We start from the raw sequence: 63,855 nt of genomic DNA on the forward strand, positions 1-63,855 counted from the left end.
AACCCCCACAGATACAGATCCCTACATTGTAGGAGCAGCTTCCAACCCCCCCAGATGCAGGCCCTGACCCCCCCCCCCAAAACACAGTCCCCAACGGTGTACAAGCAGCTCCACAAACCCCCAAGACACAGGCCCCAAAAGCCTAAATATATGCCAAGAAAGTACTAATGCAGGTGCCAAATGCTACAGACAGGCCCAAAAGCACAGGCAGACGCCCCAGATGCTCGAGGCCGAGACGTAACTTGGCTTTCTGAATTACTGGAAAGCGGCTTTCATTCTCAGCGAGGTGTGCGCAGGCTAGACAGGATGGGGCTTCAGGCACCTCTTCACCTGTGGAAACACACTGCCATCAGGCACTGCCATGCCAGACAAGCTTTTTCTGTTAAAACACCCTTCTCAGATGCCCCGCGGCATTCAAGTGACCTGCTTTGCTCCGATTCTAAAGACTAGTGTCACAGCCCACCTTGCCTGTGGCACCTGATCAACAGAAGAGAAAGCAACCATACCGTTTGGAAACCGTCACTGCACGTGCCGCTCCTTGATGCTCTGTAACCTCTTCTCAAATCCTCAGCCACTTCTGTGTAGAGCCTGCCATGACACCTGCAAAGCAAGATGGATACCCTTCGCAGTCACCTTGCGCAACTTGGCCATTCTGCTCCAACCCCACTCACGACCAGCCTGCCCTTCTCGTGCTGCTCTTCAGAGTGCATCATGGCCCCTCTGAGTCTGTGCGAGGCACCTGCGAAAGAAAAAGAAAAGCATAGGCCGCGGCAGCATCCAAAGCCGCAGCACAGCTAGGACAGGTACTCTCACCTGCTCCCTTACTCTGCCCCCTCACCTGCCCTCGAGGCAGATGCTTCCATCTGCTCTCTTAAGCCAGCTACAACACCTCTGGAATATAAACAGGACTTTAACTGTATTTTGTGTAGTTAAGTAACTGCAGTGACAACCGCACCCCTAAAATAACTGCTACATCTGTTCATCGCTCACCTTGCCAAAACCAGCTCTGGTCGTGAAGTCCCAGGTTGTACGCTGTGTTTCAGCTTTAACAAATGAAAACAGTCAGAAGATAATCATTCAGATGCCAGCATTAGCACCCATCCCTCAACAACACAAGGGACCCCATGGCTAATTTTATCATTTCAAAACAGCAGCCCCCTTGCCTCAGCACCTGGAAAGTAGATCAAGCCAGTCACCGGGTACCGAGTCCTTGACAGTTCCAAAAGGAGCTCTTTCCTGTGACCAGTTCCTCCTGAGGTTTACCCCTCCTACTGGGGAGGGGAACGAAATACATACAAAAAATCAAAACCCCACATCTGCGAGCTTTCAAGATTCAATGACAGACCTCTCCTCTAGCACTATTCAAGCACTATGCAAACAGCTGCTCGCAAGCAGCTCAGGTCTCCCCCTCCACATTTGCCAAACACCACGGAGATGACTCTGTGCCACCTGCCCTTCAGTACGTGCCCAGAGGCAGACCGGATGTCTTTGCCAAAACAGTCCGGACAATGTATTAGTACACCGCCACGTTAGCTACCATCACTAACTGCCAGGCAGGACAGCTCCAGGCCAAACACACACACACAGGCACGCTACAAACATTACGAACAAAACACAGAACACAAGGCGCAAAAAAAAAAGAGGACTCCCAGAGGGAAGCCCTACAGCAAGTCAGAACAGGTGCTCTGCAGCAGACCCAAGGAGAGACTCAAATGTCACGACATGCGACTGGAAGCAACTGCCAGAACAGGGATGATGGAGGCATAAAAAGCCTGCCTTCAAGACAAGAGACCAGAAGGATGGGGAGTGCAAACCCCAGAAGAAATCTCTTAGGAAATGAATTCCCAAGCAAGAGCTCCTGATGCGACCCAGATGACTTCTGCAAGAGCGAGGATGGAAACAGATGCCATCTGAAACCGAATATGATGCACAAGACCTGAAACACATCTGCGCTTTAAGCTGCGACTGCAATACAAGAAGTGCTCGGATCAGACCCATGATGACAAAACAAGCATTTAGGACCTTTGGTACATCTAACAAGTTGCCTTTCTAGTCTGTCCAGTGCAAAAAGCAATGAGGATATCAAGACCTGAGGAGCACATAACATGATGATCACATCAAGAAACATTTGATACAAAGACCCGAGGAGTGCATGACACAGAACACACCCTGCAGAAGCAGCACTACAAGACAAATAAACAGATGGGAACTGTCCTGCCTGGCACATACACTCACACTACAAAATATCCCCTGCTCCTTCTATTAGCCTGATGACCCAGCCTCAAGCAGCCTGAAGGTGACCCAGCCTGAACCACCTTCACAGTGGCACCAAGTATATTCAGCCGGCTGGCTCCATGCTGCTCCGGCTCCCAGCTCCCATCAGCCACACCACATATGCAAATACCAGGTGCCCCTCAACTTAGCTCTCAGATTGCTGGATGGTAAATTCCCTCCACCTCAAGAAATGCACAGACACTGAGAGACATCTTAGTCCATGGCCAGGCTTATCATCATCTGCAAAAACAGCGTACCAGCATTCACTAGCACACCGGCCCTGATGCCCACCTCCTCCGCAATACTGACTACCACTGAAGCAATATACGGTTGTGCTCACCCGTTCCTCTCTGAGTCCAAGCTCCAACAGTACAGCCAGTATCACCCACACCACCTGGGAAAACAAAGGGATAAAATGATCGTTGTGTTCTCAAGTAATCACCCACCACACTGCTCCTCTATCCCACCCAGCCTCACCTCAGACCCTCAGCAGATTCTGAGGAAGGCCTGCTGCAGCACCTGCTAAAACAGGGGAAACACTTCAAGGACTTGCCTTAGGGCGACCTTGCTTAGGGACACTGACTGGGCTGACGACCCTCTCGCCTTTCCTCAGCACTCCACAATATGGGGATTCACCTCTCCAAGGCTGCAGGAAGCACCCACAAAAGAAAAAAAAGGAAAAGGCAGATCCTCACAGGCACCTCACAGGCACAGCCTACCTGCTGCAATACCTCTCTTTCACTAGCTCTTTTTCTTCAGCTGCTCACATGCTCCAACTCGGCCGGGCCGGCACCACAGACTGGTGGTGCTTTCCACACTGCTGGAAAGCAGGCTTTATCCTCAAGGCACGTGCAGGCTAGATGAGATGGGGCTCCAGGCACCTCTTCACCTGTGGAAACACACTGCCATCAGACACCGCCATGCCAGACAAACTTTTCCTGTTAAAACACCCTTCTCAGATGCCCTGCGGCATTCAAGTGACCTGCTTTGCTCCAATTCTAAAGACTGATGTCACAGCCCACCTTGCCTGTGGCACCTGACGAACAGAAGAGAAAGCAACCGCAGCGCTTGGAAACCATCCCTGCACGTGCTGCTCCTTGTCACTCTCCGGCCTCATCTCAAATCCTCAGCCACTTCTGTGGAGAGCCTGCCATGGCACCTGCAAAGCAAGACAGAGACCTTTCATAGTCACCTCGTGCTACTTGGCCATTCCGCTCCAACCCAGCTCATGACCAGCCCCCCTACTTAAGCAGCTCTTCAGAATGCAGTTTGCTCCTTTGAGCCTGTGCGAGACACCTGTGAAAGAGGAAGAAAAGCATAGGCTAAGGCAGCATCCAAAGACGCAGCACAGCTAGGACAGTTACTCTCATCTGCTGCCTTACCTCTACCCGCTTACCTACCCCGAGGCAGATGCTTCCATCTACCCTCTTAAGCCAGCTACAACACCTCTAAAACAGAAAAGAGGGGTCACTTAGAGTGACAGTGAGAACCGCAACCCAATTATAACTGCACCGTTTGTTCATCGCTCACCTTGCCAGAGGCAGCTCTGGGAACGACGTCCCAGGTTGTATGCTGTGTTTCAGCTTTAACAAACGAAAACATAGAAGGTAATCATTCAGCTGCCAGCATTAGCACCCATCCCTCAACAACACAAGGGACCCAATGGCTAATTTTATCATTTCAAAACAGCAGACAACTTGCCTCAGCACCCCAGAAGTAGATCAAGACAGTCACCGAGCAGCCGAACGAGAGCTTGACAGCTCCAGAAGGAGCTCTTTCCTTTGACCGGTTCCTCCTAAGGTTTATCTAGGACTGGAGAAAAATAAAAACACTCCACATCTGCGACCTTTCTAGATTCAATGACAGACCTCTCCTCTAGCACTATTCAAGCACTATGCAAACAGCTGCTCGCAAGCAGCTCAGGTCTCCCCCTCCACATTTGCCAAACATCACGGAGATGACTCTGTGCCACCTGCCCTTCAGTACGTGCCCAGAGGCAGACCGGATGTCTTTGCCAAAACAGTCCGGACAATGTATTAGTACACCGCCACGTTAGCTACCATCACTAACTGCCAGGCAGGACAGCTCCAGGCCAAACACACACACACAGGCACGCTACAAACATTACAAACAAAACACAGAACACAAGGCGCAAAAAAAAAGAGGACTCCCAGAGGGAAGCCCTACAGCAAGTCAGAACAGGTGCTCTGCAGCAGACCCAAGGAGAGACTCAAATGTCACTACACGTGACTGGAAGCAACTGCCAGAACTGGGATGATGGAGGCATAAAAAGCCTGCCTTCAAGACAAGAGACCAGAAGGATGGGGAGTGCAAACCCCAGAAGAAATCTCTTAGGAAATGAATTCCCAAGACAGAGCTCCTGATGAAGCCCACATGACTTCCGCAACAGCGAGGATGGAAACAGATGCCATCTGAAACCGAATATGATGCACAAGACCTGAAACACATCTGCGCTTTAAGCTGCGACTGCAAGTCAAGAAGTGTTCAGATCAGCCCTATGATGATGAAACAAGCATTTAGGACCTTTGGTGTGGCTAACAAGTTGCCCATCTAATCCGTCCAGTGGAAAAAGGCAATGAGGATATCAAGACCTGAGGAGCGCGTAACACATGATGATCACATCAAGAAACATTTGATACAAAAAAATTACATGCACAGAAGAAATGATCTCTTTAGGCTCCCACTGCAAGACAAGAAATGCTCAGCTTCCGATTGAGCATCAGCATTATTCCAGTGAGGTCAAGTGTTCGACACCCTCAGGAAGGCTTCCCCAGGGCCTGCCAAGCACCAGGAGCAACAGCACAGCACAGACAACACAGAACACAGACACCAAGCTAGAACTGCCCTGCCTGGCACGTGCTCAAGCCGTACCTGATAGAATCTCAGGCCTCGACACACTGTCTGACCGTGATCAATCCTAAAAGGCCCCATCCACAGCAATGACTTAAAAGCACAGACCCTCGCCCTATGTGTGCATTCAAAACCCAAAAGCAAACGTAGCACTTGCCCCACAACTTAGCTTGGGAATGACGGGAGGCAGGTTCCATCCTCATAAAGGAACACGAAGGCTAGCCAGGACACTGCTTCCGGCATGAGGCTCCTCTTCACCTGCAGAAATAAAGTGCCATCGAGCACTGGCACACCAGCCAAACTTCTTCTAGTAAAACACCCACCTCAAAAACAAAACAGTAGTCCACTGACCTGCTCTGCTACTGAAGTCAGATAGACCAACTCGAGACAACTGCCCGCCTTCCCCTGCCAACCACCCCCAAACACACAGTATTTGCCCCTGGACTTAATTCTCAGGGGTCACAATCCATCCTCAAGGTGGACCACAGAGGCCAACTAGGATGTTCCCAGCATCTTCTTCGTCCCCGGAAAAGAGGAGTCACCCAGAGGTGGGACCAATAGACTACCAAACCAAAACCAATGCCCTTTTTCCAACTTTTCTCCACTCACCTTCCCGATCCAGGCTTAGCGCTTCCATTTACTGTGCTGAGCCAAGGTCACGTAGCTTAGACCAAGGAGAAAGAACAAACAAAAATGACAATCCACAAAAGAGTCTATACCCACTCCTCTTCTTTCCTCCCCTACCCCAAGAGCCAAGAAGCCCCAGACCCACGTTCCCCAACCCAGTACTACCGCTTCACTCACCTAACATCCCAAGGAGATGCATCACGCTCCCAGCTCCTCTTGTGCTCCGAGCATCTCCAGCATTTCAGGAACTGGAACCGCTGACGCCTGGCGCGCCTCAGGAACGTGGCAGGAGATGTACTCTGCTGTCGCAAGGTGCTTCCAAAGCCTGCATAACAGGCAAAGCAGACCAACACAATCCACTGACCAACTCAGGGCCCACACTGCCGTCCACTCACCCTCGTGCCTCATTCAAGTGTCCGTGCCCATGCCCTGGGCTACAAGAAACGAAAAGAGGAGGTCATATCCGTGATGGACACGCAAACAGTACAGCTCCTTGCAGAGGACTCAAACACAGAGACGAGAGCCAGGAAAAAAAAACCACACCCTCAGGTCCACAAATACCAAAAGGCCATGAATGCACAACAGCCCCAACAGGGGTAATCACAGACTTACCCTTTACAGATGAAAAAGGGGACCCTGCTCAGTCTCTTAGTAATACTACCGTGCTTATGCGGTCAAGGAACCGTACCCCACCATTTCTTAAAAACGAGTTAGCCGGCAATACCTCCTAAGCACACCTCTATTACGTGAATTCCAAGCACTTAAAATCTAGAAGGCTGCAATGTCTAAAGACCCTACAGCCACACAAACCACAGGCAAAAGCTCCTGTCCCTAACCCTGAAAAAGACCACCCCTTACACGCCTACTGCTGCTCTTTTCAGATGCATGCTTACACAGGGAGCTTCGATTATACTTATCTCCTAAACCCTGCTCCATCACTGCCACCAAGGTTATACTTTCATAATATTTGCCTTAATTCAGCAAAAATCATAAGGGACCCAGAACCACAAAGCAAACACACAAAGTAACATTGACATCCTATCCGTAAACATGCTATAACAATTACTCACCTGAAGAAGAGCTGCATGCAATACAGGCACCTATTACTAGATTGGTTTACTCTAACAGATCCTACTAGTTGTTACCTCACAAAGATGGGCGTACCGGTCTCTACTTGGAAACGCATCAGTCCATAGACTCTTAACCACCTAAAGAAACCTACAACTGACTGAAGGAAAAACAAAGCACTTACCCCAAAGTGCAGCCCAGGCAGAATGAGCTCTCTGATGGGATGCCTGTGACTCAATGACCACTAGGCCCTCCCTGGAACCCAAAGCCAATCACCTGGGAAAGGGGAGGGGCAAAACACAAGAAAGTAGAAAGAGGAGAAGCAGCAGCTGTGGTTTTTTTTTTTTGCTTCAGCTTTGAATATTGAAAGCTTTTCTCCTCTACAACTCCTGTCTCAGGAACCAAACAGCATTCAAGTGACCTGCTTTGCTCCTATTCCAAAGACTCTCACAGTCCACCTTGCCTGTGGCACCTGATAAGCACAAGAGAAGGCAACCACAGCAATAAAAGCCACTGCACCCTCAGGACAGTTACTCTCATCCCCTCCTTTACCTCAGCCGCTTACCTACCCCACATGGCAGATGCTTCCACCCGTTCTCTGAAGCTACCTAGAGCACCTCTAAAAGAGAAACTGGAATTTTACTCTATTGGATGTAGTAAAATAACAGCAGTCACAGCCGCACCCCAAAACTAACAGCTACCTCTGTTCATCACTCACCAGAGTCACTCCAGAGGTAGCTCGGGTCGTGACGTCCTGTACTGCACACTGCGTGTCAGCCTGAACAAAGGAAAACACAGTCAGAAGACAAACATTCAGCTGACAGCATTAGCACCCATCCCTCAACAACAGAAGTGACCCCATATTTAATGTTTTCGTTTCAAAACAGCAGTCCACTTGCCTCTGTACCTGCAAGTTAGATCCAAGCTCGAAAGGAACGGCCACCATCACCCATGCCACCTGGGAACACAGAAGGACAAAATGACCGCTGTGCTTGCAAGCCTCCACCTGCCACACCGCTCCTCTGTCACAAACAGCCTCACCTCAGACCCTCAGAGGGAAACACCCAAACGTCTTCCCTTTGCTTCAGATAAGGGATCACCAGGCTGATAAAACTCTCACCTTCCCTCACTGCTCCGTGACACGGGGATTTCCCTGTCCAAGACTGCACGAAGCCCCTGCAGAGACAAGAGAAAAGCACACCCTGAGGCACCTCACAGCCACAGCGTACCTGCTGCAATACCTCTCTCTTCCCAGCTCCTTTACTTCAGCTGCTCACCAGCTCGAACTGAGATTCTTCGCTCACAGCGCCGCGGAAACCTCTGCCCGGGCCACACAACACACACTGCACAAGCTACGTTGTTTAAGACACACGAGCTGGAACATTCCTGCCCAACAACCAGTGGCATCGCACAGGAAGGAAGCCGCACGCTCCTAGAAACCAAACCTACCAGTCCTGAACAGCTCCCCTGCCAGACAATTCCCCACCTCCTCCTGCCAACCACGCTCAGCACACACACTACTTGGCCTTAAAAAAAAAAAAGTAATAACATACACACACAAAAAAAACTACTGAGCTCCACGAATGCCAAAAAGCCATGCACACACAGCAGCCCCAACAGGGGTATTCACAGACCTACCCTTTACAGATGAAAAAGGTAACTCTGATACGACCCCGCTCAGTCTCTTGGTAATGCTGCGCCTATGTGGTCAAGCCTCTTGCAGTGTGTAATCAAGCTCTTTTTAGTCCTCTGGAGAGTTACACAAGTGGCTTCATACGTCTAGAGATTCAAATATAACCCAAAAACACAAGTGGATCCCACCATCCCAAAAACAAGTGAGCCAGCAACCTCTGCTAAATATCCCTCTAGTAAGTGATTTCCAAGCACTCAAAATCTAGAAATCCATAGACTCCAACCTGCCCAAAGAACCCTGCAACTGACTGAAGGAAAAACAAAGCACTTACCCCAAAGAGCAGCCCAGGCACAATGAACTCCCTAATGGCATACCTGGGGCTCATATACCATTTGGCCCCGCCCAGCACCCAAACCCAATCACCTGGGAAAGGGGAGGTGGCAAAGCACAAGAAAGTAGAAAGAGAGCAGGAGCAGCAGCTGTGGTGGTTTGTTTCTTGTTTCTGTTTACTGTGTTGTTTTTTTTTTAAATCTGGTTTAGCTCAATAGAATGCAGACTGCAGACAAGAGAACTGGGGTGTTTCTAGAAGCAACAATCCCCATGCTTTTGCTGCAGCTTTGAATATTGAAAGGACAATACGACCAAGCAACTGAAATTTTTTCAGCTGGAATTAGCTCAAACCTTTATTTATATAGAAAGAAAAATCTGGGAGCATAACAGATCACACGCCAAACCAAAAAAAAAAAAAATCAATTCCATGTAATAACATCACTCGCAGGAAAAATCATGTACTTGAGTAGGCTATCTGAAAACCAAAAGGCTATGCTGATGGGTCAAAACACACTACAGGACAATGGAGCCTGGCCCTCTGCTGCACCAACTTAAAACTCATCCCTACACTCACCAAGGTGCAACCCCAACCCAAACACAGACACACCATTTCAGCCTCAACACAGTTTTGGAAACTGCTGGAAAGCAGGCTTCAACCTCAGCGAGGCGTGCTCAGGCTACACGGCACGGGGCTTCAGGCACCGCTTCACCTACCAAAGAAGACCACCATCAGGAACTGCCATGCCAGACCACCTTTTTCCTCTACAACACCTTTCTCAGGAACCAAACAGCATTCCAGGGACCTGCCTTGCTCCTGTTCTGAAGACTATCACAGCCCCCCTTGCCTGTGGCACCTGATAAGCACAAGAGAAAGCAACCACAGCAATAAAAGCCACTGCACCCTCAGGACAGTTACTCTCATCCCCTCCTTTACCTCAGCTGCTTACCTACCCCACATGGCAGATGCTTCCACCCGTTCTCTGAAGCTACCTAGAGCACCTCTAAAAGAGAAACTGGAATTTTACTCTATTTGATGTAGTTAAAAAAACTGCAGCGACAACCGCACCCTAAAAATAACACCTACCTCTGTTCATCACTCAGAGTCACTCCAGAGGTAGCTCGGGTCGTGACGTCCTGTACTGCACACTGCGTTTCAGCCTGAACAAACGAAAACACAATCAGAAGACAAATATTCAGCTGACAGCATTAGCACCCATCCCTCAACAACAGAAGTCACCCCATATTTAATGTTTTCGTTTCAAAACAACAGTCCATTTGCCTCTGTACCTGCAAATTAGATCTAAGCTCGAAAGGAACGGCCACCACCACCCATGCCACCTGGGAACACAGAAGGACAAAATGACCACTGTGCTTGCAAGCCACCACCTGCCACACTGCTCCTCTGTCCCAAACAGCCTCACCTCAGACCCTCAGAGGGAAACACCCAAACGTCTTCCCCTGTGGTGGTTTTACAGGGGTAGGCGACCGAGCTCCACCAAAACCGCTCTCTCACTCTCCCTCCTCAAAGAAGGACAGGGAGAAAATACAAGGAAAAAGGGCTCAAGGGTTGAGATAAGGATGAGGAGATTACACAGTAAATATTGTGATAGGCAAAACACGCTCAGCATAGAAAGATAGAAAGATTTATTGCTTATTACTACACAATGTAGAGAAGCGAGAAACAAACGAAAGCAACCAAAAGCACCTTCCCCCCCAACCACCCTCTTCCACCTTCTCCCCCCCAGCGGTGTAGGTGATCGGTGTTTATGGTCAGTCTATAGCGCTTCTTTGCCGCCACTCCTTCTCGGACGCCCTCATCCCCTGTGCTGTGGGGTTCCTCCCACAGGATGCAGTCCTTGGTCAACTGATCTGGCATGGCCTTCCCACAGGCAGCAGCTCTTCCAGAACTGTTCAAGATGTAGGTCCATACCACGGGGTCCATCCCTCAGGAGCAAACTGCTCCAACCTGGGTCCCCCACGGGCAGCAGCTCCTGCCAGCTCACCTGCTCCTGCGTGGTCTCCTCTCCACGGTCTACAGGTCCGGCCCGGAATCTGCTCCGGCAAGGGTCTTCCACAGGCCGCAGCCTCCATCAGTGCAGGTCCACCTGCTCCACCGTGGTCTCCTCCACCAGCTGCAGCATGGAACCCTGCTCCACCGTGGTACTCCGTGGGCTGCAGGGGGACAGCCTGCTTCACCATGGTCCTCGCCACAGGCCGCAGGGGACTTCTGCTCCGGCACCTGGAGTACCTCTCCCCCTCCTTCTTCACTGACCTTGGCGCCTGCAAGGCTGTTCCTCACTCCTCTTGCTCTCCCAGCTGCTGCATGGACCAGCGTCTTTTTTTTTTTTCCCCCCATCTTAAATATGCTCTCACAGACGCGCAAACAACATCACTTATTGGCTCCGCTCAGCACCGGGGTCCTTACCTAACATGGGGCAGCTTCTAGATTCTTCGCACAGAAGCCACCCCTAGAGCCCCCTGCTACCAAAACCTTGCCACAAAACCCACTACGTCCCTTCACTTCGGTTAAGGGACGACCAGGCTGACAACACGCTCCCCTTCCCTCACTGCTCCGTGACACGGGCATTTCCCTGTCCAAGACTGCACGAAGCTCCTGCAGAGACGAGAGAAAAGCACACCCTGAGGCACCTCACAGCCACAGCGTACCTGCTGCAATACTTCTCTCTTCCCAGTTGCTTTACTTCAGCTGCTCGTTAGCTCGATCTAAGATAATGTGCCCGGGCGGCGCCGCGCCAAAATGTGCCCGGGCGGCGCCGCGTGTGCCCGGGCGGCGCCGCGCCAAAATGTGCCCGGGCGGCGCCGCGCCAAAATGTGCCCGGGCGGCGCCGCGCCAAAATGTGCCCGGGCGGCGCCGCTCGCAGACCTACCCTTTACAGATGAAAAAGGTAACTCTGATACGACCCTGCTCAGTCTCTTGGTAATACTGCGCCTACGTGGTCAAGCCTCTTGTAGTGTGTAATCAAGCTCTTTTTAGTCCTCTGGAGAGTTACACAAGTGGCTTCATACATCCAGAGATTCAAATATAACCCAAAAACACAAGTGAGCCAGCAACCTCTGCTAAATATCCCTCTAGTAAGTGATTTCCAAGCACTTAAAATCTAGAAGTCCATAGACTCCAACCTGCCCAAAGAACCCTGCAACTGACTGAAGGAAAAACAAAGCACTTACCCCAAAGAGCAGCCCAGACACAAAGAACTCTCTAATGGCATACCTGGGCTTCATATACCATTTGGCCCCGCCCAGCACCCAAACCCAATCACCTGGGAAAGGGGAGGTGGCAAAGCACAAGAAAGTAGAAAGAACACAAGCAGCACAGCAGCTGTGGTGTTTTTTTGGTTTTGTGTTTTGTTTGTTTGTTTGTTTTTTGTTTTTCTTTTGTTTTTTCTTTAATCTGGTTTAGCTCAATAGCATGCAGACTGCAGACAAGAGAACTGGGGTGATTCTAGAAGCAACAATACCCATGCTTTTGCTGCAGCTTTGAATATTGAAAGGACAATATGACCAAGCAAGCAACTGAATTTTTTTCACCTAGAATTAGCTCAAACCTTTATTTATATAGAAAGAAAAATCTGGGAGCATAACAGATTACATGCCAAAAAAAAAAATCAATTCCATGTAATAACATCACTCGCAGGAAAAATCACGTACTTGAGTAGGCTATCTGAAAACCAAAAGGCTATGCTGATGGGTCAAAACACACTACAGGACAATGGAGCCTGGCCCTCTGCTACACCAACTTAAAACACATCCCTACACTCACCAAGGTGCAACCCCAACCCAAACACAGACACACCATTTCAGCCTCAACACAGTTTTGGGAACTGCTGGAAAGCAGGCTTCAACCTCAGCGAGGTGTGCTCAGGCTACACAGGATGGGGCTTCAGGCACCGCTTCACCTACTGAAGCAGACCACCATCGGGAGCTGCCACGCCAGACCAACTTCTTCCTCTGCAACACCTTTCTCAGGAACCAAACAGCATTCCAGTGACCTGCTTTGCTCCTATTCTAAAGACTATCACAGCCCCCCTTGCCTGTGGCACCTGATAAGCACAAGAGAAAGCAACCACAGCAATAAAAGCCACTGCACCCTCAGGGCAGTTACTCTCATCCCCTCCTTTACCTCAGCCGCTTACCTACCCCACATGGCAGATGCTTCCACCCGTTCTCTGAAGCTACCTAGAGCACCTCTAAAAGAGAAACTGGAATTTTACTCTATTGGATGTAGTAAAGTAAGTACAGTCACAGCCACACCCCAAAAATAACACCTACCTCTGTTCATCACTCACCAGAGTCACTCCAGAGGTAGCTCGGGTTGTGACGTCCTGTACTGCACACTGCGTTTCAGCCTGAACAAAGGAAAACACAGTCAGAAGACAAACATTCAGCTGACAGCATTAGCACCCATCCCTCAACAACAGAAGTGACCCCATATTTAATGTTTTTGTTTCAAAACAGCAGTCCACTTGCCTCTGTACCTGCAAGTTAGATCCAAGCTCGAAAGGAACGGCCACCATCACCCATGCCACCTGGGAACACAGAAGGACAAAACGACCGCTGTGCTTGCAAGCCTCCACCTGCCACACTGCTCCTCTGTCCCAAACAGCCTCACCTCAGACCCTCAGAGGGAAACACCCAAACGTCTTCCCTTTGCATCAGATAAGGGATCACCAGGCTGATAGAACTCTCACCTTCCCTCAATGCTCCGTGACACGGGGATTTCCCTGTCCAAGACTGCACGAAGCCCCTGCAGAGACAAGAGAAAAGCACACCCTGAGGCACCTCACAGCCACGGTGTACCTGCTGCAATACCTCTCTCTTCCCAGCTCCTTTACTTCAGCTGCTCACCAGCTCGAACTGAGATTCTTCGCTCACAGCGCCGCGGCAAACTCTGCCCAGGCCACACAACACACACGGCACAAGCTACATTGTTTAATGTTATAAGCGAGACCACGCAATTTTCTGGTCTATCGAAGATAATTTATTTATTAAGTAAGCAGGTACAAGCAAAACAGCGCTGGGCGGCTGGGGAGTCTCCGCTCCATCACAGCACGCAACTTTCCCTTTTCAGTGTCACCGTTTTATAGCATCCAAGTTCGGCTTGTCAGCATCCAAGTTCGGCTTGTCAGGACTTGTTGAACCTTCTGAAGCTGTGCAGTTCGTTCTGTTTCTTTCAATGATCATGCGTTGTGCTCGTGTTCAAGGGTAGTAAAGCAGCAAACAGTATTTCACAGAGTCTTTGTTTTATCAAGGACATTTATCCAACACCCCCTCCCCACTATCTACTTGCTTAGTCTTCCCCCTTAACAAGGTCGTAAATTGCAAAACCTTATCTTCTCAGCAGATTCTCTGAATTCTTTTTAAAGACAATGAACAAACACCCGCTAATTTATCACAATCCCTCCTTTTTCTTTTTCTAACATATTTTGTTCATTGATGAATTTTTGAAGCACTTGTTTGCTCAATATTAAAGTTTCTGCGTCATCCTCCTCCTGTTCAAGAGATTCATATTTCGCACACACAAGCATAAGGTGAGCTGCCTCTAATCGGTTTTTTACAATTGTGATTATTTGATTGAATATACGTGGTCCAAAAGTTAGTGTAAATATGAGCAGCAGCAAAGGTCCTGCTATAGCTGATAGCAGTGTAGTGAGCCAAGGTGAGTAATTAAACCAGGATTCGTACCAATTCTGGTGGGCTTCATTCTCCCTTTTTCGTTTTTCTAGCCCTTCTCTCAATTTAGTCATTGTATCCCTTACCACTCCAGTATGATCAGCATATACACAACACTCCTCTCGTAGGGCTGCACACAATCCTCCTTGTTGTAGAAAAATCAGATCTAATCCCCTACGATTTTGTAGTACTACTTCAGATAAGGATCGCACAGATTTCTCTAAAGGTGATATAGATTGCTCAATACGGGCCAAATCCTCATCTACAGCAATGCGTAGAGAGGTAAATTCTTGGCTTTGTTTTACCAGAGAGGTAATTCCAGTTCCGGCTCCTGCAGCCCCCAGAATCATCAGAGTGGCTAAAGTAACAGCCGTAATAAGCTCTCTCTTCCTTAAGTGGTTTTTTGCCATAGCATGTTGGATGTACATATACTCCTCAGAATGGTAAAGAATCCTTGGGATAATTACTACCTGCACACAGAAATCATGAGACGAGTTGAACAATTTCAAAGATAAGCATGGAGTTACCCCCAGAGACAAACATACCCATCTGGTGTTATCTGCTGGTATTAACCATTTTTCTTTGTCTAATTGTGTAACATTTTCTGTAATATTGCATAGATGGAACTTCTCACCAGGGACCGTGCCTATGCATCTGCCATTCCCAGTTACTTCCGTTAACGTTATTCCTACATCCCTTCCCCAATGGCATTGTGGGGGATCGGTTTCGTTTGAACGGGTGGTCTCTCCCAGATCCCCAATGGCGTCGTAATATGGGGGCCTTATATCAAGACATAACCAGCAAGGTCTAGGCACGTCTGGATTTGTTTGATTCAACAACTGATAACTAGCATTCATGATTCTCCATATGTTATTCCCGGTCACCCCTTCATTTCTAATCCCGTACTCCGGGTTTACTGATTTATTAGCAACCTCCAGTGGTTTAGGGCTATCAGGAGTGTCCTGGTTCCAGTTAGGACAGAGTTAATTTTTCCTCATAGCAGCTGGTAGGGTGCTATGTTTTGGATTAGGATGAGAAGAGCGCTGATAACATGCTGATGTTCTAATTGTTGCAGAGCAGTGTTTACACCAGGCCAAGGACTTTTCAGCTTCTCGCTCTGTCCTGCCAGCGAGCAGGCTGGGGGTCCAGCAGGAGCTGGGAGGGGACAGACCCAGGACAGCTGACCCAAACTGGCCAAAGGGGTATTCCATACCATCTGACGTCATGCTAAACAATACATAGGGGTGACTGGCCGGGGTGGGGGGCCGGCTGCTCGGGGATAGGCCGGGCATCGGTCAGCGGGTGGTGAGCGATTGCATTGTGCATCACTTGTTTTCTTACACATTATTATTATTAATACTATTATCATTATCACTATTATTATTATTGTTATTATTATATTCCTGTCTTAATAAACTGTCTTTACCTCAACTCACAGGCTTCACTTTCCCGTTTCTCTCCCCCATCCCAGAGAGGGAGGGGGGAGGGTGAGCGAACGGCTGTGTGGTGTTTAGCTGCCAGCCGGGTTAAACCACAACAAGGAGTTAGCATTCTAAAAGCTTGTGTAGGCTGAATCCTCAAAACACTCCCCGACAGTTTCTGATTTCGTCCCACCCGTTGGGGACTCTTCGTCTCTTCCTTCTTTATATAGATGATGCCTCCCCTATCAGTCCCCCAGCAGTAGTTATCTGCTGAACAACATGGTGATCTTCCCATCTAATCAGGCTCCATTTAAAAGGTTTGTGAGGGTGCGCAGACCCAGGAACAGTGTAAACAATCGTACCCATTACTATGTATCGCAAAAAAAAAAAAAAAAAATGGCTAGGGCCCATTTTCCAGAGTTCTTTACCTGGCCACGTAATTCCCCACCGTTTCACTCTCTGCCTCGCTTGTCAGTTCGGTTGCAGCGAACTACAAGGTGCAGGTTCTTCTCGGCAGCAGCAGTGTTCTTCAGGGGAGTTTCTCAGGTAACCGCGACCTTTTTCTGATCAAACAGGGTCCCCTCTCCTCCTTTTTACGATACATAGACAGTTAGACCATACTTATCGAGTTCGTTTCAACGTGAGCTTTAAGTCATCAGGGCCTGCGACCGCTTCCCATTCGCTTTTCCCGGATTGGTCCCTTTCAGGCCGCTGGCATGCGTTCACCCCTTCTCAGCCGTCCGGATAGCCGTCTCTGTGATAAGTAAAACAACATAGGGGCCTCCCCACCGTGGTGTTAAAGACATTTCTTTCCATGTCTTAATTAGAACCCTATCTCCAGGTTGTATCCTATGGATTGCTATATCTAGCCACCAAGCCTTTCGCTTGCAACTCCCTCTGTCGGTTCATAAACTGTATTAAATAAGGTTTTAATGGGATATCCTGTACCTGGGGGTGATCAGATGGCATCTCTAAATCATAAGGCATACCATACAGCCTTTCAAAAGGTGAGATTCCGACATCAGCTCGGGGCTATGTCCGGATATTCAATAGTGCAAGCGGTAAACATTTCACCCAGGAGGTTTTAGTCTCTATCATAAGCTTTGTTAGTTGCTTTTTAATTTCACCATTCATTCGTTCTACCTTTCCCAAACTCTGAGGATGCCAGGGAGTGTGATATTCCCATTTAATTCCCAGAGCCTTCATCGTGTCTCGGGATACCTTTGACACAAAGTGTGGGCCTCGATCAGAGTCAATTGCTTCTATTACCCCGTATCTGGGTATGATGCTTTCTAATAATATCTTTACCACGGTTTGAGCTGTGGCCCTTGCCGTGGGGAATGCTTCAACAAAGTTTGTGAGGTGGTCTACAATAACTAACAAGTATCTATATCGCCCTGTTTTTGGAAGTTCAGTAAAATCTAATTGAATCTTTGCAAAAGGTCGATGTGCCAATTCTCGTCCTCCTCCCGGGACCCTTTTTCTCATGTGTTGAGCATTTACCCTCAGACAAGTTATGCAATCATTTACGATCCTCTTTGCTATATTATAAATCCCTATACACATATAATATGTGGCAAATTGATCCACCAACGCCTGAGTACCCCAGTGCGTCTGTTCATGAAATCTCCGTAGCACCCTCATAGCTACTGATTTTGGTAACACTTCCCGTCCATCAGGCAGTACCCATTTCCCTTTATCTTTTTTTTTTTTTTTTTGAACCCCCATTTGTGTCATCTTGTCTTCTTCTGTAATAGTGAAACAGAGTAAGGGGAGGGGAATGGGTCCATTCGACCAGAGGGAGTTAGTCGTCCCGCACTTGTAGCAGTTTTTATAAGGCGGGCTTTCTTCCTCAGAACAATTGCATTCAATCCCATCAACTCCCCATTCACTCCAGCAATCATAACATGGAAATTCCTTTAAGTCTTTCCCACAGTATTAAGTATTATATTAAGCATTATTATATATTATTTATATATTATTATATTATTATTATATTATTATATATTAACTATTAAGTATAAGTATTATTTCCCACAGTCTGGGCAATCTTCCTTCGTTCTTATAATTCTTATACTCATTAATGCTGCCCTTTTTGCCTCCTGATCTGCTAGATTATTACCCCTAACCTCAGGGGTGAGGCCTTTTTGATGCCCTTTTATATGTACTACGGCAATTTCTTTGGGCTCTCTGATAGCTTGTAAAACCTGGGTAATCAATGCCTGATGTATTAAACCCCTTCCTTGTGAATTGATGAGCCCCCTTTCTTCCCATATTTTACCAAATGTATGTACTACCCCATAAGCATATTTTGAAGCTGTATATATTGTACCGCTTTTATTTTTCAACAATTTTAGGGCCCGCAATATGGCATATAGCTCGCAAGCTTGGGTGGACCAGCTAGGACTCAAAGGTCCAGATTCCACTATCTCAAATGTTTTCCCGTTTACTAACGGGAAGGTTTACTACCTTGCCTGGGGCACCTGATAAGCAGAAGAGAAAGCAACCACAGCAATAAAAGCCACTGCACCCTCAGGACAGTTACTCTCATCCCCTCCTTTACCTCAGCCGCTTACCTACCCCACATGGCAGATGCTTCCACCCGTTCTCTGAAGCTACCTAGAGCACCTCTAAAACAGAAACTGGAATTTACTCTATTGGATGTAGTAAAGTAAGTGCAGCGACAACCGCACCCCAAAAATAACACCTACCTCTGTTCATCACTCACCAGAGTCACTCCAGAGGCAGCTCGGGTCTTGACGTCCTGTACTGCACACTGCGTTTCAGCCTGAACAAAGGAAAACACAGTCAGAAAATAAACATTCAGCTGACAGCATTAGCACCCATCCCTCAACAACAGAAGTGACCCCATATTTAATGTTTTCGTTTCAAAACAGCAGTCCACTTGCCTCTGTACCTGCAAGTTAGATCTAAGCTCGAAAGGAACGGCCACCATCACCCATGCCACCTGGGAACACAGAAGGACAAAATGACCACTGTGCTTGCAAGCCACCACCTGCCACACTGCTCCTCTGTCCCAAACAGCCTCACCTCAGACCCTCAGAGGGAAACACCCAAACGTCTTCCCCTGTGGTGGTTTTACAGGGGTAGGCGACCGAGCTCCACCAAAACCGCTCTCTCACTCTCCCTCCTCAAAGGACAGGGAGAAAATACAAGGAAAAAGGGCTCAAGGGTTGAGATAAGGACGAGGAGATTACACAGTAAATATTGTGATAGGCAAAACACGCTCAGCATAGAAAGATAGAAAGATTTATTGCTTATTACTACACAATGTAGAGAAGCGAGAAACAAACGAAAGCAACCAAAAGCACCTTCCCCCCCAACCACCCTCTTCCACTTTCTCCCCCCCAGCGGTGCAGGTGATCGGTGTTTATGGTCAGTCCATAGCGCTTCTTTGCCGCCACTCCTTCTCGGACGCCCTCATCCCCTGTGCTGTGGGGTTCCTCCCACAGGATGTAGTCCTTGGTCAACTGATCTGGCATGGCCTTCCCACAGGCAGCAGCTCTTCCAGAACTGTTCCAGATGTAGGTCCATACCACGGGGTCCATCCCTCAGGAGCAAACTGCTCCAACCTGGGTCCCCCACGGGCAGCAGCTCCTGCCAGCTCACCTGCTCCTGCGTGGTCTCCTCTCCACGGTCTACAGGTCCGGCCCGGAATCTGCTCCGGCAAGGGTCTTCCACAGGCCGCAGCCTCCATCAGTGCAGGTCCACCTGCTCCACCGTGGTCTCCTCCACCAGCTGCAGCATGGAACCCTGCTCCACCGTGGTACTCCGTGGGCTGCAGGGGGACAACCTGCTTCACCATGGTCACGCCACAGGCCGCAGGGGATTTCTGCTCCGGCACCTGGAGTACCTCTCCCCCTCCTTCTTCACTGACCTTGGCGCCTGCAAGGCTGTTCCTCACTCCTCTTGCTCTCCCAGCTGCTGCATGGACCAGCGTCTTTTTTTTTTTTCCCCCCATCTTAAATATGCTCTCACAGACGCGCAAACAACATCACTTATTGGCTCCGCTCAGCACCGGGGTCCTTACCTAACATGGGGCAGCTTCTAGATTCTTCGCACAGAAGCCACCCCTAGAGCCCCCTGCTACCAAAACCTTGCCACATAAACCCACCACGTCCCTTCACTTCGGTTAAGGGACGACCAGGCTGACAACACGCTCCCCTTCCCTCACTGCTCCGTGACACGGGCATTTCCCTGTCCAAGACTGCACCAAGCACCTGCAGAGACGAGAGAAAAGGACACCCTGAGGCACCTCACAGCCACAGCGTACCTGCTACAATACCTCTCTTCCCAGTTGCTTTACTTCAGCTGCTCGTTAGCTCGATCTAAGATAAATGTGCCCGGGCGGCGCCGCGCCAAAATGTGCCCGGGCGGCGCCGCGCCAAAATGTGCCCGGGCGGCGCCGCGCCAAAATGTGCCCGGGCGGCGCCGCGCCAAAATGTGCCCGGGCGGCGCCGCGCCAAAATGTGCCCGGGCGGCGCCGCGCCAAAATGTGCCCGGGCGGCGCCGCGCCAAAATGTGCCCGGGCGGCGCCGCGCCAAAATGTGCCCGGGCGGCGCCGCGCCAAAATGTGCCCGGGCGGCGCCGCGCCAAAATGTGCCCGGGCGGCGCCGCGCCAAAATGTGCCCGGGCGGCGCCGCGCCAAAATGTGCCCGGGCGGCGCCGCGCCAAAATGTGCCCGGGCGGCGCCGCGCCAAAATGTGCCCGGGCGGCGCCGCGCCAAAATGTGCCCGGGCGGCGCCGCGCCAAAATGTGCCCGGGCGGCGCCGCGCCAAAATGTGCCCGGGCGGCGCCGCGCCCAAAATGTGCGCCAAAATGTGGGCGGCGCCGCGCCAAAATGTGCCCGGGCGGCGCCGCGCCAAAATGTGCCCGGGCGGCGCCGCGCCAAAATGTGCCCGGGCGGCGCCGCGCCAAAATGTGCCCGGGCGGCGCCGCGCCAAAATGTGCCCGGGCGGCGCCGCGCCAAAATGTGCCCGGGCGGCGCCGCGCCAAAATGTGCCCGGGCGGCGCCGCGCCAAAATGTGCCCGGGCGGCGCCGCGCCAAAATGTGCCCGGGCGGCGCCGCGCCAAAATGTGCCCGGGCGGCGCCGCGCCAAAATGTGCCCGGGCGGCGCCGCGCCAAAATGTGCCCGGGCGGCGCCGCGCCAAAATGTGCCCGGGCGGCGCCGCGCCAAAATGTGCCCGGGCGGCGCCGCGCCAAAATGTGCCCGGGCGGCGCCGCGCCAAAATGTGCCCGGGCGGCGCCGCGCCAAAATGTGCCCGGGCGGCGCCGCGCCAAAATGTGCCCGGGCGGCGCCGCGCCAAAATGTGCCCGGGCGGCGCCGCGCCAAAATGTGCCCGGGCGGCGCCGCGCCAAAATGTGCCCGGGCGGCGCCGCGCCAAAATGTGCCCGGGCGGCGCCGCGCCAAAATGTGCCCGGGCGGCGCCGCGCCAAAAAATGTGCCCGGCGGGCGGCGCCGCGCCAAAATGTGCCCGGGCGGCGCCGCGCCAAAATGTGCCCGGGGGCGGCGCCGCGCCAAAATGTGCCCGGGCGGCGCCGCGCCAAAATGTGCCCGGGCGGCGCCGCGCCAAAATGTGCCCGGGCGGCGCCGCGCCAAAATGTGCCCGGGCGGCGCCGCGCCAAAATGTGCCCGGGCGGCGCCGCGCCAAAATGTGCCCGGGCGGCGCCGCGCCAAAATGTGCCCGGGCGGCGCCGCGCCAAAATGTGCCCGGGCGGCGCCGCGCCAAAATGTGCCCGGGCGGCGCCGCGCCAAAATGTGCCCGGGCGGCGCCGCGCCAAAATGTGCCCGGGCGGCGCCGCGCCAAAATGTGCCCGGGCCGCCGCGCCAAAATGTGCCCGGGCGGCGCCGCGCCAAAATGTGCCCGGGCGGCGCCGCGCCAAAATGTGCCCGGGCGGCGCCGCGCCAAAATGTGCCCGGGCGGCGCCGCGCCAAAATGTGCCCGGGCGGCGCCGCGCCAAAATGTGCCCGGGCGGCGCCGCGCCAAAATGTGCCCGGGCGGCGGGCCGCGCCAAAATGTGCCCGGGCGGCGCCGCGCCAAAATGTGCCCGGGCGGCGCCGCGCCAAAATGTGCCCGGGCGGCGCCGCGCCAAAATGTGCCCGGGCGGCGCCGCGCCAAAATGTGCCCGGGCGGCGCCGCGCCAAAATGTGCCCGGGCGGCGCCGCGCCAAAATGTGTGTGCCCGGGCGGCGCCGCGCCAAAATGTGCCCGGGCGGCGCCGCGCCAAAATGTGCCCGGGCGGCGCCGCGCCAAAATGTGCCCAAAATGTGGGCGGCGCCGCGCCAAAATGTGCCCGGGCGGCGCCGCGCCAAAATGTGCCCCGGGCGGCGCCGCGCCAAAATGTGCCCGGGCGGCGCCGCGCCAAAATGTGCCCGGGCGGCGCCGCGCCAAAATGTGCCCGGGCGGCGCCGCGCCAAAATGTGCCCGGGCGGCGCCGCGCCAAAATGTGCCCGGGCGGCGCCGCGCCAAAATGTGCCCGGGCGGCGCCGCGCCAAAATGTGCCCGGGCGGCGCCGCGCCAAAATGTGCCCGGGCGGCGCCGCGCCAAAATGTGCCCGGGCGGCGCCGCGCCAAAATGTGCCCGGGCGGCGCCGCGCCAAAATGTGCCCCAAAATGTGGGCGGCGCCGCGCCAAAATGTGCCCGGGCGGCGCCGCGCCAAAATGTGCCCGGGCGGCGCCGCGCCAAAATGTGCCCGGGCGGCGCCGCGCCAAAATGTGCCCGGGCGGCGCCGCGCCAAAATGTGCCCGGGCGGCGCCGCGCCAAAATGTGCCCGGGCGGCGCCGCGCCAAAATGTGCCCGGGCGGCGCCGCGCCAAAATGTGCCCGGGCGGCGCCGCGCCAAAATGTGCCCGGGCGGCGCCGCGCCAAAATGTGCCCGGGCGGCGCCGCGCCAAAATGTGCCCGGGCGGCGCCGCGCCAAAATGTGCCCGGGCGGCGCCGCGCCAAAATGTGCCCGGGCGGCGCCGCTCGCAGACCTACCCTTTACAGATGAAAAAGGTAACTCTGATACGACCCTGCTCAGTCTCTTGGTAATACTGCGCCTACGTGGTCAAGCCTCTTGTAGTGTGTAATCAAGCTCTTTTTAGTCCTCTGGAGAGTTACACAAGTGGCTTCATACGTCTAGAGATTCAAATATAACCCAAAAACACAAGTGAGCCAGCAACCTCTGCTAAATATCCCTCTAGTAAGTGATTTCCAAGCACTTAAAATCTAGAAATCCATAGACACCAACCTGCCCAAAGAACCCTGCAACTGACTGAAGGAAAAACAAAGCACTTACCCCAAAGAGCAGCCCAGGCACAATGAACTCTCTAATGGCATACCTGGGCATCATATACCATTTGGCCCCGCCCAGCACCCAAACCCAATCACCTGGGAAAGGGGAGGGGCAAAGCACAAGAAAGTAGAAAGAGCACAAGCAGCACAGCAGCTGTGGTTTTGTTGTTTTTTTTTTTTAAATCTGGTTTAGCTCAACAGCATGCAGACTGCAGACAAGAGAACTGGGGTGTTTCTAGAAGCAACAATCCCCATGCTTTTGCTGCAGCTTTGAATATTGAAAGGACAATATGACCAAGCAAGCAACTGAAATTTTTTCAGCTGGAATTAGCTCAAGCCTTTCTTTACATAGAAAGAAAAGTCTAGGAGCATAACAGATTACACGCCAAAAAGAAAAAAAGAAAAAAAAAATCAATTCCATGTAATAACATCACTCGCAGGAAAAAATCACATACTTGAGTAGGCTATCTGAAAACCAAAAGGCTATGCTGATGGGTCAAAACACACTACAGGACAATGGAGCCTGGCCCTCTGCTGCACCAGCTTGAATCCTATCCCTACACTCACCAAGGTGCAACCCCAACCCAAACACAGACACACCATTTCAGCCTCAACACAGTTTTGGGAACTGCTGGAAAGCAGGCTTCATCCTCAGCGAGGCGTGCTCAGGCTCCACGGGATGGGGCATCAGGCACCTCTGCACCTACCGAAGACGACCACCATCAGGAGCTGCCACGCCAGACAACCTTTTTCCTCTGCAACACCTTTCTCAGGAACCAAACAGCATTCCAGGGACCTGCTTTGCTCCTATTCTAAAGACTATCACAGCCCCCCTTGCCTGTGGCACCTGATAAGCACAAGAGAAAGCAACCACAGCAGCAAAAGCCACTGCACCCTCAGGACAGTTACTCTCATTCCCTCCTTTACCTCAGCTGCTTACCTACCCCACATGGCAGATGCTTCCACCCGTTCTCTGAAGCCACCTATAGCACCTCCAAAAGAGAAACTGGAATTTTACTCTAATTGATGTAGTAAACTAACTGCAGTGATGGGCACGAAAATGTGCCCAGACGGCAGCAATCACAGACTTACCCTTTACAGATGAAAAAGGTGACCCTGCTCAGTCTCTTGGTAGTACTACCGTGCTTATGCGGTTGAGGAACCGTACGCCACCATTTCTTAAAAACGAGTTAGCCGGTAACCCCTCCTAAGCACGCCTCTATTACGTGAATTCCAAGCACTTAAAATCTAGAAGGCTGCAAGATCTAAAAACTCTACAGCCACCCAAACCGCAAGCAAAAGCTCCAAAAATATAACAAACTGTCCCTAACCCTGAAAAAGACTACCCCTTACACGCCTACTGCTGCTCTTTTCAGATACATGCTTATACAGGGAGCTTCGATGATACTTATCTCCTAAACCCTGCTCCATCACTTTGCCACCAAGGTTGTAACTTTGAAAATATTTGACATACAGGCAAAGACTCACAAGTAAGCCCCACCATTCTGCAGAAATCATAAGGGACCCAGAACCACAAAGTAAACACGAAGTAACACTGCCATCCTATCCGTAAACATGCTATAACAATTACTCACCTGAAGAAGAGCTGCATGCAATACAGGCACCCACTATTAGACTGGTTTATTCTAACAGATCCTACTAGTTGTTACCTCATAAAGATGGGCTTACCGCTCTCAACTTGGAAATGCATCAGTCCGTAGACTCTGACCCACCTAAAGACCCCTGCAACTGACTGAAGGAAAACCAAAGCACTTACTCTAAAGTGCAGCCCAGGCAGAATGAGCTCTCTGATGGGATGCCTGCAACTCATATACCATTGCACCCCACCGAGCACCCCACCCCAATCACATGGGAAATGGGAGGGGCCATGCATGACAAGAGGTAAAGAGAGCAGGAGGAACAGCAGCCCTGTTTTTGCTGTGGCTTAGGTCAACAGCGTGCAGAGTACAGCACAGGCAACCAGGCTCTTTCTCTTGAAAGACCTGCCTTAGCTTTGGTGAAGGAAACTGATCAGGCTGACAACCCTCTCACCTTTTTGCACCACTCCACAACATGGGGAATTCACCTCTCCAAGGCTGCACGACGGAAGGGCAGAAACAAGACAAAAAGCACACCCTGAGGCACCTCATAACCACAGCCTACCTACTGCAATACCTATACCTGTCTTCCCAGCTTCTTTACCTCTGCTGCTCTCCATCTCCAAATCACATTCTTTTAACTGCCACACAGAGTAGCAGTCCTCCAGGTGCCACAGAGCGGCACCCTATTTTTTTTTAATTTTTAATATATTTTTTTTATTTCTTATTTTCAAAACAGCAGTCTGCTTCCCTTTGATGATGGACAGTAGGTCAAGCCAGTCACCGAGTTGCCAACGCAGAGCTTCGCAGTTCCAGAAGGCACTCTTTCCTTTGACCGATTCCTTATAAGTGTTATCTACCACTGGTAAAAGCAATAAACAGACTGCAAACAGGCACTGCCACATTTGACAAACTTCATATTTTTTATTTTATCATTTCAAAAGAGCAGTCCATTTGTCTCTACCTCTGAGAAGTAGATCAAACCAGTCACCGAGTTGCTGAACAAAAACTTGACAGTTTTTTGCTGAACAGCAACTTGACAGTTGCTGCTTCCTTTGACCCATTCCTCCTAAGGTTTACCTACTGCTGGGAAAAAAAGAAAAAAGCCTCTGTGCCAGCTGCCCTTGAGTATTTGCCCAGAGCTTGAGTATTCGCCCAGAGACAGACCAGATGTCTTTCCCAAAAGAGTCAGGACAATGTATTATTGCACTGATGAACCACCACATTAGCTACCATCACTAATTGCCAGGCAGGACAGCTCCAGGCCAAACACATACATAAAAAGGCACGCTACAAACATCATGACCAAAACATAGGAAAAGAATTACTTATACTATAAGAATGACTCACCTGAAGAAGACCTGCATGCAATAAAGGCATCTACTACTGTATAGTTTACTTTAAATGATCCTACTAGATGTTACTTTAAATAGATGTACTTATCTCTTTCAACTTGGAAACGCATCAACCCCTAGACTCTGACCCACCTAAAAAAAAAAAAAAAACTGCATCTGGATTTTTTTTTGTTTTGGATTTTACCCATTTCCTTGATTTCCCATTCCCTTTTATTTATTTATATTAGTTACTGTCCCTTATTTCAATTTCCATGCAAACCTTTTTATTGCAGGTTTTTACTATCTTTTCCTAATCTTCTTCCCAAATGTCCCAATTCTCTGGGATTAAACTCTTCTTTCCACATACAAACTTTACTGTTTCAGATTGTTAATGAGCCCCGTTCCAATCATAAATCCACAGGACTTTGGAAAAACACCTGAAGCACTCAGACTTCCATCTTCTAGACAAACAATAACACCTTTTCCACAAAAATTACTTTTCAACAAGACTGAATTTCAAGCCGAATGCTAATTTTTTTCATGCACTTTGTTAGTAAGCCTTCACAAAACAAGGAATCACTCCTGTGTATCCGTCAATATGGGGGTTTAAAAAGGTATTGAGGCCTAAATAAATTCGCTCTCCCCCTTCTTACCAAATTCCCAGGGCTCAGGCCCAAACCACCAAAGAAGTGACTCTCCGTTCTACCGCTTTGATAATCAGTCAGGCCCCCTCCCCCAATACTTGGGAAACTGACCAAACACCACCACGAATATACCAAAACTTCTAAACTGTTACTTAGATAATGCTCCCACCTTCCTCCTTGTCACACTCAAAACATTTAAGAACAAAATAGGATTACAAGGTGCACCACCGGGGTGGATTGTTAGGATATACAGGTGGTAGGTTATCCAATGACTCCCGTTCATCATCTTTTCCTTTTTCCGGTTTTTCTTCTTCTTCAAACTTCTCTTCTGCTTTTAGTGTAAATACTGAGGCTGGAAAAGGACGTGAAATCCTTGTTATAAGCGAGACCACGCAATTTTCTGGTCGAAGATAATTTATTAATTAAGTAAGCAGGTACAAGCAAAACAGCGCTGGGCGGCTGGGGAGTCTCCGCTCCACCACAGCACGCAACTTTCCCTTTTCAGTGTCGCCGTTTTATAGCATCCAAGTTCGGCTTGTCAGCATCCAAGTTTCGGCTTGTCAGGACTTGTTGAATCTTCTGAAGCTGTGCAGTTCGTTCTGTTTCTTTCAATGATCATGCGTTGTGCTCGTGTTCAAGGGTAGCAAAAGCAAAAGCAGCAAACAGTATTTCACAGAGTCTTTGTTTTACCAAGGATGTTTATCCAACACCCCCTCCCCACTATCTACTTGCTTAGTCTTCCCCTTAACAAGGTCGTAAATTGCAAAACCTTATCTTCTCAGCAGATTCTCTGAATTCCTTTTAAAGACAATGAACAAACACCCGCTAATTTATCACAATCCCTCCTTTTTCTTTTTCTAACATATTTTGTTCATTGATGAATTTTTGAAGCACTTGTTTGCTCAATATTAAAGTTTCTGCGTCATCCTCCTCCTGTTCAAGAGATTCATATTTCACACACACAAGCATAAGGTGAGCTGCCTCTAATCATTTTTTTACAATCGCGATTATTTGATTGAATATACATGGTCCGAAAGTTAGTGTAAATATGAGCAGCAACAATGATCCGGCTATAGCTGATAGCAGTGTAGTGAGCTAAGGTGAGTAATTAAACCAGGATTCATACCAATTCTGGTGGGCTTCATTTTCCCTTTTTTCGTTTTTCTAGCCCTTCTCTCAATTTAGTCATTATGTCCCTTACTACTCCAGTATGATCAGCATATACACAACACTCCTCTCGTAGGGCTGCACACAATCCTCCTTGTTGTAGAAAAATCAGATCTAATCCCCTACGATTTTGTAGTACTACTTCAGATAAGGATCGCACAGATTTCTCTAAAGGTGATATAGATTGCTCAATACGGGCCAAATCCTCATCTACAGCAATGCGTAGAGAGGTAAATTCTTGGCTTTGTTTTACCAGAGAGGTAATTCCAGTTCCGGCTCCTGCAGCCCCCAGAATCATCAGAGTGGCTAAAGTAACAGCCATAATAAGCTCTCTCTTCCTTAAGTGGTTTTTTGCCATAGCATGTTGGATGTACATATACTCCTCAGAATGGTAAAGAATCCTTGGGATAATTACTACCTGCACACAGAAATCATGAGACGAGTTGAACAATTTCAAAGATAAGCATGGAGTTACCCCCAGAGACAAACATACCCATCTGGTGTTATCTGCTGGTATTAACCATTTTTCTTTGTCTAATTGTGTAACATTTTCTGTAATATTGCATAGATGGAACTTCTCACCAGGGACCGTGCCTACGCATCTGCCATTCCCAGTTACTTCCGTTAACGTTATTCCTACATCCCTTCCCCAATGGCATTGTGGGGGATCGGTTTCGTTTGAACGGGTGGTCTCTCCCAGATCCCCAGTGGTGTCGTAATATGGGGGCCTTATATCAAGACATAACCAGCAAGGTCTAGGCACGTCTGGATTTGTTTGATTCAACAACTGATAACTAGCATTCATGATTCTCCATATGTTATTCCCGGTCACCCCTTCATTTCTAATCCCGTACTCCGGGTTTACTGATTTATTAGCAACCTCCAGTGGTTTAGGGCTATTAGGAGTGTCCTGGTTCCAGTTAGGACAGAGTTAATTTTTCCTCATAGCAGCTGGTAGGGTGCTATGTTTTGGATTAGGATGAGAAGAGCGCTGATAACATGCTGATGTTTTAATTGTTGCAGAGCAGTGTTTACACCAGGCCAAGGACTTTTCAGCTTCTCGCTCTGTCCTGCCAGCGAGCAGGCTAGGGGTGCAGCAGGAGCTGGGAGGGGACAGCCCCAGGACAGCTGACCCAAACGGGCCAAAGGGGTATTCCATACCATCTGACGTCATGCTAAACAATACATAGGGGTGACTGGCCGGGGTGGGGGGCCGGCTGCTCGGGGATAGGCCGGGCATCGGTCAGCAGGTGGTGAGCAATTGCATTGTGCATCACTTGTTTCTTACACGTTATTATTATTAATACTATTATCATTATTATTATCATTATCACTATTATTATTATATTCCTGTCTTAATAAACTGTCTTAATCTCAACTCACAGGCTTCACTTTCCCGTTTCTCTCCCCCATCCCAGAGAGGGAGGGGGGAGGGTGAGCGAACGGCTGTGTGGTGTTTAGCTGCCAGCCAGGTTAAACCACAACAAGGAGTTAGCATTCTAAAAGCTTGTGTAGGCTGAATCCTCAAAACACTCCCCGACAGTTTCTGATTTGGTCCCACCCGTTGGGGACTCTTAGTCTCTTCCTTCTTTATATAGATGATGCCTCCCCTATCAGTCCCCCAGCAGTAGTTATCTGCTGAACAACATGGTGATCTTCCCATCTAATCAGGCTCCATTTAAAAGGTTTGTGAGGGTGCGCAGACCCAGGAACAGTGTAAACAATCGTACCCATTACTATGTATCGCAAAAAAAAAAAAAAAAAAATGGCTAGGGCCCATTTTCCAGAGTTCTTTACCTGGCCACGTAATTCCCCACCGTTTCACTCTCTGCCTCGCTTGTCAGTTCGGTTGCAGCGAACTACAAGGTGCAGGTTCTTCTCGGCAGCAGCAGTGTTCTTCAGGGGAGTTTCTCAGGTAACCGCGACCTTTTTCTGATCAAACAGGGTCCCCTCTCCTCCTTTTTACGATACATAGACAGTTAGACCATACTTATCGAGTTCGTTTCAACGTGAGCTTTAAGTCATCAGGGCCTGCGACCGCTTCCCATTCGCTTTTCCGGATTGGTCCCTTTCAGGCCGCTGGCATGCGTTCACCCCTTCTCAGCCGTCCGGATAGCCGTCTCTGTGATAAGTAAAACAACATAGGGGCCTCCCCACCGTGGTGTTAAAGACATTTCTTTCCATGTCTTAATTAGAACCCTATCTCCAGGTTGTATCCTATGGATTGCTATATCTAGCCACCAAGCCTTTCGCTTGCAACTCCCTCTGTCAGTTCATAAACTGTATTAAATAAGGTTTTAATGGGATATCCTGTACCTGGGGGTGATCAGATGGCATCTCTAAATCATAAGGCATACCATACAGCCTTTCAAAAGGTGAGATTCCGACATCAGCTCGGGGCTATGTCCGGATATTCAATAGTGCAAGCGGTAAACATTTCACCCAGGAGGTTTTAGTCTCTATCATAAGCTTTGTTAGTTGCTTTTTAATTTCACCATTCATTCGTTCTACCTTTCCCAAACTCTGAGGATGCCAGGGAGTGTGATATTCCCATTTAATTCCCAGAGCCTTCATCGTGTCTTGGGATACCTTTGACACAAAGTGTGGGCCTCGATCAGAGTCAATTGCTTCTATTACCCCGTATCTGGGTATGATGCTTTCTAATAATATCTTTACCACGGTTTGAGCTGTGGCCCTTGCCGTGGGGAATGCTTCAACAAAGTTTGTGAGGTGGTCTACAATAACTAACAAGTATCTATATCACCCCGTTTTTGGAAGTTCAGTAAAATCTAATTGAATCTTTGCAAAAGGTCGATGTGTCAATTCTCGTCCTCCCGGGACCCTTTTTCTCATACGTTGAGCATTTACCCTCCGACAAGTTATACAATCATTTATGATCCTCTTTGCTATATTATAAATCCCTATACACATATAATTTGTGGCAAATTGATCCACCAATGCCTGGGTTCCCCAATGCATTTGTTCATGAAATCTCCGTAGCACCCTCATAGCTACTGATTTTGGTAACACTTCCCATCCATCAGGCAGTACCCATTTCCCTTTATCGTTTTTTTTTTTTTTTCGAACCCCCATTTGTGTCATCTTGTCTTCTTCTGTAATAGTGAAACAGAGTAAGGGGAGGGGAATGGGTCCATTCGACTACAGGGAGTTAGCCGGCCCGCACTTGTAGCCGTTTTTATAAGGCGGGCTTTCTTCCTCAGAACAATTGCATTCAATCCCATCAACTCCCCATTCACTCCAGCAATCATAACATGGAAATTCCTTTAAGTTTTTCCCACAGTATTAAGTATTACATTAAGCATTATTATATATTATTCATATATTATTATATTATTAATTATTATATTAATTATTATATATTAAGTATTAAGTATAAGTATTAAGTATTTCCCACAGTCTGGGCAATCTTCCTTCGTTCTTATAATTCTTATACTCATTAATGCTGCCCTTTTTGCCTCCTGATCTGCTAGATTATTACCCCTAACCTCAGGGGTGAGGCCTTTTTGATGCCCTTTTATATGTACTACGGCAATTTCTTTGGGCTCTCTGATAGCTTGTAAAACCTGGGTAATCAATTCCTGATGTATTAAACCCCTTCCTTGTGAATTGATGAGCCCCCTTTCTTCCCATATTTTACCAAATGTATGTACTACCCCATAAGCATATTTTGAAGCTGTATATATTGTACCGCTTTTATTTTTCAACAATTTTAGGGCCTGCAATATGGCATATAGCTCGCAAGCTTGGGCGGACCAGCTAGGGCTCAAAGGTCCAGATTCCACTATCTCAAATGTTTTCCCGTTTACTAACGCATATCCTGATTTTTGCTTTCCCTCGACTACTCTCGAGGAACCATTCACATATATCTGTTCACCGATTTGTAATTCCGTTTGCTCTTCTATATTTTGGAGGCAATCATGTCCTAAGGACTCATTTGGTTCCCCATAAAGAAATTGAGCAGGGTTCTGTAGGGAGGTTGTTTCTAATGTTAATTTTGGAGAGGAAATCAAAATTCCTTCATATTTTAATAATCTGGCGTCAGTGATCCATTTCTCTGCCTTCTGTTGCAGTACCCCGCGTATATTGTGTAGAGATATTACCTTGATTTCCCCCCCAAAAGTGATCTTCTGTGCTTCTTCCACTAACAAGGCAGCAGCTACCACTACCTGCAAACAGTTTGGCCAACCCCAGCTAACTGGATCCAATAATTTAGACAAATAGGCCACAGGTTTTTTACTCCCTGCCCATTCTTGGGCCAGCACTCCGTATGCCGTGCCTTCTGCACTGTTCACAAAAAAAACAAAACAAAACAAAACAAAACGGCCTCCTTAAATCTGGTAAACTTAACACTGGGGGGCGTACTAATTTCTCCTTTAACTTGTTCAGTCGTTCCTCATCTTCTTTTGTCCATTTGAGTAATCCATCCTTATTCAGCTTGTTATATAAAAATTTAACCTTTCCACTGTAATCTTCTATCCGTTGTCTACAGTATCCAGTCAACCCTAACAGTTGCCGTACCTGCCTTTTAGTTCGCGGGGACGCTAAAACCAATATTCCACTGATTCTGCCCAGGTCTAACTTCTTAGTCCCCTTACTTGACTGGTGACCCAGGTACTTTATCTTTTGCTCCACAATTTGTAATTTTGCCCCTCCTTTTTCTTTTAAAGGGTACAGAGGGTACAGATTAACTCGATTCTCTGAGCCAATCCAAAGGCTCACATATTCGCTCTCCTCTAAACAAAAAGGTTCCTTTGCATTTACATAAACATTTAACGCTTGACAAACCCAGTCTTCAAACGACCTAGATATGGGCCAATAATTTGCCTACCTTCCCAAACTTCAACACAATAATGAATCATTTTTACTTTATCCTTTCCCCGCCTAAAAGGGGAATCACTCCAATTCTTAATCATTAACCCCAGTGGACTATCTGGGGGAATAGGGGGCAACCTAGCACTAGGCATTACCCCACCCATGGGACCAGAAGGCTTACTCTTCTTCTGTCCCATCTTCCGGAGTGCCTTCACACACACACAGAGCCGCTTCCCCCTGGTCGTGGCCCAGTCCCTCGCGGGATGTGGGAACCGCACTACTGAGGGGTCCGCACTCACTTCGTCTGCAATTGGACGTCTCACACAGACACACTCCGGGATCACCAACCCCAACCGAACGGATCACCGGCCTATACTTACCCACCCCGTGGGTCTTCGTTCGGTCTTCGTGCACAAAGATTGCTTGGGGTTACCGGTTTTATTTGCTTGTGCCTAATTTTAGGGTTCGTCGGTGAAGGGCTCGAGTGAGGCTTTCCGTTCCAGGGGCCGCCAAAATCGGCGGGGCGCCTCCCCCGAAAGGGTCCTCAGTCAATTTGCCTTCATCCGAGTCACGGCACCAAATTTGTTATAAGCGAGACCACGCAATTTTCTGGTCGAAGATAATTTATTAATTAAGTAAGCAGGTACAAGCAAAACAGCGCTGGGCGGCTGGGGAGTCTCCGCTCCACCACAGCACGCAACTTTCCCTTTTCAGTGTCGCCGTTTTATAGCATCCAAGTTCGGCTTGTCAGCATCCAAGTTTCGGCTTGTCAGGACTTGTTGAATCTTCTGAAGCTGTGCAGTTCGTTCTGTTTCTTTCAATGATCATGCGTTGTGCTCGTGTTCAAGGGTAGCAAAAGCAAAAGCAGCAAACAGTATTTCACAGAGTCTTTGTTTTACCAAGGATGTTTATCCAACACCCCCTCCCCACTATCTACTTGCTTAGTCTTCCCCTTAACAAGGTCGTAAATTGCAAAACCTTATCTTCTCAGCAGATTCTCTGAATTCCTTTTAAAGACAATGAACAAACACCCGCTAATTTATCACAATCCTGATCCATAATTCTGCATAATCACTTTCCTCCTGGCTAAAAGGTTCCTTTGAATTAACATGTATATTTAAGGACTGGCAAACCCAGTCTTCAAAGGATCCGAAAACGGGCCAAAAGACATGTGGTCTTAAAGGCTCCTTTGGCCATTCTATCATACAATACTGGATCATTTTTAAATTTACTTTTTCCTTTTCTGGGGCCCCTATCATTCCAATTTCTAATCATTATCCCTAATGGACTTTCTGGTGGTACGTCTGGTAATTTGCTCCCTTTTCACTGGTCCCGGGTCTTCGATTTTGTCTGACCCATCTAGGAATTTTACTGTGGCAATTCCTACAGCCCTTGGTTGCCTTAGTGAGCGTGTCTTGCAGGGGGTTTAGGATCTATCACCCACCCAGGAATCCTATAGGAATCGCTTCGGACCTTCACTGGCCAAGCCCCGTCGAGGGAGATTGGAACTGCAGTTAGAAGACCTCCACAATCGCTTCGGAACTACGTTGGGTCTCAGTCACACTCTCACACACACACACAGGCAACCGAATCCCACCCAACCGAACGGTATACACCTTAAATACTTACGACTCCGTCGTCTTCATTCAGATCTTCGCGCACAGAATTACGGGCAAAATATAGTGCTGCAGCCAGCAAAGGGAGCTCATAAAAAATCTAAATCTTTGCTTGCCCTTATTCAGGTTCAAGATGGCATTAGTCCCAACCCGACTCGAACAGGAGCCACCAAATGGTGCGGGCGCCCCTCCTAGATCAAGTCAGAATTCAGGAACCGAGACCATCCCGGACGAGCCCCCAATTGTTATAAATGACTGAGTTCCAAATAGGATTGCAATCAAAGTTTACAATTTATTAAACGAATAGAGGCAAGCAAACAGCGCTGGGTACACCGGGAGTCTCTGCTCCACCAGGACGCACACCTGTTATGTAAGGTGGCTGGTTTTTATGCTGGTAGGCTAATACATATTCATTACTACTTCTAGAAGAGGCAGGGGTATTATAATTGGTTTCCAGAATCTGACACCCTCCCAGGGGCGCCAGCGTATCAGTCTCTGATGGTCTCTCAGGGGTCGCTCAAGCTGAAGGCTCATGGTCTTACTCCCAAACTTTGCCCTTCAATTGTCCTTCAGCGCCCCCTTCCTCCTTATTTGGTAGTCTCTTGGCCAGATGTCAGAAACTACTGTACATCCAGTGCAGCAGTCAGCAGTTTTTCTCTAAAAATCCCTTTGTTCTCTTATCACCTAAACCCAGGCCTCAATGTTAACCCTTCAAATCCCTTAGTGACACGAATTGCTAGACCATTCCTTACAACACTAATCCCTAACCCTAACCCAAACCCTAAACCCAAAACCCAGACCCTGACCCTGACCCTAAACATAATGTCCCTAAACCTAATGAACCTAACACGAAGGCCCTAACCCTAACCCAAAAGGCCGCCGCGGATGTAACCCTCACCATAAAACCTAAACCTAATGACCCTCACCCTAACCCTACCCACACTAACCCTCACCCAACCCTAAACCTAACCAAAAAACCCCAACCCTAACCCCTAACCCCTAACCCTAACCCCTAACCCCAACCCCTAACACCTAACCCTAAACCTAATGCCCCTAAACCTAATGAACCTAACCCTAATGAACCTAACCCCTAACCACAAGCCCCTAACACCTAACCCGAACCATAACCTACCCCTAACCCCAACCCTCAACCCTAAACCTAACCCATAAACCTAACCCTAACCCCAACCCCAACCCTTAACCCTAAACCTAACCCATAAACCTAACCCTAACCCCAACCCCAACCCCTAACCACAACCCCTAAGCCATAAACCTAACCCTAATGACCCTAACACTAACCCTAAAACCCTAACCCCAACCCCAACCCCAACCCCTAACCTGTAACGACCCTAACGACCCTAACCCTAAGCCCGGAGCACCCAACATGGCCTCCCGGAAAGTCCAATGCCCGAGAACTACATGTCCCGGAATGCTCTGGGCAACGAATATGGCCTCCCGGAAACCCAGTGCCGGAGAACAACACCTCCCAGCATTCCCCGGACTCCCAACATGGCTGCCCGAAATCCCGGTGTTCGAGAACTGCATTGCCCAGCATTCCCTGTATTCTCAATATGGCCGTCCGGTAAGCAGCTTCTCGAGAACTACACCTCCCACAATGCTCTGGGAAGGCAACATGGCCTCATGAAACCCAGTGCCCAAGAACTACATTTCCCAGCACTCCCCGGAAACTTGAGCCTCACTGCTTGCCGTCGGAAGCTATTATTTGCCCTCCCAGGCCCCCTTTTCTGTTTTGTGTTTATGGGGTTTTTCCCCCCCAGTTTTGGGGTTTTCCTCTCAATTTTGGGTTTTCACCTCTCCATTTCAGGGTTCTTCCCCACAGTTTTGGGGTTCCTTCCCCTGATTTGGGGCTTCGCCCCACCCAATAAAATTTACCACACTAAACCCCTGAAGACCTATGCCTAAAACCCCTAACCCAAAAAATTAAGAGCCTCAAAACCCTAAACCAAAAAATTAAGACCCTCAAAACCTAACCCTTGAGACCCTAACCTGAAAAAAAATTAAGACCTTAAAACCCTAACCTTAAATACCTGACCAAAAATAAAACCCTAAGACCCTAACCCTAAAAACCCTATCAACACTAAAACCCAAAAAACTCTAAACCCCTAACACGCTAACCCCCAAACCCTTAAAGCCCTAACCCCCAAATCCTTAAAACCCTAATCGTTAAAACTCCAACCCTAAAAGCCTTAAAATCCTAACCCTAAACCCTGAGAACCCTAACCCTGAAACCCAACCCTAGTGCCCTAGCCCTGAAACTTTAAAACGCTAAGAGGGTTTTACGTTGCCAGGAACAGTGCTGCATTCCTCTAAGGTTTATCTCATGGCCATGTATTCTGCATGGGAGAGAAATGATCCTCAGCTGAGCTGACCGGACTGCTTCCAGTGGGATGGGATGGGTATAACCCAGAATGAACAAAGAGAATAACAGAGTTGGGGGCTATTTAATACCTTGCTTTTTTTTTTTCCACACCATAGAGGGGACTTTTATCATTTCTAAAGGAGAAATGTTAATGTCTCACCCACCATGAGAGCTCGCTGGAGTGACAGAATAGCTAACAGAGGTGCCCAGTGCACAGAAAGTGGCTGTCTACAGTGAGCACAGCTTACTGGGGCTACTCCTTCCTCAGGATATCCCGTGTGCAGGAATGCCTCCCTTTACAACACTGAAGCTTGAGATTTCAAACTTCTTCTTGGTGGCTACAAAAACTATCAGGCCGCTGAGGTTGTCACAATTGTTTTGTTATTTAAATCAGAGCTGGTCACAGTGGGAAACCACCTGCACTCCCTAAGAGCTTGCCTCACCTACAGCTTGCATTTCATGTTACTTTCTGCTGTCCATGGGATGAAGGATTTAATATTTGTGTGTCATGATCCTAAGTAGCCAAAGGTATAAGGAGACTGAATAGGAAAACCCTCAGCCTTGCTTAATTGTATAGACAATGGCTTCACCTGTAGGTATTTTATTAGTACGCAGAATTGACCCATCCTTATCAAGAACATAAAAACACCCATAATGGTTTGGCTCAAAGCTTTATCCCAGCTGTCTCTGGCAGGGGGGCTAAGCCATGCCTTAGGAGGAGTTTAAGGAATTGTGAGACTATATTCCTCTCCCTATTTTTTTCCTAGCTTCCAGCAATTTGCAGCCCAGGGCCTTCCTGAGTCAGGCTTGGCTTCAATAGCTCTGTAAAATTAAATCACCTAGACCAATTAAGTTTGTTGCAGTTATAACAGCCCTAACATGTAATTTCTCCATCAAAAGACAAATCATGGTGCATCCTATCACTGCCCAGTGATAAATGTAATTGCGGGACTTACTGCATACTGGCAAAGCCTGACAATGTCCTTCTCTGGGCACAAGCATGCCGCTCCACCACCTTATGCAGACTCAACACAGTCACTGCCGCATAGAAAGCGATCTCCTCCCCCTCAAAACTCTTGAGTTTCTGCATGTCAAAGGAAAATCACAGACCCAGGTTCCCTTATAAGGCAACCCATTTTTGTTCTGTGCCTTTTTATTGTGTAGGCACGGACATATATATATTTTTTAAATGTGGTTGCTTCGCAACATGTATTTTGATTGCTCTTTGTAAAGCCTCCCTGCACACACACACTTGCAGAAACAAGCATTTACTGTCAAATGTAGAACGAATTTGCTGTTTTGCTTCATATGGTTTCTTGTGGACAGCAACAAGGAAAAAAAGCCAGCTCAGGTTTCTTACTTTCCTATTTGCCATTATTTTACTGTAACACTAAAATCTTAACATGTAATCCTTCACTTTCTAGTCTGTTAGTTTGTGAAGATGCTAGGTAACCCAGCAGATACTCGGAACTGATGCAGCAAACCTGTCCGCACGGCTTCCATACTGATAAGAGGCTGTATTGAAATCAATGACGCTAAACGATGTGGGCTTTGCTTAAGGTACTGAAAGAGGGTAGCCTGCAACCACATTCTAAAAATATATTATTTTTTATAGGGACAGCTGGCTTTTCATTACTTCCACCTGAATAAATGAACCAAAATCATCAGCGTCCAACAAAAGGTACACTGAATGGTAGGCATTTTCTCAGAACCGATAAAGATCTCTCCTGTAAAAACAGAACCAAAAGACAATGAGGTCATATTTCTGATAAAAATACCAAGTTCTAAAGCAATACCTATTCATTATAAATAAATAATAACCATTCTGAATTTTAAGTTTTCCTTCCTTGTATTTATGAGCATGTCACTTTCTTTTTCTGTTAGGAAACAGCCTGTAACAAGGGCTATTATCAGAAAAAGCACTACAGAAAGACAGGGATGCAGCAGATACCTTTGAACAACTTTTCCCTGGCACTACTTCACATATGGGTTTGTAGTACTTTCTAGATAACAGATTTTACCAGAACTCTAAAATGTTAGCCTTCCTGCATCGACAGCCACAGGAGCGTACTCACAAAACTAACCTGGGACATTCTATGATTCTAAGTATTTTGTGCAATAAGACTAATTCTTCTCCTGAGGATCTGACAAGGAAGTGACCTTTCTCCTTCATAGTCCAAGTGAAATCAAATCATACTACCTCCTTGTTTCAGCAGCTGTTTTACACTGTAGTTAAATCTATATCCCTAAACGCACAGGAACTGTTAACTGTTTTTGTAGATACAGGGTTGTAATGCAAATAACCTCCTTGTCACGGTTTGACTCCAGTAGGCAACCGTGCAACACACAGCCACCTGCTCACTGTGCTGTAGCAGGGTGGTCCATGGGACTGAGATGGAGGAATCCCAAATTAGGGACAGGCAGCAGGACAGCGTGAAAGCTAAAGGGAGAGAGCACTAGGACAGAGGTACGCGGGGTGTAACTGATGGGGAGCAACGGTGTTATAGGAAGAAGGACTGGACAGGGGGCTACGGAAAAGAAAAACATTGTCAGGCAACAGGAAAGTGAGACATACGAGCAAAAACGAAGTGAGTGCCGGGGGCTGAGAGCCAGGGGTGGCAGAGAGGGACAGGCAGCACTGTGCGAGAAGCAAGTACCCAAGGAAGCGGAAAGGACGCCACAAAGGGGAGCACGGGTGGAGAGCCGGCGAAGGGACAGGGAGCCAGGCAGACGGCCGGCCGGCAAAAAGGGAAGGTGGCGGGGGCCAAAGAAGAGGGCGGGCGGATGCGGCGCTGAGCCAGGAGGGCCCGGGACGCAGAAGAGCGAGACACAGCCCCGAGGGCCCTGCGCTCACCGCCGCTCAGACGCCACCTTCCCGTCGCCCCAGGACAGCGCCGCCACCGCGCGCCCCGCACGTCACCAGGCGCGACGGGGCTGCGCCTTGATGACGTCTGCAGGCGCCGCAGCGCGCGCTGCTGCCTCCGACGGGTCAGGAGCGGGCCGGAGGCAGCCCCCGGAAAGCTCCCGGGGCAGGCCGGGCTTCGCCCCGCCCCGCGCCAGTTTTTCCATTACGACGGCTGACCACATAAAGAGGGCTTTAAAGCAGGAAGGAAGGTGGAGGGAGAGGGTAACCAGCAGACCTGTGAAGCAGCGAAGCACGGGGCAGCTGAACAAGGGGCATGAAGTGATGTGAGAGGGAGGGATCACAAAGTCAACGATACGGGGTTGGAGTTGGGTCACAAACATATTGAGATAGCCAGGCTTGTTCCCGTCTGCACTGCTGCCAGAAGGCATAGTGATGTTTAAAGACAGCCTTTCTGATCCACATTTCCTCCACTGGACTTCCTTCAGGTGCTGCAAAGACCTGTGTAAGACCAAGTGTTCTAAGCGGTACGGAACAATTTTTTTCTCAGATGTACCCAGATGGTACACACAAACACACAGATGGAGAATAAAAGCACTATTTGTCTTATGTAGCTTCACTGGAGAGGGATGTGCATCCCAGGTTCCAAGGTACAGTTAAGGTTATTTAGTGTTGCTTTGTGCCTTTCTCAAATATCAGAAGCTAGCTTGACTCCTAAAAAACTTCTTGAAGATAGAAGTGACATTTGCTTTCCTCCAGTGTCTGGGCACTTCTAGTCTCCTTGTCAAGAATGGCCTCACAATGCCATCTCCCTCAGCACTCGTGGGTGCATTCCATTAGGGCCCATGTGTCCAGTTTGCTTAAGTATTCCTTGACCGGATCTTCTTTCACCAAAGAAAAGTCCTTGCTCCACACTGCCTCCTGATCCCTGTCTGGGACCTGAGATTCCTGACGGCCACTCTTGTTGGTAAAGATTAAGGCAAAGAAGGTGTTCAGTATTTCAGCCTTTTCCATTTTCTGTGTCATTTGGTCCCCCATCTCATTCAGCAGTGACCCCCTCCCTTTTTTTTTTTTCCTTTTTTTTTTTTGTCTTCCTTTTGTAACCGATGAACTTACAGAAGCCCTTCTTGTCTTTAACCTGGCCAAGCACATCCACCTTAGCTAGGAAATAAAACAGCTTACTACCCATTGCAAATTCAGACAGGAATTTGGAAGAAGGAAAATACTCAAAATTAAAAATAGTAAATATATATATATATTAATCCAAAAGCCTTAGTCTCAGTTTCCTAAAGTGAAGTAGTAAAGTGAAGGAACCCTAACTGCATAACTAGATATGATTGTATTAATGCTCAAGACTAGGGCTACAGTTACAAGGTCACATAAGAATTGTTAACATAGGTATTTCCGAATAAGAACATCCAAGTTGCTTCTCTTTCTAAACAGAAGGTGGCAGCATAGGGACACTAGTATCTGAAGCCTATTAGCATCACCACAAAGAAAGCTGAACAGCTGTTAGACAACCACTCTCTCTAAAGCTGAGAAATTATATCAGAAATCTCTAAAGCTTGTACAAAAGAACTTTGAGCATAATTCTTTCATCTAATACCACTTGACTAAGCCTATCTTCAAGAGCGATCATAAGCTACCATCTCCCTAGAAGAAAAACACAAAATCCCTGCCACTTCCTCTCCTGCCACAGCAAAATGCGAAAGAGATGTGTGGCATTTACTTTCCAGTCATTGCAGACAGGTAGCCAGCCTTTCAAGTCCATGAATTGATGGCATACATTAGTATAACTTTCCTTCTTTTCTGCTTAGAATCACAATACTCCCTGCTACAAGAGGCATAAAAAAAATATGACTTTTCCTGTCTAGCATTCCTTCTTCAGAAAATGAAGCATTTTCCCTGCTTCTGAGCACGTCTCCTTCAGACAGAGGATTTTATAAAACCCACCTTGCAAGAACACTGTGTATTTCTAATGGAACCTATACACACTTACACTATGCCAAATTCTGCTTAAGCAAAAGAACATCCTCAGGTAGATCAAGATGCATAATAGCAAAAAAGTAAAATGTGTAGCTAGCTAAAAGAAGGAGACATTCAGTTTTAAATACCTCTTCTAATTTACTTTACTCATTCTCGGTAGAACTAGTTTCGTGACCAGCCCTCTTCTCTGTAGCATATTCTTTCTTAAGCACTATTTTATAAACCACCCACTTTCTCTAAGACTTATGGGCAAAACCTTAGCTGTGTTGACAAACTTGCATTATCATAGCTTAATAATCTAAATGACTGTGATGCAAGACAGACAGACACGTGTGCAACACCAAAATAATTTGTTATTACGACTCTCAATATCATCCCCATCCCCACTAGCTGGCAGAGGGATTCCCAATCTATTGTACCAAGTGCTGTTGGATTACAAACCCCAGAGGGAACTAAACACAGGCAGTGCAGGTTTCCCAGGAAAAAGTCTGTGTCTTGAGGCCAAGGAACTCAGGAAGACTCTTCAATGACACCTTCAGTGTCAACTTGAGCTGGCAACACCTGTGCTGTGAAAAAGGGAAAAGTCCACAGGCAAAAAAAATGCAAGGCTTATGACAGGGAACAATTCTAGGGCAGATCCTCTTCAGAAGGTAAAGGCTTTGTCACTGAGGATAACACCTGAGGAGGGATGCTATCCTAAAGGAGACAGATGTAGGCTCTAGTGATTTGCAACGTGTTTATCAGCAATCTGACTCCCTAGGATTATGACTTGCCAACCAAGTGCAGAAAATAGGAACCAAGGAAGAGTTGGGCAGACTTTCTAGAAATGCAAGGAAAGAGGCACAGGGTACATTTGTGGGGATATGAAGGACACAGAAGAAAAAAAAAAAAAAAAAAACACCAGTCTCTGGAAAGGAAGCTTGCACTTAAAAAAAAAAGTCAGGGATGACAGTCTTTGATTTTATATTTAGACCAAAGCCTCCATGACAGTTTTATTTTTTTTAATGTTCCCACTGCCACAAAAAGGAACACTGAGGCAGAGTGACCATGCATAACTAGAAAAAATGGTACAAAGCAGAAGGATTTAAAATCACTAGAAACTACAGGCATCTTTAAAAATAGAAGGATCCTATACCATAGGGATACCCTTTATAATAGACCACATGCAATGAAATTGCTGATGTTTTTTTTGTTGTTGTTTTTGTTTTTTTTAAAGGAGAATTTAACCTAAAAATTGCAGAAAAACCAACAACCTCATGGTGTGGGGTAATGCGTACCTCAAGGATAAAAATGTAAAGCCTTTATATTTTCCTAAGTAAAGCATAGAACTGCATTCAAAGCACAAGAACAGCTTAAGAGCCTTGCAACAGAACCCCCCCAAACAAACAAACAAACAACATATCTACTACAGTGGGTCATAGCTCAAAAAGAGAGTTAAACTTCCTTACCTTTACATAAAGACGAAGTAATGGTGCAGCTAGGAAAGTAAAAACATTTTCTATTGACAGGAAAACTATTTAAAGATGTCACATCAGATATCGTGTTTTATCGCCGGTTAGGAAAGACTAAGAACAGATCAAAAATAAATATTTGGATTACGGTTTGAAGAGATGATATCACTCAAAAAGCAGAAGTTATGCTGAAAAGCATAAAATGGAAGAAGTCACAAACTGTCATATTAAAACACAATAAAGCAGGCCAGAAATACAGCCTGGGGAAAACAACTTGCAGATAGCAAGAGAACTGAAACTCCTTTCTCACTGTTGTGGTTTAACCCGGCTGGCAGCTAAGCACCACACAGCTGTTCGCCCACCCTCCCCCCTCCCTCCCTGGAATGGGGGAGAGAAAAAGGAAAGTGAAGCCTGTGGGTTGAAATAGAGACAGTTTATTAAGACAGGAAATTAATAATAATAGTATTACTACTAATAATAGTGCTACTAATAATAATGCGTACAAAACAAGTGATGCACAATGCAATTGCTCACCACCCGCTGACCAATGCCCAGTCTATCCCCGAGCAGCTGGCCCCCCCACCCCGGCTAGCCACCCCTATATATTGTCTAGCTTGACGCCAGATGGTATGGAATACCCCTTTGGCCAGTTTGGGTCAGCTGTCCTGGGTCTGCCCCCTCCCAGCTCCTGCTGCACCCCCAGCCTGCCCACTGGCAGGACAGAGCGAGAAGCTGAAAAGTCCTTGGCCTGGTGTAAGCACTGCTCTGCAACAATTAAAACATCAGCATGTTATCAGCACTCTTCTCATCCTAATCCAAAACATAGCACCCCACCAGCTACTAGAAGGAAAATTAACTCTGTCCTAGCTGAAACCAGGACACTCAGCCATATCAGGAACTGTGAGACTGTCAGAATTTGTAAGAGCAGCTGATGTTTAAAACAAAAGGAGGGCACCAAAAGTTATTTTTGTACTCATTGTATTTCAGACAAACTTGGAAAAGTTCCTGTGCCACAAAATTACCTTTAAAATATTCTGTAATACAACTCCCATAAACCAAAGTTTCTGTAGGATAATTACAGAAGGGATTAAGTCAACAAAATGAATAACAATAAATCACTAGACCATATGATAACCCCTCAAACGTGCAATCGAAAAAGCATAATAGCTGCGATGTTTTACCTCAGCACTAGGGGACTGCAAGTTAACATACATAACACAAATTTTTATACATGTTTCAGAAATCATCAGTCCTACTTCTATTCCAGGTATGCTAGTAGAAGCAATTCTGAAGGTCAAAATTAGTGCGTATGTGTGTGACAAATTTATGTCTGACAAATGCTTTGTAATTATTTGGAAGAGTCAATGGGCATGTGGGCATGTGAAATTCACCTGATGTACTGTATCTGGATTTCCATAAACTGTTCTGTACAGACCTTGCCAAAGGCCCTTAATAGATGTTGCATGAGATGACAGGAACAACTCTCCTCCAGAGAAGCAACTTGCTAAAAGGCTGAAAGAACAGTAATAAATGTTCAGTTTCAGTTACGCAAAAATCACCAACAGAGATCTCTATCCAGCCCTGAGAACCAATACTTACAGAGTATTTGAAAAAGCCAGATGAATACTGAGATGGGAGATTTCTGACAATGCCTTTGTTCTGGGTAGTTAAAAATAATAATAATAATAATGCCCCCACAAAGTACCTGCAAGAGATAACAATGTTGTGAGAACAGACAATAAGGCTGCAGATGATTTTCAGTGTACATAATGCAACAAACAAACAAGTCAGGGGTTGGGGGTGCAAATTTTTAATATTATACATCATATGATGGTCTCCAAGAGAACTGTTATCACCCAAAAAAGATCTTAACAATAAGTAAGACTACAAGGTCATCTCACTGCTCAAAAGCCAGACACAATGTTTGGAAATATTTGGCAAATAATGAAGAACAATAGGAGAAAAAAAATATACCACAATTAATCTACATTCATCCTGCATCGCAGAATCACATAACCAGAGTAGTTGAGGATAGAAGGCTCCTCTGGAGGTCATCTGCTACAAACCCCTGCTCAGGCAGGGAACATTTTGAATACGGTGGATAGTGCAGGCCTCTACTCAGAAAAAACAAAGGAGAATAACACAAGGTACAGAAAACGATGGATGATATGAGCTACAAACCACCTGCTGTACAAAACAGATTCTGCTGCTTCAACCACAAAGAGTGCGAAGAAGGGAAGGAGAGACAGTTCTGTAGCTATCGTGGAAATGGTATTATTCACCATCTTCTACAATAAAAGTCTTAATAGCCATCAAATTGAGTTGCAAAATAGCAAGTTTAAACACACACATACACACAAATCTCTCTTCATGCAGCACATGGATACACTAAAATTCACCTTCCCACCAAATATTGTGAAAGTTATAATTTTGTCTAGCTTCACAAATCACATGGACAGAGGTAGATGTGCAAAGACATGGGCTCATGAAATGTATTACCCACAGGTCACAACTGCTGGAAGAGTACTCCAAGACTACGTCTTACAATGCACCAGAGACTGGATTTCTTTTGATCAAGTACAACAGTCTTCTTAATAAATGTCACCAACATTTACTTACTTCTTAACTACTGTATTTTAATTCAGATGCATTTTTTAACATAATAAAGAATAAAAATACAAAATAAAAATCAGCATGTGTTCGTTCTATGTCATGATCTCTGGCATGTTAAAACTACAGTTGCAATTTCTCAGGTAGCCTGATTTTGTCCACAAAATGCCCTTCTCCTTAGGGCAAAATGCCAGGTGTGCAGACAGCTTTTGCCTTTAAATTCAATACCTCATAGCTGCTTTCTAGCCTTTTGAATACACATGGAGTTTCTTATAATCCTCAAGCTTATTTACACAAAAAGAACTTAAGAATCATGGCAAAGGCCTTTAATCACTAGAACCTTCAGATCAAAATGCTGCCGCTGTGCATTTTCTTAAGATTTGTCAGATTTCCATATATATAAATATACTTCCATGTCCAGTTCTCCAGCTAATTAAGTAAGAAAACTCTCAGATTCTATTCTAAGAACTCCTGCCGACATTTTATTCTAGGAAATTTTTAGCAAGATTTACTCACTGAGCCTGTCCCTTTATTTCCTTATGCTCCAATGTTCGTCCAGGTATTCCAAGGACAAATGTAATCAGAACTGTTAGAAGTGCTAGAATTAAACTCATTCACTGCAGAGCATTTGTTTTCCATACTTTACTCGCATTTCTTTCACTGACGCCTAGGTTTTAGTAAGGTACATTAACAGTATTTCGAAGGTTCCCTGAGGCTGCCATAACTGCAATTACTATATACACCAAAGTGCCTATATACATATACAGGCACCAAACCTGTAAACATAGTTCCAGTTCATACACTCAGCTCACAGAATGCCACGCATCTGAACACACCAGGCAGCTCAGTGACTTAGTACACAGATGGGCACATAACCTACCTGAGAGCTACCAATAGCTGTTTTGTCAAAGGAGTACAGCAATTGGGGTAGACACATTTTTGACATGTAACATGTTTTGAAGAATCTCTATAACCATCTCTAACTGAGTTTGTCGGATTGAAGAATTGCCCTTGTCAGATAACGAGTAATGCTCAGTCTGCTTAAGAGTTGTAACTGAGCCTGCTTAAGAGTTGTAATTGCATCTTTACAGGACTCTAAAGGCTTTCAACCTTTTCAAGATCAAATTAAACTTTTGTCTCCCTGCCCTGACTCTGATGTTTGAAAGCCTATTTGTGACGAGTAGATTTCTTGTTACAGAGGAATCCCACTATCACGGTAGCCAAGCTAAATGGCTAAATCAGGTCATAGCACTGAGGTCAAACTTACAGAGGACACTGGATAGCAGAACTTTTAGCCACTGACATTTTTACTCGTAGTGTCATTGTGTATCATCATTTGTGTTCAGAGAGACAAAAAGTAGTATGAAAAGATTACAAAAAAATATATATAAGCCTATATATTAATTAAAAAAAATACAGAACCACGCTTTATTAATATTTTTTGTAGGTAAGGAAGTGAAATGTGAATGTTGAGAATAATACTGCCTAACCATCTGTCATTTTCATTACGGCAGTGTCAAAGAACAATCAGAAATCAAAGCCCAAAGAACACTAGACACTATGCATATATGTTGTTTTCTGTTCTTTAACAGGATTAAGTTTCTTTAGTCAAGTCAAGATCATAAATCATTAGCCTGTAAGTCAAGCCTGGGTTTTTAAAAACAAAGACATTTTGATTATAGCAGAACAACTTAACTATTTAAAAAGTTCTTGTTCATTATCTACAGCTCATACATCATCCTAGAGCCTCAGAGTACTTTAAAACATAGAGCCTCCCCTCTAGGTGTAACCAGCAGTATGGCTACACGCAGAAAATGTACACATGTAAAAACATGCAACGTATGGCTCAAGAGTGACACATCTAAACCCTCTTCCTAAGTATTTTTTACCTCCACACGTAACTCTTGAGAATTCTAGTCAACTGGGCCACAAACAGAAAACTTTTGAACGAAACGGATACTTATATCAAAAGTCAACAAACATAGCCTTAGAGACCTCAGTTACAGTTCTTCATGAGCCAACCTTCAACCACTTCACCTGTCTTCAGTCAAACTCAACAATGGTGAAGGTGTGCTTGTGGGCAGCTCTCCTAAGGGTGCCTTCTGCAGCTCAGATCACTTCACTCCATGAATGTCAGGTTAGGGTCTAAAAAGTAATTTTTCTTGGGGGTTACTTAAGCTCTTTCTCAGATCCTCCATGGTCCAGACATGGACCAGTGAAAGCTGCTGAGGAAAGAATGGCCCATGATCACATCGCTCTTCACTCCAAAATCTCCACTTGTAGCTCTCTATTCTTCCTGCTAAGTCTCATCTCTTCTGTCAGCCAAGGCCCATGGTTAAGAGCAACTCACAGCTGCAAGAGAAACAGCTTTAACAGTCGTATTTTACCAACAGTGATTCTCTAGTAACATTCTCAGGACACAACAGGGCACACAGCATATCACAGGAGGGAGCTGGGTTCTTTTAAAATTGCCATAGCTGATTTTCACCCCTTTATTTCTAGAAGGAAATAGAATGGATCAGATTTTCTTCTAGAAACATTCCAGGGCCGAGTAGTGTAATTAAAGAGCAAAACAACCATGGGGGCAAGGATTGCCTGCATTTCCCCAAGTGAAGCGCAGCTTATGGAAAAGCTCTATGGACGAAAAACTTGGGCAAGCACAGGCACAGGACTCTTCCGCATTCCCCGGGTTAAACTGCATCCTACCTATTTCTGAGGCGTACAGGCAAAGCGACACACTCCCTATTAAACAAACCGTAGCAGCACCCGACAGCGAGGGAAGGCCAGAGGCCTGCCCTCCAAAGGTCGCTGGGAGCACAGCCATTCAGACGGTAGCGCACAGCCGCAGCTCCCTTGGGCCGCGCCGCGAGCGGGCGTCCGCAGTGCGTCCTGAGGGCCCCGGGCCCGCCACAGGGGCCCGCACGGAGCACCCGCTGCCCGGGCCCGCGGCCGCGAAACGAGCGGCCCGCGGCAAGGGCCGGGCGGGGCCCCTCCCGAGCGAGACGCCCGCCGGGGCGCCCCAGGGGCGGGGCGGGGGCGGGGCGGGCCGGGCCGTTCCGAGGCGGCGCGGCGGCCCCCGGAAGCTCCGCGGTACGGCCCCAAGAGGGCGTGAGCAGGAAAAGCCTTTTTTGGGCCTCGGAAGCGCCTTAAAAGGCCCGGAGGAAACGCCAAATATGGTAGCCCGGTTCCGGCCGCCGCGAGAGTGGTGTTTCCGTTCGGCCTTGGCAGCCTCGCGGCCGCGTGACACAGCCCAACCCGCCGCCGGCGCGCTCCCGGCCCTGCGGCTCCGCCCCCCGGCCCGGCCCGGCCCGGCTCGGCCCGGCCCGGCCCCAGCGGCGAGGCAGCGCGGGCGCCGCTCCGCGAGCAGCCGCGGAGGGTCCCCGCGGTGCCGTCCGAGACCAGCTGGGCTGCTGCCAGCAGTGACGCACGTCTTTTCCTGTCGGTGGTGGTCAGATCTGAAGCTGTACTGTAAATCGCAAACAGCTGAGGTTTAAATCAGCCAAATGGATTTTCTGCCAGCAACTGGAAAAGCAAGAGGGCGTTTGTCGTCCCTAGTGTGCCTCACGCACAGCTCTGGGCATTATCAGCGTCGGAGGGGGGGGGGTTCCCCAGCCACTGGCAGCACCTGCCGTTTCCTGATGTCCAACCTCCTTGAGCACTGCGGTGGCCTCCTCGAAGGAAGCTTCTCCTGCTCCTAATTAGCAGATGGAGCACACTTCTTAAGAATCAGAAATACTGTCTTTTTCAGAGCACCATAAATCAGTAAGACCTCACAGAAAACATACAGAAATTCTGAAATCTGCTTTCATGTTGTGGGATAAAGGTCTCAAAAAGAGCAGGAGCAAAAGACTATGCATATTCTTCCCTTTATGTTATACATATGGATGGCCAATGTAAAGCAAAAGTTGCAGCAATTTAGGCCAAATGCCAGAGCTTAAATTATGAGCACTTTCTAAGCAGTTACACCAAAGGGTATCAGCATGAAAGAGACCCTGGTTGGCATATGTCAATGTTTTTTTTTAACCAAATAAAGTGTTTTTTTGTTGTTGTTTTCTAAAACAGAGATGCCATTGTACCAGGGAGCTTCCTGCAATTAGATGCCAGTCAGACAAGTGACACCCCAATTAGACGGGAAGTGTCATCTGACAGTTCACAGGCAGGATACAGAGCATGTTTACTGTTCCCTCAGGACACTGCTGGCTTGCACCACTTGACTATACTGCTTTCTGAGTTAGGGTTAGCATGAGGCCAATGGTAACCTTACATATCCTGTTCAGTGCCTCCGAGCATCCCATCCCTGTGGCTGGGCACTGCTATATGGGGTTAGTGGCTGTGGTTAGTGCCCACAGCTGTGGGAGGCCAGAATTCTTCCAGCTAAGGGATGTCTGCAGCACCCTCAAGAGAATGCTGAGGGGGAAGGAGGGGACAACACGGCAGATTTCTGGAGGTGTCGTCAAGTTGAAAGGATCTACCATAACAAAGTGGAGAAAGCGTGGGTCAAGGGGGACTAAGATTTATTTTAACTAGAGAGGAGACTTGCAGAACCCTCCTTCTCCCTTGCACCCCTGCCTTAGCACCTGCAAGCTATTCCTGCTTGTAGAGGTGTCCAGCAGGATGTCATGGTCATGGTCTGCTGCTAGAGGGGTTCTTTTGGCTTTCATAACCTTGCAACACTGTTGGACTCAAGGCACTTTGCATAAAACACACCAAAGAGCCACTATCTTCTTTGCTGCCTTTTTAGGCTTGTTGATTACCATCAGTGCCCATTTCTGAATGAAGTGCTCTGGAGAACCTGAGTCACACTCAGGCTCATCGGGCACTGCTTGAGAGCATGCCTGGTCAGTTTTTTAGCACAATCATAATTCCAGCAGGCTAGATCAGGAGTTAACATAAACTAGGTTAAACAAAACAGCAACATCAAAGCCAAGCTGTGCCCATGGACCAAAAGGGCTAGCTTCAACTGTTTGGGAATTGGAGTTGGGAGAAAGTTTTGTAGTGAGATTTGTATAATGTTTTCTTCCTTCTTAGAAGCATCACATTCAAAAGCACTTCTTCACTGTCTCATCTCCTATAAATGGGTTTCTCTAACCTCTGACGTGGGTTACATGCTCAGACCGTGTGAAGCCCCACATTCTCCCCCATCAGTCAGCCTAGGCAGGAGCTTCTTGAATTGAAAAGAGCTAATGCTTTTCTCTGAAAAGGCACAGAAAACCACACAAACCAGAGGGCCAGCTGCAAGGTCACTGTTAGCAGCTCCCAGCCTGCACCCAGCACTGCAGGCACAAACCAACACAGAGACAGAGCAGCACAGGCCCTTCCTCACAGCTTGTTCTGACCCGCTGAGGAGAGTCATACCTGAGAGAAGACAGACTGGGATATACCAACTATTCTGCTTTCAGGTAGCTTCAAGAGCTGCTTCCATTTGCCAGGGGTGGTCTGTATCCTCCAAAAAGAAGAACCAGGTGAAGGGGCTTCATCAGGTTGCCCTTCCTAATCAGTAGGCTGAATTTTGGCAAACAGTAGTGCATGAAATCTCCTACTCTCCTACAGGAAGAGACTGCTTACCAGTTCACATTGTGTCCGGTATGTTCATCAAGGCCTGTATTTGCATCGCAGCTCCTCACAACTCTAAATATTAGTAGTTTGTAGAGAACCCACCAGGAAAGACTGGCACTCTTTTGTACCTGAACTGCCACTTCTCACGACAGCAAACTCCTTTGAATTCACTACATACAGAGTTCACGCATACTCTGAAATGTATTTTAAACCACTAAGTAAGGAGGCCTGTAAATGCTAAAACATTTGTACTAAAGGATATCCAGCAAGTGTACTTTTACATACTATGTTGTGTAACTTATGTGAGGAACTTCTAACAGTCCTCAGCTGTTCAGAGCTACCTCACATTGCTGGCCACTTGGACTGATCTTATTTTCAACAGAGAAACTACTTTATTACCTTGCCTTTCCTCTCTTGGCACCCAGAAGGCTTTCTGACTACCTATCAGCACATAGTTGAGATTCTAAATTTCGAACCTCTGCTTCAGCACTGGGAAAATTGTTTTTCTTTCTAGGATTCGCTCACATGCTTCTGGAGGAGCCTGGAGACAGAAAAAAATAGGAATTGTGATGTCTTCAAAACAGCAGGTGATGCATCTAATACAGGGACGTGCTACATCCATGCCATTGCCATGCCATACTGAACTCAGAAATGATTGATCTCCCCTCCTTTCTTCAAGCAGATACTTCTCTAAGAGAAGAGAAGCAGCTGTTACTTCCCAGCAACTCAAGCAGCTGGTTGCTGCACCACAGTCTTCCTGTGTAGCAGTTTAAAGGAAAACATGAAAGCTTCCGTGATTTGATATTTATTTATTTTTTTTTTCTGAAGGGTATTGTACACCAAATATCCCATTGGCAGGAAAGCGCATTCAATGTGTTTAGAAGCCAAACAGTCACTTTCATTTTAACAAACACAATTACAAAGTAAAAATAAAACACAAAATAATGAACCACATGTTCATAACATACAAAAAATGCTGCCTACTCAGTAGGTAACCACAACATTCCAACTCCTGAATATATATATATATTTATAAATTTACATTCTTGTAACAAAAATAGACTTTGAGAGTTGTGTTTTTTTTTTCCCTCTTACATTCTCTCTCCCAGGGCATTCTCGTGCAGCCCTCCCCACCCATTCCCTGCTCTCCCTTACATTCTTTGTGTAGCATCCCTTTCACTTTAAGGCAAGATGCAAAGCATCCATTCACACAAATGCATGACATCAGCAAGGCTTCACAAAAAGGCACCAAGACTTGTAACTCTAAAAACAAAACTTCTGCCACATGTGAGTGTCTCATCAGGTGATTTTTTACATAGCATCACTCTTACATGCTCAAATACAGTAAGTGCTGTTCCCAAAGAAGTTTTAAACTCATTACAGCATTGTCACTAAAATAGAGTTAACATTTACAAAATATGGCCCTGCAAACTCCAAATAATACAATATGGATATGCAAAGATTTTTCACATCAATAGTACCTAAAGGAAAGCAAAACCATGGCACATGTACAATTTACATCAGCTATGTACTTAATCAAAGGTCCTTTCTTCCTAATAAAATACTATTGTTTACGGGGAAAATTATACTGAACTTATATCGACAGTCCATGCAAATTAAGTCATTCAACAGAGGTGGAAAACTTAAACAGCAGTTGTTTCAGGCAGCTGAAGTTTGAAGAAACGGTAGACAGCCTTGCAACATATGGTGTTGGAGGAGTAATTGGAGACTCCATGTCTCATAGTACCAATGGAAGAGGTAAACACTCCTGCTCCAGAAGGTGATCTCAGCAAATCTCAATTGTCCGTGGAGAAAAGGTTGATGTCATGTCTGAAAGTGCTGATGTCACCTGAGAGCTGAAATTATTGGTGATCCCTGGAGACGGGAAGGAAGTGGCCACTTGGGTCTGAAAAGTGACAGTGCCAGAGGGGTAAGTGGTTGCTATAGACGGAGATGGGAATGTCGTGTGTGCAGGGGAGGGATAGGAAGATGGGGCAGGGGAAGAATACACTGTGCGCACTGGTGAGGGATAAGTGGTGGCAATGGAGGAAGGGTAGGATGTAGCCACAGAGGATGAGTAGGCAGCAACCGGAGAAGTAGTTGAGACCGGAGCTGCCTTTTCAGCTTTCTTGTCCTTCTGCCTAAGGTGGATTTTAGTGTGTCTCTTCCTCTCATCACTTCTGGCAAACTTTCTGCCACAAATGTCACAGGCAAATGGCTTCTCTCCTGTGTGCGTTCGGATGTGAGTGGTCAAATGATCGCTCCTGCTGAAGTTCCGCATGCAAATGCGGCACTGGAAAGGTTTCTGTCCTGTGTGGATGCGAATATGACGAGTTAGCTCATCAGACCGTGAAAACCTTCTGTCACAGGACTCCACTGGGCAGGCATAGGGCCGTTCATGAGGAGGTGTCTTGCTGGGGCGGTTGGGGTATTTCCTCATTCTGCTGGGCTTGATCAGCTGGGACTGGTAATTAGTGTTGAGGGTCTTCAACTCTTGGGAGCCAGTCTGTGTGGCAAATGCCTTGATAGTGGACAGCGGCGTGAGGGAAGGCTGCTGTGCTCTGTTCTCAAGGGCTGGAAAGGGCTTCTGATCAGCTGGGATAAGGCTGAGCTCACCCTGTTGCTGAGGGAACAGGTAATCCGGAATCATTGGCACCTGAAAGTTGGTTTTAGCAGCTGGATAAGCTGGAGGTGGATACTGCATGGGAGCTCCAGAGGGGTTGGGAAAGGACTGGGTCTGCGGTTCAGGAAAAATGTCAGAGCTAGAATTGGGAAAAGTTGGTGCAGCTGAATAAATTGGACTGTTCTCGCTGGCTTGGACAGAACAGCTCAGAGGGGGGCTCTGCGAGGAGGAGGAGGGTGATGATGAAGATGGTGTTGAGGTGGGAGGTGCGTTGGCCATGCCCACCAGCCCACTGACAAGGCTGAAGAGAGGTTCTGGCCATAAGGTGTTGCTACTGTTGGGTGCTGGCTCTAGGGAGAAGCGCCCCGTGTAGGTTATTGGTGGCAGCCGCGTTGTTTGGTTGGGATAACTGGTTTCTGGCAGGGTTTTCTCATTGTTCAGGGAGATCTCAGGAAAAGTGTCTGAAAAGAGAAGGGTGGCGATTACTTCCAGCAGCCACTGCAGCTCCGGAGCTGTTGCGAGCGCTTTGCAAGCCATCCCCACGCAGTGCAGCCCCAGATCCTTGCTTCTGGTTAATTAATAATTGAGTGCAACATATTGCAGCACCGCTGGCAGGTCTCCAGCAGCAGCGAGCCCAGAGCCGCTGACGCACACAGGAGAATCCCCCCGCGCAGCCGCCGGGACCGGGGCGCCGCTCCATCGCGGAGCCCCCGCGGACGCTGCTGCACCCGCGGCTGACCGGGACCGCCCCCCCCCCGCCGCCCCGGCGAGGTCAGCGCTCTTACCTGCCGCGAGATGCTCGAAGTGTTGCTCTCCGGGCTCCCCGGCCGCGCCGAAGCCCGCGCTCTCGGACGCCCCGGGGGGCGCGAGGAACTGCGGGCCCCCGCCACTGAGCAGCATCATCTCCTCCAGCTTGGGGTAGTGACTGTCCATGGCGGGGGGCGAGTGCGGGAAGGCGCCGAAGGGCTCGGAAATCTGCAGCGGGGGCAGGAGCTGCATCTCTGCCTTGGCCGCGGCCATGAGGGCGCCGGGCTCGGGCTCTGACGGGTGGCGCCGCCGCCGCGGGCCCGGCGGACGGGCCGGCTGCGGCGAGGCGGCCGTTGCCTGCTGCCTGCCCTGCGCCGCGGTCGCCCCGGCGCTGCCCGCTGGAAGCGCTCGACTCCCCGCCCGCCCGCCCGGGGCTCCCCCCGGCTCTGCCCGCTGGAAGCGCCCGGCTCCCCGCCCGCCCCGGAGCCTCCTCTATATATCGGGTCCCACCGGCCGCGGCCCGCCCCGGCCCTGACGTACATGGCCATATATGGAAAGCAGGAAGCCCTAATATGGATGCGGGCCGGAGGACCCCGCCTAGCGTCAGCGCCTGGCACCGGGGAAAGCCGGGCAGCGGGGGCCCGGCCCGCCCCGGCCTGGGAGCCCCGCGCCCGCCCCGACCCTGTCCCCCGCCGCGGGCAGCGCCGCCGCAGCGTCTCCGGCCCAGGGGCGAGCGGCGTCCGGCCCCCGCCCGCCCCGGCCAGCCCGCCGGAAGCCTCCGCTGCGCCTTCCATATTAGGAAACAGCCTTATAAGTCTCGGTTCCGGCGGAGGCATCCCGCTCCTTATTTGGCGATTCCGGCCCCGGCTGCGGGAATCGGGGGGGCGGGCTCGGGGAGCCCGGACGCGGGGCCCAGGTTGCCGCCAGGACGCGCGCGCGCCCGCCCGCCCCCGGGCCGCGAGAGCGCGCGGCTTCGTCGCCGGGCGGGCGGCACCGAGATCTCGGGGAACACCCGGGTGGCTCCGGCCCTGCCGGCGGCGGCGGCATCGCGGGCAGAACGCCCCCCCCGCTCGCGCTACCCGCCTCCCCCCCGTGCCCGCGGAGGGGCCGCGTGCCGGCAGCTCCGCAGCCGCGATGCGGGGGAGTTTCCCGGGCGCGGGCAGCGCGCCCCGGGCGGGGGCTGCCTGCTCCCGGAAAAGGGAATCTCTGGGACTCCGGAGCCCTGCCGGGAGCGTCTTGCTCCGCCCGCTCCCGCCGAGAGCGAAGGAGCTCTACCCACCGCACCAGACAGGGGCAGACCCAGGCGCTGTGCGCCGCCCGCACGCGACGGAGTGCGGGGCACTGCTAAAACCAGAGCCCCCGGGCACCGCGCGGCCGCAGCCCCCGCTGACTCGGCTGCGATGGAAAGTGACACTGCTCGGGATTCTGCTCTCGCACCCTGCGGGCTGCCCCTTAGCGCGGTCGCAGCTCCTTCTTGCCCCGCGGGCTACTCTCACGCCGACTCCGCGCGGGACCGCCGGCCGTCTAACGGAGGGGCCGAGAGCTCCGTCTCCCCGCCCGAGGCGGCACATACAGCGCGGAAACACCGCAGACGACTTCCCCGGGCGGCGGGGAGCCTCCCGCGCTATAAATAGGCGCTCGACACGGCCGCCGCTCCGCCCCGCCCTGCCGTCAGCGCGCCGCGGCGCGGGGCTCCCCTGGCGCTGGGCCAGGCGGCAGCGGCGACGCAGTGCGGCCGCAGTGCGCGTGCGCGGCCGTGGCCGCCGCCGCGCCGGGGGTTTCCCCGCAGTGCGCGGCGTTGTGCCCGCGGGCAGCGGGGCGTCCCGGCACGGCCTCTGCAGCCCCGTGCTCCGCCTGTGCCGGGTCTGGGATGCCGCCCGCGTGGCCGCCCCTGCCCGGCTGCGGCGGGGAGCTCTCCGGAGCGGCGCCTCGCTGCCGTCCGTGGCTCCGCTCTCTCGCCGCGGACGGCGCTCGCTTTGCCGCAGAGGTGGAGGGGAACGGCGGGTGCCGCGGTGCCCGTTCGCGGCGCGGACTCCCGGCCGCTCCCACGCGCGAGCGCTCGCTCGGGGCACAGCCCGCGTACGGCGGGAGCGCGCCGCGCTGCCCGAAGCCCCCACCAGCGCTGCGTTGGGGCAGCTGCCCGCCCGGCGCGAGGCTGAGCCACGCACTTCGGGAGCCGGGCAGTCCGCCGTTGCCACGGGAAGGCGCTCGTATAAATCACAGCGCTAGGCGCTGCTGCATTCAAGCTGCGAGCAACAGCAGGGCTCTGCCCATTTTCACAGAAACTTCGTACCTCCCTCATGTACTGTTTTAACCGAGTTGCTGTATTTTGGGTCACGTCTTGTCAGTAACAGCGTGCAGTACTTCCTGCACGGGTGCATTTCCACCCCCGAATCAGCTACGGGTTGCAGTTACACAGTGCCTCCAGGAAAGATGTGGAAAGCTCCTTCTCATCTGCAGGCTCTGTTACTCAATGGTAGCTAATATGCGTTTGTTACTGACTCTCTAGGGAGAGAAATCAGATTGTTTTTCAAATGTCAGTGCACTAGACCAAACCTCTAACTTAAACATCTGATTTATTGATTCTCCTTTTTTGAATAAATTCAAATATCTGCTGCAGGTTTTGATTACTCCTATACATAATGATTACAGCTGGTCTCTGTTTTCTGCCAGCTTATTGCAGTTTGGAGCCCTTTTAGGAAGGATCATTCTAATGCTATAGGCCTGCTATAGAATCCAAAAATCATTGAGGTTGGAAGGGACATCTGTAGATCGTGTAGTTCAACTAGTCCCCTCAAAACAGGATCACCTTGAACAGGCTGCCCAGGACGTTGTCCAATTGGATTTTAAATATCCCCAAAGATGTAATCTCCATAACTGCTCTAGGCAAACTGTTCAAGTGTTCAGTCACCCTTACAGAAGAAAGAAAAGAAATTAAGAAATTAGAAAGAAAGGAAGAAAGGGAGGGAGGGAGGGAAGGAAGGAAGAAAACATTTTTCTTATGTTTAAAAGGAATTTCTTTTGGTTTGTGCCCACTTCCTATTGTCACTAGATACTACTGAGAAGAGTCTGGATCCATCTTCTTTACACCTTCTTGTAGGATATTTATGCACATTGATGACAGTCTCCCCTGAGCGTTCACTCTTCCAGGCTAAAATGCCCTAGGTCTCTCAATTTCTCCTATATGACAGTCCTATAATTGCTCCAGTTATATAACTGTTAAAGGCCCTTTGCTGAACTTGCTCCAGTGTGTCCGTATCTGTCTTGTTTTGGGGAAGAGACCTGCTTCAGAGCTGCAGAGTGGTGTAACTAGCTTGAGCTGCACATAAATTATAGTAATAAAGACCATTTTGCAACATGTCCCCTACCATTCTGGTGAGGCTTCTTGGCTTCACTGAAGTACTGGAAAGGCAGCTACATTTTGGCCAGTTACTGGGATATAAATGTATGACCTCAAGTGTGCATACTGAGCTAGGAAATCACTTGTTGACTTTCACACACTGGGACAGACAATATTTGCTATTTTTGCTATATTTACAATATTTGCAATATTTGCTAACACAATATTCTGTGTTCCATTTTCTTTTTCTCAGTAATAATAATAATAAAAAAAGCAGGTCTGTAGGAACTGTATTAAGAAAGTTAGATGTTTACAACTGAACAAAAAGATCTGTTTAGTTCAGCCCAGTCAGCCACTCATTAGAGTGAGGAAAGTTGTGGTGAGACTGATTAGAAGCTGTGAATGAAAGCTGTCGTAGTAAGCAGAACCATTATCTATTAGAATAAGATAATATCTGCACTTCTTTTTCTAGGTACCATAACTTGAATAATTATAATACTCCCAAATAATTTGTTACTACAAATCAGTATTTTAAACAGTGTATTTTTTTTTAAAAGCACTATTTTAATAAATTCTTAACAACTTGCTTAACAATAGTAGAAGCACAGAAGTGTATGATTTTATCACTCAGTCACAATTTTATTTGAGAATTTAATAATTTTGGTTGCAATTTTCTAATGAATAAACACATGCAATACTCTGAGTATCCTTGAGAGTCCACCATCATTAAATGTGCTTGCTGTCTCTTGATGTATTTCCACAACAGACGTGCTATTCCAGAGTGAGGGAGGAATGCAATGGGGTGAGGAAACGAGAAGAGGCAATGGGATGTTAAGTGTCATGAATAAGCCATTCATCTCAATTCACAAGAATAGGCAGTCTCTGCTTCAAGTTTATAGAACATCATAGAACAAGTTTACAGAACCTAAACTAACAGATTTCTCTCTTTTTTTTTTTTTAAATCTGATATTGTACTACTAGTGTTACTTTCTGTTTTCTGAATCATAGGTAATTTTTTTTTCAGCTTCATTTCTTTTCTGCAATTGGACAGAAATTGTTGGTAATATACAAATACTCCTGTGGTAGTAGCATCAGTCAGTTTGACAGGTTACAAATCTCCACTTAATAACAAAATTTACTGAAAGGTTCAAGTTATTTCTACATACTTGTTCAAACACTTTTTCTCTCTTCTGTTCATTTCTATCACAATGAGTAGTAGATCTTAAGCTTTTCTTCAAATACCATGGTTTGGTTTGGCTCCTCAACATTTTGCTAATATTGCAGAATACTCTTTCCTTCTTTCCCTCTTTTCTTTTTTTCCTTCTCTTTCAAGACCAGAAGAAACTGTATTTCAACTACTGTCTGATTCCCAGTTACAGAATTTCACTCAAAAACCTGGCATACGTTAGGCCCAATATTCCATTTTAGCTGAAGTACATCACTCAGAAAATCATCTTTTTATCCAAAATCTGAAATCTTGAAGAGATGGGAAATCTAGTGCTTTCTTTTTTACCTTATCTCAACAGCCATTTTTATCAATGCAATTCTAATTTAAGAATTCCAATAAGAATCAAAACAAAGTAACAAAAAAGAAATTGATTCTCTAATTTACATAGTCCATCTTTAGATATAATCTTTAATTTTTCTGATCTTTCATTTTATGTCAGAAAGAACCTGCCAGAACTACTCTCTTTTTTTTTCCCGATTAAAATGTCTTGCATATTGTAATCTAGTTACAATAATCCACCCAAAGCAGGTTGTCCAGGACCATGTCCAGACAGATTCTGAGTACCTCCACGGAGGGAGATGCCACAACCACGCTGGGCAATGTGTGCCGGTGCTCTGTCACCTGCACTGTAAAGAAGTGCTTCCTGATGTTCAGGCAGAACTTCCTGTGTTTCCTTTTTGTGCCCATGGCATCTTGTCCTGTCACTGGGCACTACTGAAAAGAACCTGGCTCCATCCTTCTCTCAACCTCCGATCAGGTGTTTACATACATTGATGGGATCCCCTGAGCCTTCTCTCCTCCAGGCTTAACAGTCCTGGCTCTCTCACCCTGCATCATGATTGAGCAAAGATTATCAAGAGTGGCTTAACAATGACATCTACCAGCTACAACAGGTAAATTACTTGTCTCCCCTTGGCACAACAAGGCCCTTCAGCTGCACAACAGGACCCTTCACCTATAGGGTACATTACCTTATGTCTTTAAAAATATATATATATATATTTTAAATTAAACCCTTATAATTTGATAGTTTTAATACTGGCAATATGAACCATGAGCCAGTGGTTGTGATAGTACTGTGGCTCAGTGATAGTACCTGATGTTGATTTAACAGAGACCAAACAAACTGTGACCTTCCTGTCTACAAGCACTACATCAAACAAAATGTCCATTGCAATATGATGCACAGCACCTGCATGACTGCACAGCAGTTCATATGATTACACAGTTCATATCACAGTAGTACCTGTCCATGAACACAGTTTTCCATTCTTTTAAGTACTGGCAATATAAGACCTCCTAACTGTGATAGCATCTGATATTTCTACATATTTTTATTTTTTTAATATAGATATATAATCTTTTCGGTGGATACAAATCAGTTGATATGAATCTTGGGTTTCAGTTTGCTTGCTTGCTTAGTAGAAGCTCATACAGACTTATTTTCAGCTGTTGTGTAACTTTCAATATTTTATTTATTTATTTATTTACATCAAAATCATTTGTTATACTGTTGTGCTAGAAAAGCATCACAGTCCCTTTAAAACGTTTCTATATAACTACTTACTTCCAGGTCTTGCCAACTTGTGCTATGACTAAAGGTAAAGCGGCAGCTGTTTCTGTTTGCACTGCCTATAACTGAGTTTGACTTCCAATGCCAAAAAGTGTTAACAAACTTTTCTACATTTGAAATTTGCCTAGTGTTCTAACATACATTTTCTTTTAATTAGATGCACATTTCACTTTACCCACAAACATAGTTTTTGTGTGGCATGCACATGCACTTTTGGCAAAATTAATTCATTTTCTTTAAGAGATCTTACTTTTCCTGAATATCTAACAATGACAACAGTGATCATAATTTCTCAGGATCTTGCACTAGTTGTTCAAATACACATGGCTTGAGTTTCTTTACCCCAACCCTCCAAATACCTCATCCTGTTCCCTCTTCTATTTCTCCCTGCACTGTTTTTAATAGACCAGACTGTAAAACAAGTTCATATAGATATTCCCTTTAAAAAGTTTTATTAGTCTCTAATTTTATTATTCTCTATTTATCATGTTGTATTATACTATATGCTTTAAGAGTTAGAAACAGGAGGGAGAATTCCAGCTTTGTAAACAAATGCTGTAGAGTTGTTTCTCCCTTCCTATTCTCTAGAAGCAAGCTATCTGATTTAAAAATCTGCTATATTTTTATGTATTGCGCTGTAGGATCTTTTACAAATACTTTAATTTTATTTAACATTATTTTTTCTTTCTGTGCAGTTAATTTCACTACAAAGTCTATTGCTTTGAGATGGAGGCCCAGAGGGAAGGAATATAAATGTACTTGTAATTTAAAATCTAAAAATACTTACATTTAAGCATCCTTTCCAGTCCTATGAACAGCGAGATACAGATTTTATCAGCACTTTTTGAATGCATGGCTTTGCTCTAGGGACTGAGGTGGACGTCCTTGTATTTGCCGCAAAATTCCTACCCTGTTCCGGCACGTGACTCTCCTTCGTTTTGTAAACAGGCCTGAAATTCATTACACACATCCTTTGTAGTGGTATTATCTAACCACAAGAGGGAACTCTTCCCTGTGATTGTTTCAGGAGCTAGGCGAGGGTCTACCAGATTAGCTAAAGAAATGGTTTGGTAAGAAACAGTTTACGTGCTTGTTTTATTTATTTATTTAGCCATCCTTTGATCTCAGATATTATACATGAGCAGAAAGGTGACAGCACATATTTTTTTCGCAGAAATCTAAGAAGTCTGAGCGTTTTTCCCCCAAGCTTTGGTGCTTTAATTTAAACAAATCCTTAAAAATAGTTCATTTGGGATGCATGACTTAATGGACTTCAAAAGCCTATAAAAGCCTGAATCATTGCAAAAAAATAGTTGCTATACACTACTTGAAGTACCCCTCCCCCCCAAGGGTATCTCTGCTCTGATAAATTCTCATCTCCAATTTCGATAATTTGGCTGAGGTTGCTAAGAGATGATGCTTACCTTTGTTCACTGTTAACGCTGATACAAACGGTATTAGGTCTCCTATGGTATCAGGATGAGTAAGAGTATTAGCCATACATAAGTCTCTCTTCTATGATCTCTGCAGAATTATTACATGAAAAATATTACCAAAAGTAGAGTTAAGTAGATGAAGAAAGGCAAAGCAGATAACAGTTGTGAATATGGTAAGATTCAACACAAATGAAGAAGGCAGATGCTTCTACAAGTGCTGGGATTTCACTGCTACTATTTCCTACAATTTCATATGTTCCTATTCTTCTTCAGGACAAAAATCACTGATGCCATCTACTGCATATGCATTTATCTTTAGAGATGAAGGGTTGTTTAGGATGCCAGGCAGACTTTGTATACTGAAGAAAGGAGGGTTTCTGAAAGCAGATGGATGACCGTTTCCTTTTAAATAAATATGTATAAAAAAAATATAAGGAGGTATTTTCTAGCTGAAGACAGCTTTGGCCTAGCAAGACCATCAACAGCTGTAGCAAAGTACCCTGAAAAAAACGTGTGTGGAATTGCTATTTACATGAGAGTAAAATCCATGAGGGTTTGATTACTCAGTAGGACTATAATTAACATTTTCAGAGACAGTACGTTACTTTCTGAACTAATCTTGCCTCTGTAGTTTGATTCACTGAGGAAAATACAATCAACACATTTTTTTTTTTAAAAGGAGTTAATTTAAGAAGTTAATTTCAAAGCCAGGTTGGACAGACTGGTCTGATTATATAATCAGACCCTGTGTTTACCAGTGGCCAGAGATATTAATCCACTGTTTACATAAGAAATAAAATTTATATGTGATTTTGAGCTGTAATATAAAAATTAACTGAATTGCAGATGGTCTGTCTATTGGGGCAGGAGGCATGGACTGTTGGATGAGCCATATGCAAATGCCTGTTAAAGTGCTGAGTCCTAGAAACCATGTTCAGGACACTACTGAGTTGTAATTTTGTTCCTAACTTATCCTTCCTATATCTTAAGAATGCTAAATTCACATCTACCGCTCAGAAAGGGCAACGTAGATAAAAGAGCTAGATCCCAAAGTGTTCAGCCTATCAAAGGAAGTAGTACTAATTATTGCTGAACTTGACTGTGGATTAGTGTAGTAGACAGTAAAGACTATGTAACAACAAGGTAGCAAGAGTATGCAACATCTGATAAAAAAACTACTCTGTCAAGCAAACAAACAATCAAATGAACAAAATATTTTCTAATCTCATATCTGCAGAGTTGAAAGCTGTGTTCATGGACAGGTACTGCTGTGATATGAACATGGGGCTGTGCAGTCATGCAGGTGCTGTGCATCATATTGCAATGGACATTTTGTTTGATGTAGTGCTTGTAGACAGGAAGGTCACAGTTTGTTTGGTCTCTGTTAAATCAACATCAGGTACTATCACTGAGCCACAGTACTATCACAACCACTGGCTCATGGTTCATATTGCCAGTATTATTGCCAGTAGTAAAACAATCAAACTATAAAGGTTTATTTATTTATTTATTTATTATTTTTAAAGACGTAAGGTAACGTACCTATAAGGTGAAGAGTCCTGTTGTGCAGATGAAGGGCCTTGTTGTGCCAAGGGGAAACAAGTAGTTTACCTGTAGGAGCTGGACTTCCGTGGCTACTTAGGGATTATGACTGATTT

The 63,855-nt window shown here is 47.5% G+C and overlaps 1 protein-coding gene and 2 long non-coding RNA genes across 28 annotated transcripts in view; all 3 read right to left on the reverse strand.

The window, feature by feature from the left end:
* Positions 1 to 7,144, reverse strand: part of LOC136786357 (uncharacterized) — a 7,632-nt gene extending 488 nt beyond the window's left edge. Inside the window, exons 1-12 of one of the 20 annotated variants that reach the window (XR_010824859.1) lie at positions 7,025 to 7,130; positions 6,168 to 6,201; positions 5,950 to 6,097; positions 5,755 to 5,809; positions 3,805 to 5,403; positions 3,297 to 3,722; positions 2,994 to 3,163; positions 2,752 to 2,793; positions 2,615 to 2,668; positions 1,172 to 2,514; positions 507 to 1,043; positions 1 to 330 (exon numbers count right to left, since the gene is read on the reverse strand). The exon at positions 1 to 330 is cut by the window's left edge and continues 488 nt beyond it. This is a non-coding gene — a long non-coding RNA (uncharacterized lncRNA). Of the gene's footprint in view, positions 331 to 506; positions 1,044 to 1,171; positions 2,541 to 2,614; positions 2,669 to 2,751; positions 2,794 to 2,827; positions 2,921 to 2,993; positions 3,164 to 3,296; positions 3,723 to 3,804; positions 5,404 to 5,754; positions 5,810 to 5,949; positions 6,934 to 7,024 lie in introns of those variants that run through there. The other 19 variants (XR_010824855.1, XR_010824851.1, XR_010824848.1 and 16 more) reach the window with 19 other exon arrangements.
* A 22,562-nt stretch (positions 7,145 to 29,706) lies between these two features.
* On the reverse strand, positions 29,707 to 48,915 carry LOC106032779 (uncharacterized). 7 transcript variants are annotated; one of them, XR_010834907.1, is made up of 6 exons: positions 48,401 to 48,911; positions 44,684 to 44,789; positions 43,082 to 44,596; positions 39,360 to 42,194; positions 33,169 to 38,511; positions 29,707 to 30,077 (listed from the first exon to the last, which is right to left on the reverse strand). It is a non-coding gene; the product is annotated as an uncharacterized lncRNA (long non-coding RNA). The 7 variants fall into 7 exon arrangements; XR_010834908.1 differs by having other exon boundaries at positions 39,639 to 42,194; positions 48,401 to 48,910; XR_010834909.1 differs by having other exon boundaries at positions 42,075 to 42,194; positions 48,401 to 48,747.
* Positions 48,916 to 52,044: 3,129 nt separating this feature from the next.
* On the reverse strand, positions 52,045 to 55,068 carry EGR1 (early growth response 1). Its single transcript, XM_048057433.2, has 2 exons — positions 54,659 to 55,068; positions 52,045 to 54,334 (listed from the first exon to the last, which is right to left on the reverse strand). The coding sequence occupies exons 1-2, from the start codon at positions 54,891 to 54,893 to the stop codon at positions 53,037 to 53,039; spliced, it is 1,533 nt and encodes a 510-aa protein (XP_047913390.1). The 5' UTR covers positions 54,894 to 55,068; the 3' UTR covers positions 52,045 to 53,036.
* Positions 55,069 to 63,855: the final 8,787 nt, after the last annotated feature.

Source organism: Anser cygnoides, chromosome 14 (assembly GCF_040182565.1).
Source record: "Anser cygnoides isolate HZ-2024a breed goose chromosome 14, Taihu_goose_T2T_genome, whole genome shotgun sequence".
Lineage (NCBI taxonomy): Eukaryota > Metazoa > Chordata > Aves > Anseriformes > Anatidae > Anser > Anser cygnoides.

What these genes read in the sequence shown, in the direction of transcription:
- EGR1 (XM_048057433.2), bottom strand. Translation starts at nt 54,893, where the DNA reads ATGGCCGCGGCCAAGGCAGAGATGCAGCTCCTGCCCCCGCTGCAGATT. An exon ending in CTTCGAGCATCTCGCGGCAG is followed by an intron (nt 54,335 to 54,658) that starts GTAAGAGCGCTG and finishes TTCTCTTTTCAG; the next exon opens with ACACTTTTCCTGAGATCTCC.